This window comes from Salmo salar, chromosome 14 (assembly GCF_965601325.2).
Source record: "Salmo salar chromosome 14, fSalSal1, whole genome shotgun sequence".
Taxonomy (NCBI): Eukaryota; Metazoa; Chordata; class Actinopteri; order Salmoniformes; family Salmonidae; genus Salmo; species Salmo salar.
In genome coordinates this window covers 46579537-46640484 of record NC_138304.1, presented here as the reverse complement: position 1 = coordinate 46640484, position 60948 = coordinate 46579537, and the positions used below count along the sequence as shown (strand labels likewise).

The following is a 60948-nucleotide window of genomic DNA, read 5'->3' as shown; positions in this document are numbered from 1 at the left end:
TTGCATTATCTCCCTTGTCCCTAGATTGCTTTCAAGGTGAGAAAACAAATATCTAAATATGAAGAATAGCGGAGCTATTCCTTTAATGTTGGGCAAGTACCAAACGCCCCCCTGTGGTGAAAGAAATGTATTACACTACATTCAAACAGGTGGTTTAGCCATAGTTGGATCTCAGTTTGATATAATAAAATCAATAAATAACTCATATACCCATAACTCTACTTTGACAAGTTATTGACCTAGAAGGGACCTTACATCTGTCCTCCTGAACTATGGGGAGATCACACACACACACACACACACACATTACTCCGCTACAGTGACCCCCTCCCCCCCATGCTTCCTGACACCCCTGGGGAGGCCTGATGGAGTGGAGCTTCATCTGCCTAACAGGCTGGCAGGTCTCCATGCACCAGGCTGCAGAGACACAAAAGCTTGCTGCTCCCTCCCAGCCCTAATCCCCAACCCATCCCTTCCTGCCAGGGCTGACATGTTGCCATTGTCCAGCAGACACACTCATTACCAGCATCAAGTCATTTTCAGAGTAGTCTAGAGAGTTGTACATTTGAAAGGAAAATATACAAGTTGCCGGGAGGAACTTCTGCCACACTGTTTCTAGTGTGTCTTTATTACAATCAATCAAAGAACATTGAATCTAAATACAACAAAAATAAATGTCAAAATGTAAATAAATGAATTCAAGGTATAGCACAGAGCACAGCATAAAATGCATTACAAATGACTGAACAGAAAATCAACTTGAACAGTACACTGAGTTTACAAAACATTAAGAACACCTGCTCTTTCCATGGCATAGACTGACCAGGTAAACCCAGGTGAAAGCTATGATCCCTTATTGATGTCACCTTTTTAAACCACTTTAATCACTGTAGATGAAGGGGAGGAGACGGGTTAAAGATTTTTAAGCCTTGAGAGATGGATTGTGTATGTGTGCCATTCAAAGGGTGAATGGGCAAGACAAAACATTTATAGTTGAAGTCGGAAGTTTACCTACACTTAGGTTGGAGTAATTAAAACTCGTTTTTCAACCACTCCACAAATTTCTTGTTAACAAACTATAGTTGTGGCAAGTCGGTTAGGACATCTACTTTGTGCATGACACAAGTAATTTTTCCAACAATTGTTTACTGACAGATTATTTCACTTAATCACAATTCCAGTGGGTCAGAAGTTTACATACACTAAGCTTCTGATGGGCTATTGACATCATTTGAGTCAATTGAAGGTGTGCCTGTGGATGTATTTCAAGGCCTATCTTCAAACTCAGTGCCTCTTTGCTTCACATCATGGGAAAAACAAAATAAATCAGCCAATACCTCAAAAAAAGATTTGTAGACCTCCACAAGTCTGGTTCATCCTTGGGAGCAATTTCCAAATACCTGAAGGTACCACGTTCTTCTGTACAAACAATAGTACGCAAATATAAACACCATGGGACCACGCAGCCGTCATATCGCTCAGGAAGGAGACGCGTTCTGTCTCCTAGAGATAGAACGTGCGAAGTGCAAATCAATCCCAGAACAACAGCAAAGGACCTTGTGAAGATGCTGGAGGAAACTAGTACAAAAGTATCTATATCCACAGTAAAACAAGTCCTATATTGACATAACCTGAAAGGCCGCTCAGCAAGGAAGAAGCCACTGCTCCAAAACCGCCATAAAAAAGCCAGACTACGGTTGGCAACTGCACATGGGGACAAAGATCGTACTTTTGGGAGAAATGTCCTCTGGTCTGATGAAACAAAAATACAACTGTTTGGCCGTAATGACCATCGTTAGGTTTGGAGGAAAAAGGGGGAGGTTTGCAAGCCGAAGAACATCATCCCAACCGTGAAGCATGGGGGTGGCAGCGTCATGTTGTGGGGTGCTTTGCTGCAGGAGGGACTGGTGCACTTCACAAAATAGATGACATCATGAGGGAGGAAAATTATGTGGATATATTGAAGCAACATCTCAAGACATCAGTCAGGAAGTTAAAGCTTGGTCGCAAATGGGTCTTCCAAATGGACAATGACCCCAAGCATACTTCCAAAGTTGTGGCAAAATGGCTTAAGTACAACAAAGTCAAGGTATTGGAGTTGCCATCACAAAGCCCTGACCTCAATCCTATAGAACATTTGCGGGCAGAATTGAAAAAGCGTGTGCGAGCAAGGAGGCCTACAAACCTGACTCAGTTACACCAGCTCTGTCAGGAGGAATGGGCCAATATTCACCCAACTTATTGTGGGAAGCTTGTGGAAAACTACCCGAAATGTCTGACCCAAGTTAAACAATTTAAAGGCAATGCTACCAAATACTAATTGAGTGTATGTAAACTTCTGGGAATATGATGAAAGAAATGAATGCTGAAATAAATTATTCTCTCTACTACTATTCTGACATTTCACATTCTGAAAATAAAAGTGGTGATCCTATCTGACCTAAAACAGGGAATTTTTATTCCTATTAAATGTCAGAAATTGTGAAAAACTGAGTTTAAATGTATTTGGCTAAGGTGTATGTAAACTTCCGACTTCAACTGTAAGTGCCTATGAATGGGGTATGGTAGTAGGTGCCAGGCGCACCGGTTTGTGTCAAGAACTGCAATGCTGTTGGGTTTTTCACGCCCAACAGTTTACCGTGTGTATCAAGAATAGTCCAACACGCAAAGGACATCTAGCCAACTTGAGACAACTGTGGGAAGCACTGGAGTCAACATGGGCCAGAATCCCTGTGGAACGCTTTCAACACCTTGTAGGTGGGGGTGCATCTCAATGAAGGTTTTCTTAATGTTTTGTACACGCACTGTCGATTAGACAATGTTTTACAAATATTTATAATATATTTTCTTTGGCTTTTACTAACTACTATATCCCACAAAAATACAAAATGCACTTCTGTGTGTAGGAATGTATGAAGAAGTATCCCATGAATGTTTTATTTTTGGAAAATATACACGAGGGCCCATCCATGGTTTAGTGGGTTTTACGAGAAAAAGAAGGTAACTACACTCTATTGCTAAGATGCAAACCATTTAATACTAGTTAACCATTGTTTCAACAGCAAGGTGCTTTCATCAGGATTTCAGGGGCAGGATTGAAGGCAGTCAAACAAGAAGTAAACTGAACAAAGGGCATATATTTTCAGTGACTTCTCAATAGACTGAAAAGTAGTGTGTATCAAAAGTATTTTTATTAGTATTTTTTAAATTAAAATCACTTGAATTGACTGCCTTCCATTTGAATTGACCCCAACCCTGTTCTGATGGATTTAATGACCATTTGTTAGTCCAGACTCTAAACCTCTCTAACCGTTTGGTTCCAGGAGCTTCAGACCAAAAGGAGAATCAATAGTCCTGAACAATGAATCAGTTAACCCACTGAAGTGTTACATCAGACAGGCAGGCAGCCCTCATTCTAGGGCCACACACACACACACACACACACACACACTCAGTATGTGACCCCTCATTTCCGAATAACCATAATGCATAGAAAGAACACCCTCTTGTACTTCCTGTGCCCTATAGTAACTGCTGCCACTTAAACGGGCAATCAGCAGTTGCTACATCCATTTTTGGACTTATACATTAATGCTATGTACCCATTGATTCTTCAAAAATATATATCTTATAAATGCCTAATGAGCTTAGTTCAACTGTCGTACCTCGTCCGAACCCAAAATATAAGATTGACTTTGTTTACAAACGTTGGAGTAAAACAATGTAAACAAACACTATATAGCCTCAAAACATGGTTAAAACGTGCATCCATAGCTCTGTCTATGAATTTGAGAGTGGTTACATTTGTCCAGCCCCATTCCTCTGAAACAGGGGCGGGGAAAACTCTTAGTTATTGTTTGTACTGCTGATTGCCGCTTTAAGCCATGTAAAAACAGAACAGCACCAAGAAGAGGCTGCCTGCCTCCCCTGTTGTCAACAATACATCCAGGAGCAGCACTAACTAATACGATGTGTTAGAAGGATTTATACATGTACAGTACATGACAGACTATCACATGTGTGGTGGTGCACAGGGTTGGGTTCCATTTTGAGAATTTAGGAAGTAAACTCAAATTTCAATTCAAATTTTACTCAATGCTTACATGTAGTAGTCTGTCAGACACTCTACTGTATACATCCTAGTGTGGTGTATGTATGAACAGAAACTAACAATCTAGCGAGCATCTCTGTAAAACAGTGGGAGAGGAATAGAGAAGGAGGAAAGGTGAGGAAAGGAAATTAGGAAAGGAAAGGAGGAAAGGAAAGGATGTGACTGACTATCAGGCTTTGAATCAGATCTAAGGGTTTCAGGGAGACTCTGAGGGCAGCTGTCCATCAATTGTTAACCTGAGGTTAATCGCTTTAAAAACGGTTAATTAGGTGTTAAGTGGTACGGTTGTCCGACGAAATTAGCAGGCGTGACAGATTACCCAAGATAGAGGATTTTCTCAACTCAACCTCAATCCGCCAGGACTGAGTCTTCTGAGAACATTTTAGGAGTCACTGCCTCAGCTCATACTGCCTCATCTAGGCCAGGAGATTTCCCTGGTCAGGTCATACGGCCTCATCTAGGCCAGGAGATTTCCCTGGTCAGGTCATATGGCCTCATCTAGGCCAGGAGATTTCCCTGGTCAGGTGATACAGCCTCATCTAGGCCAGGAGATTTCCCTGGTCAGGTCATACAGCCTCATCTAGGCCAGGAGATTTCCCTGGTCAGGTCATACTACCTCATCTAGGCCAGGAGATGTCCCTGGTCAGGTCATACTGCCTCATCTAGGCCAGGAGATTTCCCTGGTCTGGTCATACTACCTCATCTAGGCCAGGAGATGTCCCTGGTCAGGTCATATTGCCTCATCTAGGCCAGGAGAATTTCTTATTGTAGTCAGCTCACATGGTCAGGAAAACTCCTGGCCCTAATATGGAATTCCGCAGTATTAGATACCGCCTCATCTAGGCCAGGAGATTTTCCTGGTCAGGTCATACTACCTCATCTAGGCCAGGAGATTTCTCTGGTCAGGTAATACGGCCTCATCTGGGCCAGGAGATTTCTCTGGTAAGGTCATAATATTGCCTCATCGAGGCCAGGAGATTTCCCTGGTCAGGTCATACTGCCTCCTCTAGGCCAGGAGATTTCCCTGGTCAGGTGATACAGCCTCATCTAGGCCAGGATTTTTCCCTGGTCAGGTCATACAGCCTCATCTAGGCCAGGAGATTTCCCTGGTCAGGTCATACTACCTCATCTAGGCCAGGAGATGTCCCTGGTCAGGTCATACTGCCTCATCTAGGCCAGGAGATTTCCCTGGTAAGGTCATAATATTGCCTCATCGAGGCCAGGAGATTTCCCTGGTCAGGTCATACTGCCTCCTCTAGGCCAGGAGATTTCCCTGGTCAGGTCATACTGCCTCATCTAGGCCAGGAGATTTCTCTGGTCAGGTAATACGGCCTCATCTAGGCCAGGAGATTTCCCTGGTCAGGTCATACTGCCTCATCTAGGCCAGGAGATTTCCCTGGTCAGGTCATACGACCTCATCTAGGCCAGGAGATTTCCCTGGTCAGGTCATACAGCCTCATCTAGGCCAGGACATTTCCCTGTCAGGTCATACTGCCTCATCTAGGCCAGGAGCTTTCTCTGGTCAGGTCATACAGCCTCATCTAGGCCAGGAGATTTCCCTGGTCAGCTCATACGGCCTCATCTAGGCCAGGAGATTTCTCTGGTCAGGTCATAATATTGCCTCATCTAGGCCAGGAGAATTTCTTATTGTAGTCAGCTCACATGGTCAGGAAAACTCCTAGCCCTAATATGGAATTCCGCAGTATTAGATACTGCCTCATCTAGGCCAGGTGTTTCCCTGGTCAGGTCATACTGCCTCATCTAGGCCAGGAGATTTCTCTGGTCAGGTCATACAGCCTCATCTAGGCCAGGAGATTTCTCTGGTCAGGTCATACTGCCTCATCTAGGCCAGGAGATTTCTCTGGTCAGGTAATACGGCCTCATCTAGGCCAGGAGATTTCCCTGGTCAGGTCATACGACCTCATCTAGGCCAGGAGATTTCCCTGGTCAGGTCATACAGCCTCATCTAGGCCAGGACATTTCCCTGTCAGGTCATACTGCCTCATCTAGGCCAGGAGATTTCTCTGGTCAGGTCATACAGCCTCATCTAGGCCAGGAGATTTCCCTGGTCAGCTCATACGGCCTCATCTAGGCCAGGAGATTTCTCTGGTCAGGTCATAATATTGCCTCATCTAGGCCAGGAGAATTTCTTATTGTTGTCAGCTCACATGGTCAGGAAAACTCCTAGCCCTAATATGGAATTCCGCAGTATTAGATACTGCCTCATCTAGGCCAGGTGTTTCCCTGGTCAGGTCATACTGCCTCATCTAGGCCAGGAGATTTCTCTGGTCAGGTCATACAGCCTCATCTAGGCCAGGAGATTTCTCTGGTCAGGTCATACTCCCTCATCTAGGCCAGGAGATTTCTCTGGTCAGGTAATACGGCCTCATCTAGGCCAGGAGATTTCCCTGGTCAGGTCATACTGCCTCATCTATGCCAGGAGATTTCCCTGGTCAGGTCATACGGCCTCATCTAGGCCAGGAGATTTCCCTGGTCAGGTCATACAGCCTCATCTAGGCCAGGACATTTCCCTGGTCAGGTCATACTGCCTCATCTAGGCCAGGAGATTTCTCTGGTCAGGTCATACAGCCTCATCTAGGCCAGGAGATTTCCCTGGTCAGCTCATACGGCCTCATCTAGGCCAGGAGATTTCTCTGGTCAGGTCATAATATTGCCTCATCTAGGCCAGGAGAATTTATTATTGTAGTCAGCTCACATGGTCAGGAAAACTCCTAGCCCTAATATGGAATTCCGCAGTATTAGATACTGCCTCATCTAGGCCAGGTGTTTCCCTGGTCAGGTCATACTGCCTCATCTAGGCCAGGAGATTTCTCTGGTCAGGTCATACAGCCTCATCTAGGCCAGGAGATTTCTCTGGTCGGGTAATACGGCCTCATCTAGGCCAGGAGATTTCTCTGGTCAGGTCATACAGCCTCATCTGGGCCAGGAGATTTCCCTGGTCAGGTCATACACCCTCATCTAGGCCAGGAGATTACTCTGGTCAGGTCATACATCCTCATCTAGGCCAGGAGATTTCTCTGGTCAGGTCATACGGCCTCATCTAGGCCAGGAGATTTCTCTGGTCAGGTCATAATATTGCCTCATCTAGGCCAGGAGATTTCTCTGGTCAGGTCATACGGCCTCATCTAGGCCAGGAGATTTCTCTGGTCAGGTCATACTACCTCATCTAGGCCAGGAGATTTCTCTGGTCAGGTCATACTACCTCATCTAGGCCAGGAGATTTCTCTGGTCAGGTAATACGGCCTCATCTAGGCCAGTAGATTTCTCTGGTCAGGTCATAATATTGCCTCATTGAGGCCAGGAGATTTCCCTGGTCAGGTCATACTGCCTCCTCTAGGCCAGGAGATTTCCCTGGTCAGGTCATATTGCCTCATCTAGGCCAGGAGATTTCTCTGGTCAGGTCATACGGCCTCATCTAGGCCAGGAGATTTCCCTGGTCAGGTCATACTGCCTCATCTAGGCCAGGAGATTTCCCTGGTCAGGTCATACGGCCTCATCTAGGCCAGGAGATTTCTCTGGTCAGGTCATACAGCCTCATCTAGGCCAGGAGATTTCCCTGGTCAGGTCATACTGCCTCATCTAGGCCAGGAGTTTTCTCTGGTCAGGTCATACGGCCTCATCTAGGCCAGGAGATTTCTCTGGTCAGGTCATCCTACCTCATCTAGGCCAGGAGATTTCTCTGGTCAGGTAATACGGCCTCATCTAGGCCAGGAGATTTCTCTGGTCAGGTCATAATATTGCCTCATTGAGGCCAGGAGATTTCCCTGGTCAGGTCATACTGCCTCCTCTAGGCCAGGAGATTTCCCTGGTCAGGTCATATTGCCTCATCTAGGCCAGGAGATTTCTCTGGTCAGGTCATACGGCCTCATCTAGGCCAGGAGATTTCCCTGGTCAGGTCATACTGCCTCATCTAGGCCAGGAGATTTCCCTGGTTAGGTCATACGGCCTCATCTAGGCCAGGAGATTTCTCTGGTCAGGTCATACGGCCTCATCTAGGCCAGGACATTTCTCTGGTCAGGTCATACGGCCTCATCTAGGCCAGGAGATTTCTCTGGTCAGGTCATAATATTGCCTCATCTAGGCCAGGAGAATTTCTTATTGTAGTCAGCTCACATGGTCAGGAAAACTCCTTGCCCTAATATGGAATTGCGCAGTATTAGATACTGCCTCATCTAGGCCAGGAGATTTCCCTGGTCAGGTCATACTGCCTCATCTAGGCCAGGAGATTTCCCTGGTCAGGTCATACTCCCTCATCTAGGCCAGGAGATTTCCCTGGTCAGGTCATACTGCCTCATCGAGGCCAGGAGATTTCTCTGGTCAGGTCATACTGCCTCATCTAGGCCAGGAGATTTCCCTGGTCAGGTAATACGGCCTCATCTAGGCCAGGATATTTCCCTGGTCAGGTAATATGGCCTCATCTAGGCCAGGAGGATTTCCCTGGTCAGGTAATACGGCCTCATCTAGGCCAGGAGGATTTCCCTGGTCAGGTAATACGGCCTCATCTAAGCCAGGAGGATTTCCCTGGTCAGGTAATACGGCCTCATCTAGGTCAGGAGATTTCCCTGGTCAGGTCATATGGCCTCATCTAGGCCAGGAGATTACTCTGGTCAGGTAATACGGCCTCATCTAGGCCAGGAGTTTTCTCTGGTCAGGTCATAATATTGCCTCATCTAGGCCAGGAGGATTTCTTATTGTAGTCAGCTCACATGGTCAGGAAAACTCCTGGCACTAATATGGAATTCCGCAGTATTAGATGTACTCCTGTCCCTTTCCACTGATAGGGGGGCATATTGGTCAACAATCCAGCCCGCCATCGCAAGTCCACTACAGTGCGAGTTCAATTGAATCCGGAGTATAAATCGATCATCAAAGCTTGATGATAAATTGATCATCAGTTCTGTTTTCATAAGTCAGTCAACAAGTTGACAAGGTGCCACATATCCTCTCCATCAAGATGTGTGCCCCCCCCCCCCCCCATTCATTTGATATCCAGGAAAATAGAGACCATCTTTATACAGAACGTCTTTGTTTTTGTGATTATAATCACACGTGTTGAAGTTGACCATCCTTTATACAGAACGTCTTTGTTTTTGTGATTATAATCACACGTGTTGAAGTTGACCATCCTTTATACAGAACGTCTTTGTTTTTGTGATTATAATCACACGTGTTGAAGTTGACCATCCTTTATACAGAATGTCTTTGTTTTTGTGATTACAATCACGTGTTGAAGTTGACCATCCTTTATACAGAACGTCTTTGTTTTTGTGATTACAATCACTTTTTGAAGTTGACCATCCTTTATACAGAACGTCTTTGTTTTTGTTATTACAATCACGTGTTGACAGCCTTCATACAGAACATCTCCTCTCCTATTCATCACATGTGCTGCCAGGTTTTATCCAAGGAATGAAGGTGCTCCTTAGCCTTCATCCTCAGCGCTGCGATGCTGGAGCTACGTTCCACTTCGTCATGCATAGGGTAGTTATCATTGAAGCTAGGGTGACACTGGTAGGGAGGCGGGGCCATTGACTGCATGCTTTGCCTCCCTTGCATTCCTTGCACAATCCCCTGGTGCACCACACCATGTACTGGGGGGCTGTTGAGGAAGCTGTGGGAGTGGCTGGGGTAGGCAGACTGAAGGTGAGGGCCCTGCCCTGGGGCCCTGTAGCCAGGGATAGTGTGCATGGGGGTGGCACTGGACATGGGCGAGGCCAGCCAGGGGTCCAGGGGTAATGGGTTGGACATGGGCCCCATGTTGGAGGGCATGGGCGGCCGGTTGAAGGACAGCATGGGGGAGTCGTGGAGCTTCAAGGAGCTGGAGTCCATCTTCTCCTGACGTCTCCACTTAGCCCGACGGTTCTGGAACCATACCTGGACACGGACAGAGAAGATATAGTAATATTAGTCTACGGTAGTCTCCAAGGTAACATAATTACGCTTTAACTTGAAAAGGTATGCCAAACAAAGTTTAACAAACCATACAGTGCCTTCAGAAAGTATTCATACATCTTGACTTATTCCACATTTTGTTGTGTGACAAGACTGTAACTACCAATTGGATGCCACGAAATTAGGGAGAAAATAAAAAATAAATAGATTTAAGTCAAAACTGTAACTCGGCCACTCAGAAACATTCATTGACTTCTTGGTAAGCAACTCCAGTGTAGATTTTAGGGTATTGTCCTACCGAAAGGTGAATTAATCTCCCAGTGTCTGGTGAAAAGCAGACTGAACCCGGTTTTCCTCTAGGATTTTGCCTGTGCTTAGCTCCATTTCATTTATTTTTTATCCTGAAAAAACTCCCTAGACCTTACGATTATAAGCATACCCCAACTCTTTTCGCTGTCGTTCAGGTTAGTATTGTGGAGTAGCTACAATGTTGTTGATCCATCCTCAATTTTCTCCTATCACAGTCATTGAACTTTGTCACTGTTTTAAAGTCACTATTGGCCTCATGGTGAAATCCCTGAGCGGTTTCCTTCCTCTTCAGCAACTGAGTTAGAAAGGACGCCAGTATCTTTGTAGTGACTGGGTGTATAAATACATTTTAGCTTTTTATTTTTAAATTAATTTGTAAACATTTCTAAAAACATAATTCCACTTTGACATTATGGGGTATTGTAGTTAGGCCAGTGGCAAAACATCTCAATTGTAACACAACAAAATGTGGAAAAAGTAAATGGGTGTGAATACTTTTTGAAGTCACTGTACGCACAAGGACAGCTTTTAACAATTTCCACAAAAAAAGGTACAAACACAAATTTAGTGGAATAACTGTGCAGATGGAAACTTTGGTAAGGGAATTATGGTGAAATATCCATCAGGTTATGTGACAACTGTGATGGAAAAAATGATGTAGGTGCTTTTCTATTTCATTCATTTCTGTGTTCTGTTTGTGCTTTTCTAATAACCAATTTCTGTGTTCATGCGTGATTGATTGAACAAACTCTCAATATCAGTATCTGCAATTTGGCAGTACGCCCAGACCCTTGTTTTGAGAACGAAAGATATCTCAGTTTCAAGGTCTCAGCTTAGAAAGAAGAAGCCTGGTGAGATATTGGTCTGTCACATGCATGACCCAGTATTGATCGGTCAAATGAATGAAGCAGATGTTAATGATGAATTAATTATGAATAAGCTAAATCATGCAAATATGACTTGTCTGCAGTATACAAGAGAACTAACGGGACTGCCCCATTAGAGCGCACTTCAGACCGGTACTTTTTGCATTTAAGTTTGACTGTGACCTATCCAGCTTGCTGAGAATAAACAATTATTCATTTAAGATTGACTTCTAGTGTCCCTGTGTGTCACGTCCTGACCAGTAAAAGGGGTTATTTGTTATTGTAGTTTGGTCAGGGCGTGGCAGGGGGTGTTTGTCTGTGTGTTTTGGGGTTATGTTCTATGTTCTATGTTTATTCTAGGGTATCTATTTCTATGTTGGAATTGTTTGGGGTTGGTCTCTAATTGGAGGCAGCTGAATCTCATTGCCTCTGATTAGAGACCATATTTATAGTTTTTTTTCCCATTGTGTTTGTGGGTGGTTAATTTCTGTTTAGTTGTCTAACCTGACAGAACTGTGGACTGTCGTTTTTGTTTCTTTGTTTATAGTGTTCTCAGTTTAATAAATTACAAGATGAGCACTAACCACGCTGCGCCTTGGTCTACTCCCTTCAACAGCCATTACACTGTGTTAAATATCTGCTCCAAATTAAGATTAACAAATGTCTGCAGAAACAATGGCGCGTCAGCTATGACATGACAACTTGAGTTAAAATAATATATTTTGATTATTGAACTGAAGAGGATTTACACCCGGTAACGGAATTACAGTAACTGAATTACATCACAGGACCATGATCCGTATTACACAGAAATCCATCATTATGCATATGAATGTCATTCTCCTCATGTTTCAGCAGTTAGTACGTCACAATACAGCACAGTAGAGCAGAGTTCAGTAGAGCAGAGTTCAGCACAGTAAAGTAGAGATCAGTATAGTACAGTACAATAGGGTTCAGTACAATGGAGTGCAGTACAGTAGAGTTCAGTATAGTTCAGTACATTCGATTTCAGTAGAGTTCAGTGCAGTAGAGTTCAGTGCAGTAGAGTTCAGTACAGTAGAGTTCAGTAGAGTTCAGTTCAGTACATTAGAGTTCAGTACAGTAGAGTTCAGTTCAGTACAGTAGAGTTCAGTTCAGTACAGTAGAGTTCAGTTCAGTACATTAGAGTTCAGTACAGTAGAGTTCAGTACAGTAGAGTACAGTAGAGTTCAGTACAGTTCAGTATAGTACAGTAAAGTTCAGTACAGTAGAGTTCAGTACAGTGCATTAACATGATGCCTTCTAATTGCAGTCGTTGTACTTATAATATACAGGAGAACGATCGCCTTACGGCAAGGATAGCTGTGCTGCAAGCCCAGCTTCAGACGCGATCGTTAGGCAAGGGTAATTTCAGTGTAGGAAAGGATGAAACAGCGTCTGTGCCACCAGTAAGTACAGATAGTAACGTTAGTATAAACCCCCTCGCACGGTCCCCGCAGCCGGACATCTTTCTCATGGCTTCTGGAGGGAAACGCTGTAGGAATGCTCAACCGGTGTCGCTTATTCAGCCGACAGAAACTTTCAACCGGTTCTCCCCATTAAGCGAGTCGGAGTCGGAGGCCGAGACTTCTCTGGTCTCTACTCCTCCCGTTGTGGGGTCTGAGACGCCGACAGCTCCCACCATTAGCTCTGACAAATTGAAAACCCTAGTCATTGGCGACTCCATTACCCGCAGTATTAGACTTAAAACTAATCATCCAGCGATCATACACTGTTTACCAGGGGGCAGGGCTACCGACGTTAAGGCTAATCTAAAGACGGTGCTGGCTAAAGCTAAAACTGGCGAGTGTAGAGAGTATAGAGATATTGTTATCCACGTCGGCACCAACGATGTTAGGATGAAACAGTCAGAGGTCACCAAGCGCAACATAGCTTCAGCGTGTAAATCAGCTAGAAAGATGTGTCGGCATCGATTAATTGTCTCTGGCCCCCTCCCAGTTAGGGGGAGTGATGAGCTCTACAGCAGAGTCTCACAACTCAATCGCTGGTTGAAAACTGTTTTCTGCCCCTCCCAAAAGATAGAATTTGTAGATAATTGGCCCTCTTTCTGGGACTCACCCACAAACAGGACCAAGCCTGGCCTGTTGAGGAGTGACGGACTCCATCCTAGCTGGAGGGGTGCTCTCATCTTATCTACGAACATAGACATGGCTCTAACTCCTCTAGCTCCACAATGAAATAGGGTGCAGGCCAGGCAGCAGGCTGTTAGCCAGCCTGCCAGCTTAGTGGAGTCTGCCACTAGCACAGTCAGCGTAGTCAGCTCAGCTTTCCCCATTGAGACCGTGTCTGTGCCTCGATCTAGGTTGGGCAAAATTAAAAATGGCGGTGTTCGCTTTAGCAATCTCACTAGTATAAAGACCTCCTCCATTCCTGCCATTATTGAAAGAGATTGTGATACCTCACATCTCAAAATTGGGTTACTTAATGTTAGATCCCTCACTTCCAAGGCAGTTATAGTCAATGAACTAATCACTGATAATAATCTTGATGTGATTGGCCTGACTGAAACATGGCTTAAGCCTGATGAATTTACTGTGTTAAATGAGGCCTCACCCCCAGGTTACATTAGTGACCATACCCCCCGTGCATCCGGCAAAGGCGGAGGTGTTGCTAACATTTACGATAGCAAATTTCAATTTACAAAAAAAAAAACAACAATGACGTTTTCATCTTTTGAGCTTCTAGTCATGAAATCTATGCAGCCTACTCACTCACTTTTTATAGCTACTGTTTATAGGCCTCCTGGGCCATATGCAGTGTTCCTCACTGAGTTCCCTGAATTCCTATCGGATCTTGTAGTCATAGCAGATAATATTCTAATTTTTGGTGACTTTAACATTCACATGGAAAAGTCCACAGACCCACTCCAAAAGGCTTTCGGAGCCATCATCGACTCAGTGGGTTTTGTCCAACATGTCTCTGGACCTACTCACTGCCACAGTCATACTCTGGACCTAGTTTTGTCCCATGGAATAAATGTTGTGGATCTAAATGTTTTTCCTCATAATCCTGGACTATCGGACCACCATTTTATTACGTTTGCAATTGCAACAAATAATCTGCTCAGACCCCAACCAAGGAGCATTAAAAGTCGTGCTATAAATTCTCAGACAACCCAAAGATTCCTTGATGCCCTTCCAGACTGCCTCTGCCTACCCAAGGACGTCAGAGGACAAAAATCAGTTAACCACCTAACCGAGGAACTCAATTTAACCTTGCGAAATACCCTAGATGCAGTTGCACCCCTAAAAACTAAAAACATCTGTCATAAGAAACTAGCTCCCTGGTATACAGAAAATACACGAGCTCTGAAGCAAGCTTCCAGAAAATTGGAACGGAAATGGCGCCACACCAAACTGGAAGTCTTCCGACTAGCTTGGAAAGACAGTACCGTGCAGTATCGAAGAGCCCTTACTGCTGCTCGATCATCCTATTTTTCCAACTTAATTGAGGAAAATAAGAACAATCCGAAATTTCTTTTTGATACTGTCGCAAAGCTAACTAAAAAGCAGCCTTCGCAAATGGAGGATGGCTTTCACTTAATAAGTTTCAACTTTCATAATAAATTTATGAACTTCTTTGAGGAAAAGATCATGATCATTAGAAAGCAAATTACAGACTCCTCTTTAAATCTGGGTATTCCTCCAAAGCTCCATTGTCCTGAATCTGCACAACTCTGCCAGGACCTAGGATCAAGGGAGATACTAAAGTGTTTTAGTACTATATCTCTTGACGCAATGATGAAAATAATCATGGCCTCCAAACCCTCAAGCTGCATACTGGACCCTATTCCAACTAAACTACTGAAAGAGCTGCTTCCTGTGCTTGGCCCTCCTATGTTGAACATAATAAACGGCTCTCTATCCACCGGATGTGTACCAAGCTCACTAAAAGTGGCAGTAATAAAGCCTCTCTTGAAAAAGCCGAATCTTGATCCAGAAATTATAAAAAACTATCGGCCTATATCGAATCTTCCATTCCTCTCCAAAATTTTAGAAAAAGCTGTTGCACAGCAACTGACTGCCTTCCTGAAGACAAACAATGTATACAAAACGCTTCAGTCTGGTTTTAGACCCCATCATAGCACTGAGACTGCACTTGTGAAGGTGGTAAATGACCTTTTAATGACGTCAGACCGAGGCTCTGCATCTGTCCTCGTGCTCCTAGATCTTAGTGCCGCTTTTGATACCATCGATCACCACATTCTTTTGGAGAGATTGGAAACCCAAATTGGTCTACATGGACAAGTTCTGGCCTGGTTTAGATCTTATCTGTCGGAAAGATATCAGTTTGTCTCTGTGAATGGTTTGTCCTCTGACAAATCAATTGTAAATTTCGGTGTTCCTCAAGGTTCCGTTTTAGGACCACTATTGTTTTCACTATATATTTTACCTCTTGGGGATGTCATTCGAAAACATAATGTTAAATTTCACTGCTATGCGGACGACACACAGCTGTACATTTCAATGAAACATGGTGAAGCCCCAAAATTGCCCTCGCTAGAAGCCTGTGTTTCAGACATAAAGAAGTGGATGGCTGCAAACTTTCTACTTTTAAACTCGGACAAAACAGAGATGCTTGTTCTAGGTCCCAAGAAACAAAGAGATCTTCTGTTGAATCTGACAATTAATCTGGATGGTTGTACAGTCGTCTCAAATAAAACTGTGAAGGACCTCGGCGTTACTCTGGACCCTGATCTCTCTTTTGAAGAACATATCAAGACTGTTTCAAGGACAGCTTTTTTCCATCTACGTAACATTGCAAAAATCAGAAATTTTCTGTCCAAAAATGACGCAGAAAAATTAATCCATGCTTTTGTTACTTCTAGGCTGGACTACTGCAATGCTCTACTTTCCGGCTACCCGGATAAAGCACTAAATAAACTTCAGTTAGTGCTAAATACGGCTGCTAGAATCCTGACTAGAACCAAAAAATTTGATCATATTACTCCAGTGTTAGCCTCCCTACACTGGCTTCCTGTTAAGGCAAGGGCTGATTTCAAGGTTTTACTGCTAACCTACAAAGCATTACATGGGCTTGCTCCTACCTATCTTTCCGATTTGGTCCTGCCGTACATACCTACACGTACGCTACGGTCACAAGACGCAGGCCTCCTAATTGTCCCTAGAATTTCTAAGCAAACGGCTGGAGGTAGGGCTTTCTCCTATAGAGCTCCATTTTTATGGAATGGTCTGCCTACCAATGTGAGAGACGCAGACTCAGTCTCAACCTTTAAGTCTTTACTGAAGACTTATCTCTTCAGTAGGTCCTATGATTAAGTATAGTCTGGCCCAGGAGTGTGAAGGTGAACGGAAAGGCTGGAGCAACGAACCGCCCTTGCTGTCTCTGCCTTGCCGGTTCCCCTCTTTCCACTGGGATTCTCTGCCTCTAACCCTTTTACAGAGGCTGAGTCACTGGCCTACTGGTGTTCTTCCATGCCGTCCATGGGAGGGGTGCGTCACTTGAGTGGGTTGAGTCACTGACGTGGTCTTCCTGTCTGGGTTGGCGCCCCCCCCCCCCCCCCCCTTGGGTTGTGCCATGGCGGAGATCGTTGTGGGCTATACTCGGCCTTGTCTTAGGACGGTAAGTTGGTGGTTGGAGACATCCCTCTAGTGGTGTGGGGGCTGTGCTTTGGCAAAGTGGGTGGGGTTATATCCTGCCTGTTTGGACCTGTCCGGGGGTATCATCGGATGGGGCCACAGTGTCTTCTGATCCCTCCTGTCTCAGCCTCCAGTATTTATGCTGCAGTAGTTTATGTGTCGGGGGGCTAGGGTCAGTCTGTTACATCTGGAGTATTTCTCTTGTCTTATCCGGTGTCCTGTGTGTATTTAAATATGCTCTCTCTAATTCTCTCTTTCTCTCTTTCTGTCTTTCTCTCGGAGGACCTGAGCCCTAGGACCATGCCTCAGGACTACCTGGTATGATGACTCCTTGCTGTCCCCAGTCCACCTGGCCGTGCTGCTGCTCCAGTTTCAACTGTTCTGCCTGCGGCTATGGAACCCTGACCTGTTCACCGGACGTGCTTGTTGCACCCTCGACAACTACTATGATTATTATTATTTGACCATGCTGGTCATTTATGAACATTTTAACATTTTGACCATGTTCTGTTATAATATCCACCCTGCACAGCCAGAAGAGGACTGGCCACCCCTCATAGCCTGGTTCCTCTCTAGGTTTCTTCCTAGGTTTTTGGCCTTTCTAGGGAGTTTTTCCTAGGGAGTTTTTCCTAGCCACCGTGCTTCTTTCACATGCTTTGCTTGCTGTTTGGGGTTTTAGGCTGGGTTTCTGTACAGCACTTTGAGAATATCAGCTGATGTACGAAGGGCTATATAAAAATACATTTGATTTGATTTGATTTGCATTATACGCTTTCCATCATCATCACGGAGTAATAGCCTGAAACCATGAGGTTCGTCTAACCTGGTTTCGAATTAAAGTGTTTTTAGGTATGATGTAGTTTGTTGATTAAGACGACAAAGTATGTTAAAAATGACCAACCATGCATATCCATATTATTTAAAGAACGATAAAAACACGCATACAGCCGTTGTTGGGTAATGCGTAATGTAGACAATTTAACATTGGAGTACCCTTCGGCTACACCCAAGATGTTTTATAACTAACCCAAGATAGACCACAGCCTGTCCTTTCCAATGGGAACAAGTGAGTCATAGTGGGCAGAACAAGCAAAAGAGGGGGGCAGAGCCAAGCACGGGCTAGTGAGATACTATTGGGGCGTTCTAGCATGTATTTGCATATTTATGTTAGGGAACGCGTACTCTGTGAAGTGCAAGTGTGCAATAACTCAATTCGCCCTTGAACTGCTTCTAAACAACGCCATTTTTTAAAACTTTGGCAAAGGGTAAAATTGACAAAACGTAGTCCACTCTGTTCGCAACAGATTCGAGTTTTGGGAACAGAAAACTGTATTGAGAACAAATGTTTCAACGATGAGAAATGCCAACAAGATGCTTCACATTTATACATCCGGTAAAATTCCTGGCACATTGTTCTATCTGTGGCTGTACCTACTTTGGGGCGTGATCATGTTAAGCCATGCTACGCCTTGTGTATCGATACAAATGGCTACAACTTAGTTAGCTAGCTAGTCAGCTGACAAGAAAAATGTGGCTAACAGTAAGTTTGTTTCTTAGCTAGCATAAAAACGAGTGCATAAAATTGTGTAATTTATAACAAAAAATACGTTGACCAAATTGTCACGAAACAAATAATGTACTCACAGTGAATGATAAAACAGTTAGAAAACCGGAGATTCTTTGCACAGCCACAGGTGGTGAGCTGAACTTTGGAGTTATGCTAATTAACACTGCGAGATCACGCTTGCTGTGACATGGTCAGTCACTCGTAAAAGGACAGGATTTCTTACAGGTGAATATAACATACATTAATATAGTTAAATGTAAACTGTTGTTTCCAATCAACGAACATGTTGTAATTAATGCTGTTGTATTGCACTGTAACTAATGACAGCAATCTATAATTGAATGGCTTCAATAAAGAAAAAAAAGTTGATTTTTTTTCAGATTCTGATTGGGGTGACAAAATACTACAAGACTTTTTAAAAATCTATAGGGTCCATTCGGATTCATTTTGATTTCCAATAGGTAAAAAAGTAGTCCGATATGATTACTTTTGATTCCCAATAGGAAAAAAGTAGTCCAATATAATTCCAATAGGATTCTGATACAGGTGACACAAAATCCTATAGAACTGCGATAATCCTAAAGGATCCACTATGATTACTTTGAATTTACAATAGGAAAAAAGTAGTCCCAATAGGATTCTGATAGAGGTGACACAAAATCCTATTGGAAATCGCTAATTTTATAGGATTAGCAATTTTTTTTTAGGAGAGAGAGAGAGAGAGAGAGAGAAAGAGGGAGTGGTCATCCAGACTCAGACTCTATGAGCTGAACATAACAGTATGTCAGTGGAAGTGAGGACAGTAGCAGGAGACACTATGAGCTGAACATAACAGTATGACAGTGGAAGGGAGGACAGTAGCAGGAGACCCTATGAGCTGAACATAACAGTATACCAGTGGAAGGGAGGACAGTAGCAGGAGACACTATGAGCTGAACACAACAGTATGACAGTGGAAGGGAGGACAGTAGCAGGAGACACTATGAGCTGAACACAACAGTATGCCAGTGGAAGGAAGGACAGTAACAGGAGACACTGTGAGCTGAACATAACAGTATGCCAGTGGAAGGGAGGACAGTAACAGGAGACACTATGAGCTGAACATAACAGTATGACAGTGGAAGTGAGGACAGTAGCAGGAGACACTATGAGCTGAACACAACAGTATGCCAGTGGAAGGAAGGACAGTAACAGGAGACACTGTGAGCTGAACATAACAGTATGTCAGTGGAAGTGAGGACAGTAGCAGGAGACACTATGAGCTGAACATAACAGTATGCCAGTGGAAGGGAGGACAGTAACAGGAGACACTATGAGCTGAACATAACAGTATGCCAGTGGAAGAGAGGACAGTAACAGGAGACACTATGAGCTGAACATAACAGTATGTCAGTGGAAGGGAGGACAGTAACAGGAGACACTATGAGCTGAACATAACAGTCAGTGGAAGGAAGGACAGTAACAGGAGACACTATGATCTTAACATAACAGTATGCCAGTGGAAGAGAGGACAGTAACAGGAGACACTATGATCTTAACATAACAGTATGCCAGTGGAAGGGAGGACAGTAACAGGAGACACTATGATCTTAACATAACAGTATGCCAGTGGAAGGGAGGACAGTAGCAGGAGACACTATGAGCTGAACATAACAGTCAGTGGAAGGGAGGACAGTAACAGGAGACACTATGATCTTAACATAACAGTATGCCAGTGGAAGGGAGGACAGTAACAGGAGACACTATGAGCTGAACATAACAGTATGCCAGTGGAAGGGAGGACAGTAACAGGAGACACTATGAACTGAACATAACAGTATGCCAGTGGAAGGGAGGACAGTAACAGGAGACACTATGAGCTGAACATAACAGTATGTCAGTGGAAGGGAGGACAGTAACAGGAGACACTATGAGCTGAACATAACAGTCAGTGGAAGGAAGGACAGTAATAGGAGACATTATGAGCTGAACATGACAGTATGCCAGTGGAAGTGAGGACAGTAGCAGGAGACATTATGAGCTGAACATGACAGTATGCCAGTGGAAGGGAGGACAGTAGCAGGAGACACTATGATCTTAACATAACAGTATGTCAGTGGAAGGGAGGACAGTAGCAGGTGACCCTAAATGCGATTAAGCCAATCAGTTGTGTTGTGACTAGGTATACAGAAGATGGCCCTATTTGGTAAAAAACTATTTGGTAAAAAACCAAGTCCAGATAATATCAAGAACAGCTCAAATAAGCAAAGAGAAACTACAGTCCATCATTACTTTAAGATATGAAGGTCCGTCAATCCGGAAAATGTCAAGAACTTTGAAAGTTTCTTCAAGTGCAGTCGCAAAAACCATCAAGCGCTATGGTGAAACTGGCTCTCATGAGGACCGCCACAGGAAAGGAAGACCCAGAGTTACCTCTGCTGCAGAGGATAAATTCATTAGAGTTAACTGCACCTTAGATTGCAACCCAAATAAATGCTTCAGTTCAAGTAACAGACCCATCTCAACATCAACTGTTCAGAGGAAACTGTTTGAATCAGGCCTTCATGGTCGAATTGCTGCCAAGAAATCACTACTAAAGGACACCAATAAGAAGAAACTTGATTGGGCCAAGAAACACGAGCAATGGACATTGGACTGGTGGAAATCTGTCCTTTGGTCTGATGAGTCCAAATTTGAGATTTTTGGTTCCAACCGCCATGTCTTTGTGAGACGTAGAGTAGGTGAACAGATGATCTCCGCATGTGTGGTTCCCACCGTGAAGCATGGAGGAAGAGGTGTGATGGTGTGGGGGTGCTTTGCTGGTGACACTGCCTGTGATTTATTTAGAATTCAAGGCACACTTAACCAGCATGGCTACCACAGCATGGTTTGCGCTTATTAGGACTATCATTTGTTTTTCAACAGGACAATGGCCAAACACACCTCCTGGCTTTGTAAGGGCTATTTGACAAAAAAGGAGAGTGATGGAGTGTTGCATCAGATGACCTGGCCTTTATTTAGAATTCAAGGCACACTTAACCAGCATGGCCACCGCAGCAGATGTAACTCTGGCTCTTCCTTTTCTGTGGCGGTCCTCATGAGAGCCAGTTTCATCATAGCGCTTGATGGCAGTAGTAGTAGTAGTAGTAGTATTAGTATTAGTATTAGTATTAGTAGTAGTAATAATAATAGTAGTAATAGTAGTGGTAGTAGTAACTTTAGTAGTGGAAGTAGTAATAACTTTATAAGTAGTAGTAGTAGTAGTAGTAACTTTAGCAGTAGTAGTATTAGTAGTAGTAGTAACTAGCAGTAGTAGTATTAGTAGTAGTAGTAACTTTAGTAGTAGTAGTAGTAGTAGTAGTAGTAGTAGTAGTAGTAACTTTAGTAGTAGTAGTAGTATTAGTAGTAGTAGTCGTAGTAGTTGTAACTTTAGTAGTAGTAGTAGTGGTAGCAGTAACTTTAGTAGTAGTAGTAGTAACTTTAGTAGTAGTAGTAGTAGTAGTAACTTTAGTAGTAGTAGTAGTTGTAGTAGAAGTAGTAGTAACTTTAGTAGTAGTAGTTGTAGTAGTAACTTTAGTAGTAGTAGTAGTAGTAGTAGTAGTAGTAGTAGTAGTAGTAGTAGTAGTGGTAGCAGTAACTTTAGTAGTAGTAGTAGTAGTAGTAGTAACTTTAGTAGTAGTAGTAGTAACTTTAGTAGTAGTAGTAACTTTAGTAGTAGTAGTTGTAGTAGTAACTTTAGTAGTAGTAGTAACTTTAGTACTAGTAGTAGTGCCAGTGCTAATGCTAGTGCTTGCTGTTTGGGGTTTTAGGCAGGGTTTCTGTATAGCACTTTGTGACATCGGCTGATGTAAAAAGGGCTTTATTAATGGTTTGATTGATTGATAGTATAGTGAAAGTAGACAGCAGGAGGCTCCATACCTGGACAGTATTATTAGTGTATTGTACTAGACAGGCAAAGACAACAGTACATGCAATATAATTAGTACTCGTTAATTGGTACTGGTAGTAGTAGTTAGCCAGATGTGCCATACCTGTACGCGGACCTCTGGGAGGTTGACCTTCATGGCCAGCTCTTCTCTGCTGTAGACGTCAGGGTAGTGGGACTTCTCAAAGGCCCGCTCCAGCTCATGGAGTTGGTAGGTGGTGAAGGTGGTGCGGTTACGCCGGTGCTTCTTCTTGGGGTGGTCTTCCTCTGGGGGCTCAGGTGACTTCCCCCTGTCGCTGTCCAACCCCTGCTGGAGGTCCCCCAGGTCCCCATCACACTTATCACTGGAGAAAAGGCCTGACTCTGCAGTTAAACGGTAGAAGAGGATGTTTGTCATGAGCCTTTCTGTTAATCCGGCAGTGCCATTTCTACTTACTGTACCAAACGTGGTCTTCCACATGACTAACATTCCATGTTTAAAGTTAGGATCACCACTTTATTTTAAGAATGTGAAATGTCAGAATAATAGTAGAGAGAATGATTTATTTAATCTTTTATTTCTTTCATCACATTCCCAGTGGGTCAGAAGTTTACATACACTCAAATAGTATTTGGTAGCATTGTCTTTAAATTGTTTAACTTCGGTCAAACATTTAGGGTAGCCTTCCACAAGCTTCCCACAATAAGTTGGGTGAATTTTGGCCCATTCCTCCTGACAGAGCTGGTGTAACTGAGTCAGGTTTGTAAGCCTCCTTGTTCGCACCTTTTTCAGTTCTGCCCACAAATTTTCTATATGATTGAGGTCAGGGCTTTGTGATGACCACTCCAATACCTTGACTTTGTTGTCCTTAAACCATTTTGCCACAACTTTGGAAGTATGCTTGGGGTCATTGTCCATTTGGAAGACCCATTTGCGACCAAGCTTTAACCTCATGATGCCATCTAATTTGTGAAGTGCACCAGTCCCTCCTGCAGCAAAGCACCCCCACAACATGATGCTGCCATCACCGTGCTTCACGGTTGGGATGGTGTTCTTCAGCTTGCATGCCTCCCCCTTTTCCCTCCAAACATAACGATGGCCATTATGGCCAAACAGTTCTATTTTTGTTTCATCAGACCAGAGGACATTTCTCCAAAATGTACGATCTTTGTCCCCATGTGCAGTTGCCAAACGTAGGCTGGCTTTTTTATGGCGGTTTTGGAGCAGTGGCTTCTTCCTTGCTGAGCGGCCTTTTAGGTTATGTCGATTAAGGACTCGTTTTACTGTGGATATAGATACTTTTGTAACTGTTTCCCCCAGCATCTTCACAAGGTCCATTGCTGTTGTTCTGGGATTGATTTGCACTTTTCGCACCAAAGTTAGGAGACAGAACACATCTCCTTCCTGAGCGGTATGACAGCTGCATGGTCCCATGGTGTTTATAGTTGCGTACTATTGTTTGTACAGATGAACGTGGTACCTTCAGGCGTTTGGAAATTGTTCCCAAGAATGAACCAGACTTGTGGAGGTCTACAATCTTTTTATGAGGTCTTGTCTGATTTCTTTTGATTTTCCAATGATGTGAAGCAAAGAGGCGCTGAGTTTGAAGGTAGGCCTTGAAATACATCCACAGGTACACCTCCAATTGACTCAACTGATGTCAATTAGCCTATCAGAAACTTCTAAAGCCATGACATCATTTTCTGGAATTTTCCAAGCTGTTTAAAGGCACAGTCAACTTAGTGTATGTAAACTTCTGACCCACTGGAATTGTGATACAGTGAATTATAAGTGAAATAATTTGTCTGTAAAAAATTGTTGGAAAACATACTTGTGTCATGCACAAAGTAGATGTCCTAACCGACTTGCCATAACTATAGTTTGTTTACAATAAATGTGTGGAGGGGTTGAAAAACGAGTTTTAATGACTCCAACCTAAGTGTATGTAAACTTTCGACTTCAACTGTATATTGCAACAGAGCCTAAAGGCAATGCAAGCTGCAGGCCTCTTCTCTCTCGGCGGGTGATGCCATATTGTCTTCACTGCATTCCTCAGGCCCAGTAATCCCATGCGGACAGATGCCACCTGTTAAACCTGAGTGTCCCCGTGTGTCCTAGGCTGGCCAGTTCTAATCTACACAAAGACTTTACTTGGCTTCTCCACTCACCCAAGTACCAGATCTAATTTTGTAAGGAAACAGGGTAAGGTTGAAGTCCCACTTCACGTGGTTAACGGATGGTAGATCCCATCAGAGTTTGTTAATTCATTAATCCAAATCAATTGAGGCTCAATTGAGATTATCATCAGATCATTGGCTTGGTAACAAGCGTGTGAGGAAGGCAGCAAAAGTGGTCTCCTTAATTCACTATGCTGTAATGTTAATGTGATAGATAATTGTTATGTCATGCCAGTATTGTTCTGGGAGAAATACACAGTACAACAAGCACAAAAGTAGCTAGAAATGTAAAGTCCAGCATTGTAGTTGTACTGTAGTGTTCTAGTCTCTGAATCTTTGTCAACAATAAGAACCTGAGCATAGTGTGCTTTCAACTATCCCTGCCTTTCCTCCTGGATGAGGTTACCACAGTGTGCTTTCAACTATCCCTGCCTTTCCTCCTGGATGAGGTTACCACAGTGTGCTTTCAACTATCCCTGCCTTTCCTCCTGGATGAGGTTACCACAGTGTGCTTTCAACTATCCCTGCCTTTCCTCCTGGATGAGGTTACCACAGTGTGCTTTCAACTATCCCTGCCTTTCCTCCTGGATGAGGTTACCACAGTGTGCTTTCAACTATCCCTGCCTTTCCTCCTGGATGAGGTTACCACAGTGTGCTTTCAACTATCCCTGCCTTTCCTCCTGGATGAGGTTACCACAGTGTGCTTTCAACTATCCCTGCCTTTCCTCCTGGATGAGGTTACCACAGTGTGCTTTCAACTATCCCTGCCTTTCCTCCTGGATGAGGTTATCTAAGCAAACATTATGACTATTCCTTCGACTGGGGAAAAGGGAAAGTCATTGTCCTTGTGCTATTATAGTCTGTCTCTCGTGACACGTCAGATATCACGTCAATATCACATCAGTATCACATCATTATCACGTCAATATCATATCAATGAAAATTGACATAAATCTCTGAATATGTGAATTAAATTATGTAATAAATGCAATCAATCAATTAAAACCAGTGTACTGACCCTGGAAGTCAGAGTGCTGTGTGTTGTCCCCCAGGCTGGCCAGGTGTCCGTAGGGGTCTGACTTGACCTGCTTCCCCTGGTGGTCCTCCAGGCCCTCAGTGGCCACATTATGGGCCCCCACGTCCCCCACAGGGGTCAGCAGAGGGTCCTGGTCCTTACTGAAACCCAAGATCACGTCGATGCTGTGGACCCGGCCTCCTCCGCTAGACCCCCCTCCCTTCAGCATGTCATGGTAGTTGTCTGGTGATAGGCAGCCGTCGTCCACCATTCCCAAGGTATCCATTGACAAATGTATCCAGAGGAGCTCTTCCTACTGCTGAGGGGCCACCCTCAGATATAGTTGGACACGTGACAGACAGACAGTACTACAGGTTGTCATTTGTCACATAGGGATTATATCAAGAGAGAGAAAGCCAGAGCAGAATTGAATGGGGGGTGGGGGTGGGGGGGGGGGGTGGGGGGGGTGGAGAATACAGATTGTGTCCTTGGATTTCCTGTCAGTCTGCAAAACAGAGTTTGGAGAGTTAGACATGTTGGTATCATCAACACACTACTTGCTGAACTGACAGTTTGGTTGTGAATGTGCATATATGCCGCTTGCATATTCATATGCCACTTGTTAGTATTGTGCATATGCAATGATATAATGGTTGGGATGTTACTTCAGTAACAAGTAATTGCCCTTTAATTGGAAAACTGTGCATATATTTGTCGTTGATATGCATAATTCACATCTGAAATTCCTGACCATTCTTCATTCTTTATGATCCATGCTTGACTGAAGGAAACCAAACCTGAACTTTTTTTCTGTATTGTTTTCATGCAAAAGTTATTTTTCAGCAGAATATTTTTACTTAAGGGTCAAAATCTGACTCATGCATCAGTAAAGAGTTGTGTTTTTTTAATGAAAAAGCATATATTAATATATGTAATTTCTTTAAATAAATATGTTTAAAAACAATACACATTTTCTGGTTAGTTAAAAAAAAAAGATCTGAAATGATGAACAGGTGTTTTTAAAATAAACTTATTTTTAACAAGGCAAGTCAGTTAAGAGCAGATTCTTATTTTACAATGACGGCCTACCGCAGCCAAACCCTCCCCTAACCTGGACGACGCTGGGCCAATTGTGTGCCGCCCTATGGGACTCCTGAACACAGCCGGTTGTGATATTGCCCGGAATCGAACCAGGGTCTGTAGCAATGCCTCTAGCACTGAGATGCAGTGCCTCAGACGTCTGTGCCACTCGGGCTATAATCATATGTTATACCTAGCTACATTTATCAGCAAAACGGATATAAAATGACTAGATGATATAATACATTATATTTCATATTTGGGTCTATGAATAAATATGATAATTAATTCCACCCCCAAAATGTATTTGATCATTTTTAAAGATTGTAGGACAAGCAATTTTTTTATTTAACTAGGCAAGTCAGTTAAGAACAAATTCTTATTTTCAATGACGGCCTAGGAACAGTGGGTTAACTGCCTTGTTCAGGGGCAGAATGGCAGATTTTTACCTTGTCAGCTCAGGGATTCGATCTAGCGAACCATTCAGTTACTGGCCCAACGCTCTAACCACTAGGCTACCTGCCGCTCCACAATATATGCATTCAGATAAAGTAGTCCTTATGAAATTGGAAAAACATACGGCAATGAAATAAAATTAAGAAATATCTTAACAATAATGGTATCTTCAACAACAAGTAGTTGTAACTAAGTAGAACTAGTACTATCAACTCAAAATAAATGGCAATATCACTAGCGACATTCATAAATGTACTTACCTCTATACAGGTAGCTTAGTTATAGTACACGCATTCTCTTCCAATGCTGAGCCGTGAGTTGTGGCTCCTCTGTCTGACAAGTTGCAAATGACAGCGGATGGGAGTTCCGTTAGCTGTGCACCTGCTCCTCCCAACCTCCCCGGATAAAGTCCTTCAAAGTCTTCAACGATAACTACTAAGTAGTAACACTCAATGGAGTTCCTCCCCTCTGGCTATAGCCGCTGTCTGTTTCACTGTTCACTAGATACTGAGGGAAACCAAAGTATTTAAGAGGTTTATTAATTGGAATCCTTCCCCTTTAAGAATGATTGGCAGTTGTTTTCTGGTCAAGTAATTGCTGCAAAATGTGGCCTGTATTCAGACCACAGAGGGAGGCCTCGGCTAATGAAGGCTTTGACAAAACTTTCTTTCAGAAAATCTATTGTTTAAAAGATAATGGTTCTTGTAATCCCTTCATTACACACAATATATGAGAGAATATACAGAGATATACAGAGATGTAGTATGCTTTGGCTGGACACAAACTGGCCTGCACAGGAAAGACATGAAGCAAATGTATTCTAATAAACCCTTGTTTTAGTGCTTGTGGATTGTGAAAAGAAAGCTGGGATATAAGAGAAATTAACAATGACTATGTATACATGTGTATTTATAATTGTATATTTCCTTGAAAATTATTATACTCTGAGTATGGCCCGTGTCATGTAAACACTATATAAATATATCATTTTTAAAGGAACCTGGAATAAATTAAGTCAAAGGTTAGCTGTTTCAACTTAAAAATAGATACCCCATTGATGTAAAATGTTAAGCTTTAAAAGCTTAAAACAATGTATGGAATATTGTGTTACCTAGAGTTATTAGCTCACTTACCACGACATAAGTCAGTGTTAAGTTAACATCAGTAATGAACTTAATTATCTTAATAAGTTCGTGGCACCAAAGTAATATTATACATGTTTAAGAAACATGACACCTCTCTATCACTTCTCACACTCTAATCCAAGGTTAGGGTCTTGATTTTGGCACAGCTTTTCTGAACCCTGATATGGCTTGCTTCCATTATGGTGTGTATAAATTGGCTTTATTATGCTCTAGCCAGGCTGGTTTGTTTGAACATGATCCGGATAGAGTTGCTCAGCCCTTGTTTGAGTACTGGTGAACTTTGAAAACAATGTTAGGATATAAGAGAAATGAGCAATGCCTGCTTGCATTTACTTCCACACTAATAATTATATATTATATCGAATACAGCAATACTCTGACTAAGGCAAGAGTAATTTAAACATAAAATGAAACCTTTTTGTTGCTTTTTTTTATACAGTACCAGTCAAAAGTTTGAACACACCTACTCATTCAAGGGTGTTTCTTTATTTTTACTATTTTCTACAATATAGAATAATAGTGAAGACATCAAAACTATGAAATAACACATATGGAATCATGTAGTAACCAAAAAAGTAATAAACAAATCAAAATATATTTTACATTTTAGATTCTTCAAAGCAGCCACTCTTTGCCTTATTGTACACATATGTACATAGTTATGTTTTTAAATAACCAGAGTTACCTTGCTAATGTAACATGTGAAGTTGTATGAGCTTGTATTTTATTGTATGGAATATTATTACCTAGCTTTGTTAACTAAATTTCCTGAGTTGAGACGAAATTAGTCAGTGTTAAGTTAGCATCATTAGGTTATATTTAGCGTCAGTAACTTATATTTGGGATCATAACTATCTATATAAGTAAGTAGCAATGTAAATACTAACTATGTATGTAAGCAAATAACAGTACATATATTTTAATAACAATGTATATACTTATCTTGACCACCAATGCCGTCCCAACACAGTCAGGTGGCATGTAATAATGTCATTTCACCATAGTAACCCAGGTTTGGCCTCCCAGCCCTGGTACCTTGTCAAAGGTGGAATGGGCTGGACCTATATTGCTCCTAAGGCCTATCTCTTTCTGGCCCCTGCTATGGGTTTCCCTACAGCCAGCTGGTTGGCCTAAAGCTGAGGAAGCTAAGTGTCACAAAGATCAACCCTTACCTTAATGAGCCTAAGGACTTCACCGGAGATTTGCTCTTATGTCATCTATCCAAATATATGTTTAAGAAGTTCAAAACAGAACATCCAGCATGGAGAAACACACAGGATCATGTGAAATGTGTATCCCTATGCCTGACCACTGCAATTTCATGTTTTGGTAAAGAAAGATATATTTATGACAACTCTCCCGATGCTGTATGTTTACGGTTGATCTCAAACCCTAAACCTCAACTAAATCTTGTAATACATCATGTGGAAATTGAGCAAGTTGAGGTGTCTAAACTGCTTGGAGTAGCCCCGGATTGTAAACTGTCATGGTCAAAACATATTGATAAAACAGTAGCTAAGATGGGGAGAAGTCCGTCCATAACTTCTTAACAGCACTATCATCAAGGCAGGTCCTTCAGGCCCTAGTTTTGTCACACTTGGACTACTGTTCAGTCAGTTGTCACAAAAAGGGATTTAGGAAAATTGCAATTGGCTCAGAACAGGGCAGCCCGACAGGCCCTTGGATGTACACAGAGAGCTAATATTAGTAATATTAATGTCAATCTCTCCTGGCTGAAAGTGGAGGAGAGATTAACTTCATCACTACTTGTATTTATGAGAGGTATTGACATGTTGAATGCACCGAGCTGTCTACTGGCACACAGCTCGGACTACTGGCACACAGCTCGGACACCCATGCATACCCCACAAGACATGCCACAAGAGGTCTCTTCATAGTCCCGAACTGACTATGGGAGGCACACAGTACTACATAGAGCCATGACTACATGGAACTCTATTCCACATCAAGTAACTGATGCAATCAGTAAAATAAGATTTAAAAAATAGATAAAAATACACCTTACGGAACAGCGGGGACTGTGACGCAACAGAAACATAGAAACAGACACATGCATACACACACACGATAACATATGCACTATAAACACACATACACATGGATTTAGTACTGTAGATATGTGGTAGTTGTGGAGTAGGGGTCTGAGGGCACACAGTGTGTTGTGAAATCTGTGAATGTATTGTAATGTTTTTAAAATGGTATAACTGCCTTAATTCTCCTGGACCCCAGGAAGAGTAGCTGCCTTGACAGCAGCTAATGGGGATCCAAAATAAATACAAATACAAACAGCTTTGCAATACTATGACTTTAGTCGGGGTGTAATTGAATTAGTAGACAATTAAAACAAGATACTGTTAATGGTTCAATGATCTAAAAAGTATGAATTTCTTACACGGGGAGGTTACTGAATGCATGAATCAAAAATAAAATGTTTAATTGGACAAATAACGTTCATTACTAGTCCTGGATGAGAGATCACGTTTGCCAGGGTCAGCCGGGGACAAGTTTCGCAGGTTTCCTAGATCCCTCTTAAGTTCTTTTATTAGATTCCAGGTACTGGACTACAGGACATTCAATTACACTGAACAAAAATATAAATGCAACATGTAAAGTGTGGGTCCCATGTTTCATGAGCTGAAATAAAAGATCCCAGAAATGTTTTGTACGCACAACAACAAAAACAACAACAAAAAAAGCTTGTTTCTCTCAAATTTTATGCACAAATTTGTTTACATCCCTGTTAGTGAGCATTTCTCCTTTGCCAAAATAATCCATCCACCTGACAGTTGTGGCATATCAAGAAGCTGATTAAACAGCATGATCATTACACTGGTGCACCTTGTGCTGGGGACAATGGCCACTCTAAAATATGCAGTTTTGTTACACAACACAATGCCACTGGTGTCTCAAGTTTTGAGGGAGAGTGCAATTGACATACGGACTGCTGGAATGTCCACCAGAGCTGTTGCCAGATAATTGAATGTTCATTTCTCTACCATAAGCCATCTCCAACGTCCTTTTTGAGAATTTAGCAGTACGTCCATCCGGCCTCACAACCGCAGACCGCGTGTATGGCGTCATGTGGGAGAGTCGTTTGCTGATGTCAACGTTGTGAACAGTGTGCCCCATGGTGATGGTGGGGTTATGGTACGGGCAGGCATAAGCTACGGACAATGAACACAACATTTTATTGATGGCTATTTGAATGCATAGAGATACCGTGACGAGATCCTGAGGCCCATTGTGAGGCCAATCTTTTTTAAAGGTATCTGTGACCAACAGATGGATATCTGTATTTCCAGTCATGTAAAATCCATAGATTAGGGCCTAATGAATGTATATCAATTTACTTATTTCCTTATTTGAACTGTACCTCAGTAAAATATTTCAAATTGTTGCATTTTGTGTTTATATTTTTGTTCAGTATAATTAAACCTTTGTCTCTCATGTGGCTAGCTTTGCTGATGGTAAAGCTAGTATGTTGTCCCCATTGACTGGCTGGGCTGGCAGGTTGACAGGGCAGTAGTAACTTGAGTTAATTAGTTGCTAATTATGTAATCAATTCAGTACAGCATTTGTAGCTAATGGGCTAAAGAGCCCGAGTGAAGTTTGCACTGATACTTTGATTCCAGCGCTCTCACCAACAATGGAAGAATAAAATCTGACCAATAAATAAGATGTTTATATATTAACTTCTATTGTCCTCCAAGAGTTGCACATTTTTGTATTTATTTTTTATGTTATTGTATTTTTTCCTTCTTTCAGGGGGTGGATCAGCTCTAATATTGCGCGTAGATTGTTGCTTCCATCAATGTAATTGTCTGTATAATTTCCAATCCCCCATATATTTTTGGCAAAAGTATACAATTACATTGATGGAAGCAACAATCTATGCGCAATATTAGAGCTGATCCATATATATATATATATATATAGTGTAGTGTTTGCAGGGAATAATAAAGGTATATTCTAAAAAAAGTGTGTATATGTATGTATGTATGTACAGTATATATGTATATTGGTATGTGTATGTGTATGTATGTGTATATACGTGTATATATATATATATATATATATATATATATATATATATATATATATATATATATATATACACGTATATACACATACATACACATACCAATATACATATATACTGTACATACATACATACATATACACACTTTTTTTAGAATATACCTTTATTATTCCCTGCAAACACTACCACCCCTCCCCCAATTAGAGTAAACTAATAAACAATAACACTTTATACATACTATACACATTTTACAGACACAATCTATTTTACAGTAGTTATATTTTGTTTGTTTTTAATCCTTCCTCTATTTCTGATGTCAATCCAGTTTGATTTATATTTGTAACTGTGCTATTTCACCAAATTTCTGAACCTATGTGTCACGACTCCCGCCGAAGTCGGCTCCTCTCCTTGTTCGGGCGGCGTTCGACGTCACCGGCCTTCTAGCCATCGCCGCTCCATTTTTCATTGTTCCATTTGTTTTGTCTTGTTCCCTGCACACCTGGTTTACATTCCCTAATTACACTGCTATATATTCCTCTGTCCCCCCCCCCATGTCTTTGGGTGGAATTGTTTTGTGTTACGTGTTTTATGTGACGCGCCAGGCTGGTTTTCCATGATCCGTGTTTATTTCACGAAGTATTTTTATTTGGTAAACTATAGCTTTTCTGACTGTTTTCGCGCTTTGCACTTTTGCCATTGTTGCTAGAGGTTTTGACGCAGTGGCGTCCGTCTGCTGTTTGCTCCTGCCTCAATCAAGTGTGCGCCTGTTCACAACTCTCTGCTCTCCTGTACCTGACTTCGCAACCAGTACGCACACCCGTGACACTATGTACATTTTACAGACCCCGTATGTTTTACATTGGTTATCTTGTTATTAGTCCCACCCTTCATCTCCATTCAACCCCTCCCATCTATATCTTAACACCATCCATTTTGTATTTCTATTTGCCATATATTTTTCAACTGTGCTGCGATGCTTCACAAAAATACTGAACCTTTCTATTCTCATAGCTTCTACAGATTGTAAATTAAAGATAAACATTTTTGCTAAAATAATGATTATATTATTGATCGATTGATCATAACTTTTCAAATCACCCAGTATTGCTATCAGCAGCGTTAGTTCTAGGTAAATGTTGCAGTTCTTCAGCCATTCCTGGACCTGTGACCAAAAACGAGCTACATATGGACAGTACCAAAATAAATGATCTAATGAATCTGGCTCCTCGCAGCAAAATCTGCAGAGCTGGGAAGATTGTATCCCCCATATATATAACATTCTATTGGTTGCAAGAATTTAGTATAATAATTTAAATATATTTTTTTTTTAATCCGGCATCGTTTTGCATGTTAATTCAAAAACCATGTGCCATGGAATCGGTACATTGAAAATCTCTTCCCAACTATTTTGCAATTTATATGGCACAGTAGTCAATTTTTTGGTCCTTAAATGAAATTGGTATATATTTTTATTTATCGCAATTTTCTTTAACCATTTTTGGTCTTTAATGCAGGGCCGACAGTTCCTTACTTTTTCCTCCTTTCACTGGCCTCTTCCATTTTTGTGGTAATGCTCCAATTAGTTTGTTGTAATTTTGGGTAGAGCAGACATCTCCATATGTCTGTGTTAGCTGCATGTGTGACATAACTCCACCAGTCCTATTTATGATATAGTTTCCAAAAATTCTAAATTTTTTAAAAGTTTTATCGAAAAATATATATTTTTTAAAATCAATTAGTATATTTGAGTTTAACCACAATATTTGTTGTATTATTTGTTCTGTCTTTTCAGGTGGACTAAACTGAAATTGCAACCAACATTCTAAGGCTTGTTTAAAAAATAGCGATATTTTGGAGATGATTTTGTTTTCAAATAACCGAAAGTGAGCAGTTGTAAACTGTTTCACCTGTCCTTGTGCTTGTCTCCACCCCCCTCCAGGTGTCGCCCATCTTCCCCACTTATCCTCTGGGTATTTATACTTGTGTTTTCTGTCTGTCTGTGCCAGTTAGTCTTGTTTGTTCAAGTCAACCAGTGTTTTGTCTCAGCTCCTGCTTTACCCCAGTCTCTCTTTTTCTCTTCCTCCTGGTTTTGACCCTTGCCTATCCTGACTTTGACTCTGAGCCTGCCTGCCATCCTATGCCTTTACACCTACTCTGGTTTATCGACCACTGCCTGCCTTGACCTGTCATTTGCCTGCCCCTGCTGTTGCAATAAACATTGTTACTTCAACACAGTCTGCACTTGGGTCTTACCTGAAACCTGATAATGGTAGCTAGATTGATACGATAACTAAGGGATATATAGACTGTACTGTTATTCACATACACTGAAATCTTGATTGGATTTATGTCACAGTATGATTGCAACGGAAGATATTTTCCATCCGATGACTTTGGTCATATTCATGATCATACCTTGATGAATGTTGGAGAGAATTGTCCACATTCTCACCCAACCTCTATTGACATCTTAGCATAGACATTTGATTTGGTAGTTATTACAATGCTGCCAATGTTGTTATATTTGTGAAATTTTGTTGCTATTCCAATAAATGTTTTATTTAAATCTTGGACTAAATTGTTCAAATCTCTGTGCAATTTGATTATAGCCGTATAACGTATATCACATTGTCAGTAAGTAAAATGTGTTGTGTTCAATAGAATCCATAATATGAGGTGGTTTAAAACATACAGCTTTGATCAGTAGGCATACTTGTAGTTGTAATGTGTGTATAGACACATAGAATATGACATTAAAACTGTTAATTGTTATAGAATGACAGATTTATCTTTGATGAATTGCCTTTATCCTGACAAACTTCGGAGGGTGGTTAAATTCCCCTTGCAAGGCCACAGGAGTGTCTCAGCACAAATGGCATCTATGCTTTAGAAAGTCTCTGTATTTGTATGTCATGAAACAAATCTTCAATAAATTGTCATGAGTATACATGTATACATTCGGATGTTAGTCATACAGTATATTTAGTGGATAAGGCAGAAATATATAATTCTCAAAAAAATGTCAACTTTGACTCTATTTACACTTATCCCCTTAGTTCCAACATCTCTGCCCCAGAATGTCAGATCCTCAGAAGGTAAAGTGCTTATTGTTCAGAAGAGTCTTTCTGAGTAGTTAGAGGTGAACTACACTGTCTGAGAAAGGTATTTCCGTTAGCTAATGCCTAAGTTTGACAATTTTTTTTGTGTATATGCATGACATAGAGAATCATAATTATGACAAAATTAACTATAAACATGTTTATTCCATAGTCTAAGTATGTATGTATGATTAAATAGTCTGTTTATATTAATATGTTCAGTAAATTTGGACAGAATCTCTGACTATTCTATTTGGCTGCTTGTATATTTAATACCTTGAAAATGACATTAGAGTTTCAATATCTCTGGCCCAGAATGTCAGATTCTTACGAGGTACATTTTTCCTGGTTCACACAGTTTTCTAAGAGGGTCTATCTACTGTATGCCATCAGACAGGGTCGCAGTGCAGGGTTAAAAGCTTCAAGTTTCTCGGCGTGCACATCACTGAGAACCGGAAATGGTACCTCCACACCGACAGCATGGTGAAGAAGGCACAACAGCGCCTCTACAACCCTTGGAGACCGAAGAAATTGGCCCCTAACACCCTCACCAACTTCTACAGATGCACCATCTAGAGCAGGTGTTCTTCACATTTTCACAGTCCATTTATACAAATAATTAACATCCAATCACATTAACCGTTACTCTTTTGCGGGAATTCCACTACCGGGCCGTATGTAGCCAAATGTAGCTGCTGGTCATGTTGGTATCTGTCCTGATGGTGCAAAAGCAGGGAACAGGGAAACATAGTGGAGTGGTAACGCGTGCAAGCAGTTGCTCCCGACTCCACTTGGGTACACTGCAGCATCCACCAAGAGGCTCTTGCTGCCAAGGGAATGCCTGACTGCTTGAAAGACGTTTTGGACACTACAGTGAAAATGGCTAACTTTATTAAAGCCAGGCTCCTGAACTCTCATGTATTTTCTGCACTATGCAATGATATGGGCAGCGACCATGACACGCTTTTACAACATACAGAAGTGCGCTGGTTATCAAGGGGCAAAGTATTTAAACGTTTTTCTTAAATTGAGAGACGAGCTTAAAGTTTTCTTTACTGACCATCATTTTCACTTGTCTGACCGCTTGCATGATGACGAGTTTCTCACACGACTGGCCTATCTGGGTGATGTTTTTTCTTGCCTGAATGATCTGAATCTAGGATTAAAGGAACTTTCCGCAACTATTCAATGTGCCGGACAAAATTGAGGCTATCATTAAGAAGTTGGAGCTCTTCTCTGTCTGCATTAACAAGGACAACACACATATCTTCCATCATTGTATGATTTGTTGTGTGCAAATGAACTCAAGCTTACAGACAATGTCAGATGTGATATAACGAAGCACCTGAGTGAGTTGGTTGCGCAATTATGCAGGTACTTTCCCGAAACGGATGACATAAACAACTGGATTCGTTATCCCTTTCATGCCCTGCCTCCAGTCCACCTACCGATATCTGAACAAGAGAGCATCATCAAAATCGCAACAAGCGGTTCTGTGGAAATTTAATTTAATCAGAAGCCACTGCCAGATTTCTGGATTGGGCTGCTCTCAGAGTCACCTGCCTTGGCAAATCACGCTGTTAAGACACTGATGCCCTTTGCAACCATGTACCTATGTGAGAGTGGATTCTCGACCCTCACTAGCATGAAAACTAAATACAGGCACTGACTGTTTAAGACTGAGACTCTCTCCAAAACAACCCAACTTTGCAGAGTTACGTGCATCCTTCAAGCACATCCTTCTCATTAACCTGTGGTGAGTTATTCACAATTTTCGATTAACAAATAAGGTTTTATATGTAAGATGGTGTAACGCCCTGGCCATAGAGAGGGGTTTTTGTTCTTTATTTTGGTTAGGCCAAGGTGTTACATTGGGTGAGCATTCTATGTGCATTTTTCTATGTTGGTTTGTTTCATTGATTTTGGCCGTGTGGCTTCCAATCAGGCACAGCTGTAGAGTGTTGTTGCTGATTGGGAGTCACACATAAGTGCCTGTTTTTCCGTTGGGGTTTTGTGGGTAATTGTTTCTGTTTAGTGTTTTGCACCTGACAGGACTGTTTGGCTGTTGGTTTTCTTGTTTTGTTTTGTATAGTGTTCTTTCTGTTATTAAATTCAATGATGAACACTAACTCTGCTGCGCCTTGGTCTACTCTCTCTCCCGACAGCCGTTACAGAATTACCCACCATAAGAATACCAAGCAGCGGAGTAAGGAGCAGAGCGAGGTTAAGAACCAGGAGAAAAGTTATCTGGAGTCGTGGACTTGGGAGGAAATCCTGGATGGGAAAGGACCATGGGCTCAAGCGGGGGATTATCGCCGCCCGCAATGGGAAATAGAAGAGTCGAGAGCTGAGAGGCGCTGGTACGAAGAGAGGGAGCGCAACGGACATGGGAGGCAGCCCCCCCCCAAAAAATGTTGGGGGGCACACGGGGAGATTGGCAGAGTCAGGCGGTAGACCTGAGCCAACTCCCCGTGCTTACAGGAGGCAGCGCAGTACTGGTCAGACACCGTGTTATGCTGTGAAGCGCACGGTGTCCCCAGTACGCGTTCAAAGCTCGGTGCGCTACATACCAGCCCCTCGCATGGGCAGGCATCGAGCCAGGATGGATGGTGCCAGCTCAGCGCATCTGGTCTCCAGTGCGCCTCCTCGGTCCAGGTTATCCTGCACCGGCTCTGTGCACTGTGTCTCCAGGGCGCTGGGAGGGTCCAGTTCACCCAATGCCTGCTCTCCGCCCGTGCCGGGCCAAAGTGGGCATTCAGCCTGGAGTATGGGTAAAGAGCGTAAAGTCTAGAACTCCAGTGCTCCCCCATAGCCCGGTTTATCCTGTGCCTCGTGCTCGGACCAGGCCTCCAGTGGATCTCTCCATCCTGGTCCGTCCTGTGCCACCTCCCAGGACTAGGCCTCCAGTGGGTCTCCCCATCCTGGTCCGTCCTGTGCCGCCTCCTAGGACTAGGCCTCCAGTGGGTCTCGCCAGTCCAGAGCCGCCAGAGCTGCCAGCCAGTCTGGAGCCGCCAGAGCTGCCCACCAGTCAGGAGCCGCCAGTGCCGCCCGCCAGTCCGGAGCCGCCAGAGCCGCCCGCCAGTCAGGAGCTGCCAGAGCCGCCCGCCAGTCAGGAGCCGCCAGAGCCGCCCGCCAGTCAGGAGCCGCCAGAGCCGCCCGCCAGTCAGGAGCCGCCAGAGCCGCCCGCCAGTCAGGAGCCGCCAGAGCCGCCCGCCTGTCCGGAGCCGCCAGAGCCGCCCGCCTGTCCGGAGCCGCCAGAGCCGCCCGCCTGTCCGGAGCCGCCAGAGCCGCCCGCCTGTCCGGAGCCGCCAGAGCCACCCGCCTGTCCGGAGCCACCAGAGCCGCCCGCCAGCCCGGTGAGTCCTGTGCCTGCGCCTAGGGCCAGGCCTCTTTACATGTCTCCTCAGCCTGGTGAATCCTGGGTCAGTGCCGCCGGAGCCGCCAGGGACGCCCGCCAGCCGGGCGCAGCCATCGCCGCCCGCCAGCCGGGCGCAGTCATCGCCGCCCGCCAGCCGGGCGCAGCCATCACCGGCCGCCAGCCGGGCGCAATCATCACCGCCCGCCAGCCGGGTGCAACCAGGGTCGCCCGCCAGCCGAGCGCAGCCATCGCCGCCCGCCAGCCGGGCGCAGCTATCACCGCCCGCCAGCCGGGCGCAGTCAGGGTCGCCCACCAGACCTTCGGCGCGGCCAGGTGCGCCACCTAAGAGGGCGACGCCGAGGGTGGAGCAGAGGCCACGTCCCGCACCTGAGCCGCCGCCGTAAGAAAGCCCACCCGGACCCTCCCCTTCAGAGTCAGGTTTTGCGGTCGAAGTCCGCACCTTGGAGGGGGGGGGTACTGTAACGCCCTGGCCATAGAGAGGGGTTTTTGTTCTTTATTTTGGTTAGGCAAGGGTGTTACATTGGGTGGGCGTTCTATGTGCATTTTTCTATGTTGGTTTGTTTCATTGATTTTGGCCGTGTGGCTTCCAATCAGGCACAGCTGTAGAGTGTTGTTGCTGATTGGGAGTCACACATAAGTGCCTGTTTTTCCGTTGGGGTTTTGTGGGTAATTGTTTCTGTTTAGTGTTTTGCACCTGACAGGACCGTTTGGCTGTCAGTTTTCTTGTGTTGTTTTGTATAGTGTTCTTTCTGTTATTAAATTCAATGATGAACACTAACTCCGCTGCACCTTGGTCTACTCTCTCTCCCGACAGCCGTTACAGATGGTTAAATAAAGAGCAAAATTATTGATTATTTTTATATTATTATTTGTGCCCTGTTCTTATAAGAGCTCTTTGTCACTTCCCACGAGCCAAGTTGTGACAAAAACTCACACTTACTCATGTTTAATAAATGTATCGTATAGTGTGTGTGTGGCAGGCTTCCAATGATGGCAAAAAAACTACATTTGAGAGTGCGCTGACCCTGGTGCTAGAGGGGGTACGCAGCTAGAGGTTGAATGTTTGAAGGGGTACGGGACTATAAAAAGTTCCACTGAGCTAGAGCATTCTGTTAGGCTGCATTACCACCTGGTACGGCAACTGCACCGCCTGCAACCGCTGGGCACTCCAGAGGGTGGTGCGGACAGCCCAACGCATCACCCTCAAGGACATCTACAGCACAGGATGGCCAAGAAGATCATCAAGGACCTCAGCCACCCGAGCCACGGCCTACTCACCCCACTACCATCTAGATGGTGGAGATAGTTCAGGTGCATCAAAGCTGGGGCAGAGAGACTTTTAAACAGCTTCTTTCTCCAGGCCATCAGACTGCTAAACAGTCATCACTAGCCGGCCCCCGCCCGGTACCCTGCCCTGACCCTGTGGAGAGCCTTGCAGTTGTGGACGGTACAGTTGCCGTGCACAATTGAGAGCATCCTGACGGACTGTATCACCGCCTGGTACGGCAACTGCACCGCCCACAACGGTCTAAACTCTCCATACTGCCAATACTGTCTATACTGCCTATACTGTCCATATTGCCTATACTGTCTATACTGCCTATACTGTCTATACTGTCCAAACTGTCTATACTGCCTATACTGTCTATACTGTCCATACTGTCTATACTGTCCATACGGTCTATATGGTCTATACTGTCTATATTGCACATTCTGTATTTACTGTCCATACTGCCTATACTGTCCATACTGTCTATACTGTCCATACTGTCCCTACTGTCTATACTGCACATTCTGTATTTACTGTCCATACTGTCTATACTGTCTATACTGTCCATACTGTCCATACTGTCTATACTGTCTATACTGTGCATACTGTCTACACTGCATATTCTGTATTTACTGTCCATACTGTCTATACTGTCCATACTGTCCATACTGTCTATACTGCACATTCTGTATTTACTGCACATTCTGTATTTACTGTCCATACTGTCTATACTTTCTATACGGTCTATGCTGTCCATTGTGTCTATACTGTCCATACTGTCTATACTGCACATTCTGTATTTACTGTCCATACTGTCTATTCTGTCTATACCGTCTATGCTGTCCATTGTGTCTATACTGTCTATACTGTCTATATTGTATATACTATCTACACTGTCCATACTGTTTATACTGTCCATTCTGTCCATACTGTCTATACTGTCCATACTGTCCCTGCTGTCTATACTGCACATTCTGTATTTACTGTCCATACTGTCTATACTGTCCATACTGTCTATACTGTCCATTCTGTCCATACTGTCTATACTGCACATTCTGTATTTACTGTCCATACTGTCTATACTGTCCATACTGTCCATACTGTCTATACTGTCTATACTGTCTATACTGTCTATACTGTCCATACTGTCCATACTGTCTATACTGCACATTCTGTATTTACTGTCCATACTGTCTATACTGTCTATACTGTCCATACTGTCTATACTGTCCATACGGTCTATATTGTTCATACTGTCCATACTGCGCATACTGTCTATACTGTCCATATTGCCTATACTGTCTATACTGCCTATACTGTCTATACTGTCCAAACTGTCTATACTGCCTATACTGTCTATACTGTCCATACTGTCTATACTGTCCATATGGTCTATATGGTCTATACTGTCTATATTGCACATTCTGTATTTACTGTCCATACTGCCTATACTGTCCATACTGTCTATACGGTCCATACTGTCCCTACTGTCTATACTGCACATTCTGTATTTACTGTCCATACTGTCTATACTGTCTATACTGTCCATACAATCCATACTGTCTATACTGTCTATACTGTGCATACTGTCTATACTGCATATTCTGTATTTACTGTCCATACTGTCTATACTGTCCATACTGTCCATACTGTCTATACTGTCTATACTGTCCATACTGTCTATACTGCACATTCTGTATTTACTGCACATTCTGTATTTACTGTCCATACTGTCTATACTTTCTATACAGTCTATGCTGTCCATTGTGTCTATACTGTCCATACTGTCTATACTGCACATTCTGTATTTACTGTCCATACTGTCTATACTGTCTATACTGTCCATACAATCCATACTGTCTATACTGTCTATACTGTGCATACTGTCTATACTGCATATTCTGTATTTACTGTCCATACTGTCTATACTGTCCATACTGTCCATACTGTCTATACTGTCTATACTGTCCATACTGTCTATACTGCACATTCTGTATTTACTGCACATTCTGTATTTACTGTCCATACTGTCTATACTTTCTATACAGTCTATGCTGTCCATTGTGTCTATACTGTCCATACTGTCTATACTGCACATTCTGTATTTACTGTCCATACTGTCTATTCTGTCTATACCGTCTATGCTGTCCATTGTGTCTATACTGTCTATACTGTCTATATTGTGTATACTATCTACACTGTCCATACTGTTTATACTGTCCATTCTGTCCATACTGTCTATACTGTTTATACTGTCCATACTGTCCCTACTGTCTATACTGTCCATACTGTCTATACTGTCCATACTGTCTATACTGTCCATACTGTCTATACTGTCTATACTGTCCATACGGTCTATACTGTCCATACTGTCTATATGGTCTAAACTGTCTATATTGCACATTCTGTATTTACTGTCCATACTGTCTATACTGTCCATACTGTCCATACTGTCTATACTGCCTATACTGTCTATACTGTCCATACTGTCTATACTGTCCATACTGTCTATATGGTCTATACTGTCTATATTGCACATTTTGTATTTACTGTCAATACTGCCTATACTGTCCATACTGTCTATACTGTCCATTCTGTCCATACTGTCTATACTGCACATTCTGTATTTACTGTCCATACTGTCTATACTGTCTATACTGTCCATACTGTCTATACTGTCTATACTGTCTATACTGTCTATACTGTCCATACTGTCCATACTGTCTATACTGTGCATACTGTCCATACTGTCTATACTGTCTATACTGTGCATACTGTCCATACTGTCCATACTGTCTATACTGTCCATACTGTCCATACTGTCTATACTGTCTATACTGTCCATACTGTCCATACTGTCCATACTGTCTATACTGTCCATACTGTCTATACTGTCTATACTGTCTATACTGTCTATACTGTCTATACTGTCCATACTGCATATTCTGTATTTACTGTCCATACTGTCCATACTGTCTATACTGTCTATACTGTCTATACTGTCCATACTGTCCATACTGTCTATACTGTCTATACTGTCTATACTGTCCATACTGTCCATACTGTCTATACTGTCTATACTGTGCATACTGTCTATACTGCATATTCTGTATTTACTGTCCATACTGTCTATACTGTCCATACTGTCCATACTGTCTATACTGCACATTCTGTATTTACTGTCCATACTGTCTATACTTTCTATACTGTCTATACTGCCCATACTGTCTATACTGCATATTCTGTATTTACTGTCCATACTGTCTCTCCTGTCCATACTGTCCATACTGTCTATACTGTCTATACTGTCCATACTGTCTATACTGTTCATACTGTCCATACTGTCTATACTGTCCATACTGTCTATACTGTCTATACTGCACATTCTGTATTTACTGTCCATACTGTCTCTCCTGTCCATACTGTCCATACTGTCTATACTGTCCATACTGTCTATACTGTCTATACTGTCCATACTGTCTATACTGTCCATACTGTCTATACTGTCCATACTGTCTATACTGTCTATACTGTCCATACTGTTCATACTGTCCATACTGTCTATACTGTCCATACTGTCCATACTGTCTATACTGTCTATACTGTCTATACTGTCCATACTGTCTATACTGTCTATACTGTCCATACTGTCTATACTGTCCATACTGTCTATACTGTCCATACTGTCTATACTGCATATTCTGTATTTACTGTCCATACTGTATATACTGTCCATACTGTCTATACGGTCCATACTGTCCATACTGTCTATACTGTCCATACGGTCTATACTGTCCATACTGTCTATACTGCCATACTGTCTTACTGCGCATTCTGTATTTACTGTCCATACTGTCCATACTGTCTATACTGCACATTCTGTATTTACTGCACATTCTGTATTTACTGTCCATACTGTCTTTACTGTCCATACTGTCTATACTGTCCATACTGTCTATACTGTCTTTACTGCGCATTCTGTATTTACTGTCCATACTGTCCATACTGTCTATACTGCACATTCTGTATTTACTGCACATTCTGTATTTACTGTCCATACTGTCTTTACTGTCCATACTGTCTATACTGTCCATACTGTCTATACTGTCTTTACTGCGCATTCTGTATTTACTGTCCATACTGTCCATACTGTCTATACTGCACATTCTGTATTTACTGCACATTCTGTATTTACTGTCCATACTGTCTATACTGTCCATACTGTCTATACTGTCTATACTGCACATTCTGTATTTACTGCACATTCTGTATTTACTGTCCATACTGTCTATACTGTCCATACTGTCTATACTGTCTATACTGCACATTCTGTATTTACTGCACATTCTGTATTTACTGTCCATACTGTCTATACTGTCCATACTGTCTATACTGTCTATACTGCACATTCTGTATTTACTGCACATTCTGTATTTACTGTCCATACTGTCTATACTGCACATTCTGTATTTACTGCACATTCTGTATTTACTGTCCATACTGTCTATACTGTCCATACTGTCTATACTGTCTATACTGCACATTCTGTATTTACTGCACATTCTGTATTTACTGTCCATACTGTCTATACTTTCTATACAGTCTATGCTGTCCATTGTGTCTATACTGTCCATACTGTCTATACTGCACATTCTGTATTTACTGTCCATACTGTCTATTCTGTCTATACCGTCTATGCTGTCCATTGTGTCTATACTGTCTATACTGTCTATATTGTGTATACTATCTACACTGTCCATACTGTTTATACTGTCCATTCTGTCCATACTGTCTATACTGTTTATACTGTCCATACTGTCCCTACTGTCTATACTGCACATTCTGTATTTACTGTCCATACTGTCTATACTGTCCATACTGTCCATACTGTCTATACTGCCTATACTGTCTATACTGTCCATACTGTCTATACTGTCCATACTGTCTATATGGTCTATACTGTCTATATTGCACATTTTGTATTTACTGTCAATACTGCCTATACTGTCCATACTGTCTATACTGTCCATTCTGTCCATACTGTCTATACTGCACATTCTGTATTTACTGTCCATACTGTCTATACTGTCCATACTGTCCATACTGTCTATACTGTATATACTGTCTATACTGTCTATACTGTATATACTGTCCATACTGTCTATACTGTCTATACTGTCCATACTGTCTATACTGTCTATACTGTCTATACTGTCCATACTGTCCATACTGTCTATACTGTCTATACTGTGCATACTGTCTATACTGCATATTCTGTATTTACTGTCCATACTGTCTATACTGTCCATACTGTCCATACTGTCTATACTGCACATTCTGTATTTACTGTCCATACTGTCTATACTTTCTATACTGTCTATACTGTCCATACTGTCTATACTGCCCATACTGTCTATACTGCATATTCTGTATTTACTGTCCATACTGTCTCTCCTGTCCATACTGTCCATACTGTCTATACTGTCTATACTGTCCATACTGTCTATACTGTTCATACTGTCCATACTGTCTATACTGTCTATACTGTCCATACTGTCTATACTGTCCATACTGTCTATACTGCATATTCTGTATTTACTGTCCATACTGTATATACTGTCCATACTGTCTATACTGTCCATACTGTCTATACTGTCCATACTGTATATACTGTCCATACTGTCTATACGGTCCATACTGTCCCTACTGTCTATACTGTCCATACTGTCTATACTGTCCATACTGTCTTTACTGCGCATTCTGTATTTACTGTCCATACTGTCTATACTGTCCATACTGTCTATACTGCATATTCTGTATTTACTGGCCATACTGTATATACTGTCCATACTGTCTATACTGTCCATACTGTCTATACTGTCCATACTGTATATACTGTCCATACTGTCTATACGGTCCATACTGTCCCTACTGTCTATACTGTCCATACTGTCCATACTGTCTATACTGTCTTTACTGCGCATTCTGTATTTACTGTCCATACTGTCCATACTGTCCATACTGTCTATACTGTCTATACTGTCCATACTGCCTATACTGTCTATACTGTCCATACTGTCTATACTGTCCATACTGCCTATACTGTCTATACTGCACATTCTGTATTTACTGTCCATACTGTCCATACTGTCCATACTGTCTATACTGTCTATACTGTCCATACTGCCTATACTGTCTATACTGTCCATACTGTCCATACTGTCTATACTGTCCATACTGTCTATACTGTCTATACTGTCCATACTGTCCATACTGTCTATACTGTCTATACTGTCTATACTGTCTATACTGTCCATACTGGCTATACTGCACATTCTGTATTTACTGTCCATACTGTCCATACTGTCCATACTGTCTACACTGTCTATACTGTCTATACTGTCTATACTGTCTATACTGTCCATACTGTCTATACTGTCTATACTGTCTATACTGTCTATACTGTCTATACTGTCCATACTGGCTATACTGCACATTCTGTATTTACTGTCCATACTGTCCATACTGTCCATACTGTCTATACTGTCTATACTGTCTATACTGTCCATACTGGCTATACTGCACATTCTGTATTTACTGTCCATACAGTCTATACTGTCTATATTGTCTTTACACACCATTATAGGGGTGGCAGGGTTGCCTAGTGGTTAGAGCGCTGGGCTAGTAACCAAAAGTTTGCAAGTTTGAATCCCCAAGCTGACAAGGTACAGATCTGTCGTTCTGCCCCTGAATAAGGCAGTATGGACACTGTTCCTAGGCCGTCATTGAAAATAAGAATTTGTTCTAAACTGACTTGCCTAGTAAAATAAAAATATATACAGTACTGTATATTTTCCATATTCTGATATAGCTCGATCTGATTAAAAAAAAAATGTCTAAATATATATTGTATTTATTACGTTTCTATTGTTCTGTGTTGCTAGATATTACTGCACTTTTGGAGCTAGAAAACACAACCATTTTGCGGCACCTGTGATAACATCTGCAAATCTGTTTACGGGATCCACGATCACCATCTACCACAAACGGTCACGGCATAAGGTCAAAACTTTTAAAGGAAGAACCACACACTATCCCATAAAAACAAAGCCAAAGCATTTTATTTTTATTTTTTGCAAATATATTGAAAATGATTAGAATATTTTGCAAATGTATTAAAAATGCAAAACAGAAAGACCTTATTGACATAACTATTCAGACCCTTTGTTATGAGACTCGAAATTGAGATCAGGTGCATCCTGTTTCCATTGATCATCCTTGAGATGTTCTACAACTTGAGTCCATCTGTGGTAAATTCATTTGATTGGACATGATTTGGACTTGTTTACATAAGGTCCCACAGTTGACAGTGCATGTCAGAGCAAAAACCAAGCTATGAGGTAGAAGGAATTGTCCGTAGAGATCCTAGACAAGATTTTGTCGAGGCAAAGATCTGGGGAAGGGTACCAAAAAAAGATCTGCAGCATTGAAGGTCCCCAAGAATACAGTGGCCTCCATCATTCTTAAATGGAAGAAGTTTGGAAAACCAAGACTCTTCCTAGAGCTGGCCGCCCGGCCATACTGAGCCATCTTTGCAGCACTCCACCAATCAGGCCTTTATGCTAGAGTTGCCAGATGGAAGCCACTCCTTAGTAAAAGGCACATGACAGCCTGCTTGGAGTTTGCTAAAAGGCACTTAAAGACTCTCAGACCATGAGAAACAAGATTCTCTGGTCTGATGAATCCAAAATTTAACTCTTGGCCTCAATGCCAAGCGTAACATCTAGAGGAAACCTGGCACCATCCCTAAGGTGAAGCATGGTGGTGGCAGCATCATGCTGTGGAGATGTTTTTCAGTGGCAGGGACTGGGAGACTAGTCAGGACCGAGGCAAAGATGAACAGAGCAAAGTATATAGAGATCCTTGATGAAACCTGCTCCAGAGTGTGCTGGACCTCAGACTGGGGCAAAGGTTCACCTTCCAACAGGACAACGACCCTAAGCACACAGCCAAGACAGGACTGGCTCTGGGACAAGTCTCTGAATGTCCTTGAGTGGCCCAGCCAGAGCCCGGACATGAACCCGATCAAACATCTCTGGAGAGACCTGAAAATAGCTCTGCAGCAACGCTCCCTATCCAACCTGACAGAGCTTGAGAGGATCTGCAGAGAAGAATGGGAGAAACTCCCCAAATACAGGTGTGCCAAGCTTGTAGCGTCATACCCAAGAAGACTCGAGGCTGTAATCGCTGCCAAAGGTGCTTCAACAAAGTACTGTGTAAAGGGTATTGTGTGTAGATTGATGAGGGGGAAAAAATATTTAATCCATTTTAGAATAAGGATGTAACCTAACAAAATGTGGAAAAAGTCAAGGGGTCTGAATACTTTTTGAAGGCACTGTACGTAAAAAAATCTTGAGGATAAAAATACAATAAACCCAGAAGGCTCATTTCCATTGTGGTCCTCTATGACATCGAGATGTCAGGTGTTCTGTTGATAAGTGTGTGAATTTCAAAATGTTCTTCTTCTGCTAAGCATTCAAAATGAAAGGAGTACTTTGGGTTCAGGGAAAATGTATGGAGTAAAAAGTGCAATATTTTCTTTACGAATGTAGTGAAGTTAAAGTAAAAGTTGTCAAAAATATAAATAGTAAAGTAAAGTACAGATACCCAAAAAACGACTTAAGTAGTACTATAGAGTAGTTTTACTTAAGTACTTTACACCACTGCCCATGAAGCCAGCCACACCAATGTGTCGGAGGAAACACTGTACAACAAGGACATCTCGGCCGGCCAAACCCTTCCATAACCCGGACAATTTTGCATCGCCTCATTGGTCTCCCGGTAGCGGCCGGCTGCGACACAGCCTTGGAACGAACACAGGTCTGTAGTGACGTGTGTAGTGATGCAGCGCCTTAGACCGTTGCATCACTTGGAAGGCCTATCCCCGAAGTACAGGCTTAGCAATTCCTTGCAAAGTAGTTGATTTCCCTGAAGAAAGTTAACCTGCATGTGAACAAGCTCATCTTTATGCAGGTTTATCCTTGTGCAGAAAAGTAACAGCTGGGACTCTCACGACTTACTCTCACCGTTCCTAGGTTTAAGGAATCTGTTTCTGAGAAGCTGTACACTGACAAGCCATTAGAAGTGGATATGGGCGCTTAGCTTTGCATCGAGTCATGATGAAATAATTGGGTTGAATGGTGTGCACTTTGCAGACCAGGTGTACAGGGGATAATCTCCTCACCTTCTTAACCTCCTAAGTCTAGACGCCATGGTACTGTACACTGTACAGTGTTTGTCTTAGTGGAATTGGTTAAGCTATCTTGCATAATACATCATACTCATGCCTTGCTGGTTACACTGTCTGAAACAAATTTTCCTCTCATGTCCTCTACAAGTCAGAATGTTGACAAAAATTACATTTGATTGAAACTTACTCTACCAGTTGTGTGGGCTGTTGGTCCTTGCAGGTTTATCGCAATGCAGGTTTATCTTGTGCAGGTTTATCCTTGTGCAGGTGTATCCTTGTGCTGGTGTATCCTTGTGCAGGTGTATCCTTGTGCAGGTTTATCTTTTTGCAGGTTTATCCCTGTGCTGTTTAATCCCTGTGCAGGTTTATCCATGTGCAGGTTTATCCATGTGCAGGTTTATCCATGTGCAGGTTTATCCTAGTGCAGGTTTATCCTTGTGCAGGTTTATCTTTTTGCAGGTTTATCCCTGTGCTGTTTAATCCCTGTGCAGGTTTATCCATGTGCAGGTTTATCCATGTGCAGGTTTATCCATGTGCAGGTTTATCCATGTGCAGGTTTATCCATGTGCAGGTTTATCCTTGTGCAGGTTTATCCTTGTGCAGGTTTATCCATGTGCAGGTTTATCCATGTGCAGGTTTATCCCTGTGCAGGTTTATCCTTGTGCAGGGTTATCCTGTGCTGGTTTATCCCTGTGCTGGTTTATCCTTGTGCAGGTTTATCCCTGTGCAGGTTTATCCTTTGCAGGTTTATCCCTGTGCTGGTTTATCCCTGTGCAGGTTTATCCCTGTGCTGGTTTATCCCTGTGCTGGTTTATCCTTGTGCAGGTTTATCCCTGTGCAGGTTTATCCCTGTGCAGGTTTATCCCTGTGCAGGTTTATACCTGTGCAGGTGTCAGGGTTTTCGCTGCTGGTCATTTGAGTCAAGTGCAGGAGAGCAGAGAATAGGTGATCAGGCGACTTTATTAGCCAAGAGCAACAAACAGACGGGCGCAATCAGCTACAACTCAAGCCAACCGGCAAAAGTGACAAGCTCAAAGTACCGTCAATAATAGAACAATAAATTTCACCAATAATTCCCCAAAAAGGGTACAGGCAATGCCCAGGGTGAAAAACCAGACTGGCGCGATACAACAAACACAAAAAAAAAACAATTCCACACAAAGACATGGGGGGAACAGAGGAATATATATATATATATATACACTGCTCAAAAAAATAAAGGGAACACTTAAACAACACAATGTAACTCCAAGTCAATCACACTTCTGTGAAATCAAACTGTCCACTTAGGAAGCAACACTGATTGACAATACATTTCACATGCTGTTGTGCAAATGGAATAGACAACAGGTGGAAATTATAGGCAATGAGCAAGACACCCCCAATAAAGGAGTGGTTCTGCAGGTGGGGACCACAGACCACTTCTCAGTTCCTATGCTTCCTGGCTGATGTTTTGGTCACTTTTGAATGCTGGCGGTGCTTTCACTCTAGTGGTAGCATGAGACGGAGTCTACAACCCACACAAGTGGCTCAGGTAGTGCAGCTCATCCAGGATGGCACATCAATGCGAGCTGTTGCAAGAAGGTTTGCTGTGTCTGTCAGCGTAGTGTCCAGAGCATGGAGGCGCTACCAGGAGACAGGCCAGTACATCAGGAGACGTGGAGGAGGCCGTAGGAGGGCAACAACCCAGCAGCAGGACCGCTACCTCCGCCTTTGTGCAAGGAGGAGCAGGAGAAGCACTGCCAGAGCCCTGCAAAATGACCTCCAGCAGGCCACAAATGTGCATGTGTCTGCTCAAATGGTCAGAAACAGACTCCATGAGGGTGGTATGAGGGCCCGACGTCCACAGGTGGGGGTTGTGCTTACAGCCCAACACCGTGCAGGACGTTTGGCATTTGCCAGAGAACACTAAGATTGACAAATTCGCCACTGGCGCCCTGTGCTCTTCACAGATGAAAGCAGGTTCACACTGAGCACGTGACAGACGTGACAGAGTCTGGAGACGCCGTGGAGAACGTTCTGCTGCCTGCAACATCCTACAGCATGACCGGTTTGGCGGTGGGTCAGTCATGGTGTGGGGTGGCATTTCTTTGAGGGGCCGCACAGCCCTCCATGTGCTCGCCAGAGGTAGCCTGACTGCCATTAGGTACCGAGATGAAATCCTCAGACCCCTTGTGAGACCATATGCTGGTGCGGTTGGCCCTGGGTTGCTCCTAATGCAAGACAATGCTAGACCTCATGTGGCTGGAGTGTGTCAGCAGTTCCTGCAAGAGGAAAGCATTGATGCTATGGACTGGCCCGCCCGTTCCCCAGACCTGAATCCAATTGAGCACATCTGGGACATCATGTCTCGCTCCATCCACCAACGCCACGTTGCACCACAGACTGTCCAGGAGTTGGCGGATGCTTTAGTCCAGGTCTGGGAGGAGATCCCTCAGGAGACCATCCGCCACCTCATCAGGAGCATGCCCAGGCATGGTAGGGAGGTCATACAGGCACGTGGAGGCCACACACACTACTGAGCCTCATTTTGACTTGTTTTAAGGACATTACATCAAAGTTGGATCAGCCTGTAGTGTGGTTTTCCACTTTAATTTTGAGTGTGACTCCAAATCCAGACCTCCATGGGTTGATATATTGGATTTCCATTGATTATTTTTGTGTGATTTTGTTGTCAGCACATTCAACTATGTTAAGAAAAAAGTATTTAATAAGATTATTTCTTTCATTCAGATCTAGGATGTGTTGTTTAAGTGTTCTCTTTATTTTTTTGAGCAGTATATATGCAGTGTGATTAGGGAATGTAAACCAGGTGTGCGGGGAACAAGACAAAACAAATGAAACAATGAAAAATGGAGCGGTGATGGCAAGAAGGCCGGTGATGTCGACCGCTGAACGCCGCCCGAACAAGGAGGGGAGCCGACTTCGGCGGGAGTCGTGACAGCAGGTTTATTCTTGTGCAGGTTTATTCTTGTGCAGGTTTATCCATGTGCAGGTTTATCCTTGTGCAGTTTTATCCCTGTGCAGGTTTATCAATGTGCAGGTTTATCCTTGTGCAGGTTTATCCATGTGCAGGTTTATCCTTGTGATGGTTTATCCCTGTGCAGGTTTATCCATGTGCAGGTTTATCCCTGTGCAGGTTTATCCCTGTGATGGTTTATCCCTGTGCAGGTTTATCCCTGTGCAGGTTTATCCCTGTGCAGGTTTATCCTTGTGCAGGTTTATCCATGTGCAGGTTTATCCTTGTGATGGTTTATCCCTGTGCAGGTTTATCCTTGTGCAGGTTTATCCCTGTGCAGGTTTATCCCTGTGCAGGTTTATCCCTGTGCAGGTTTATCCATGTGCAGGTTTATCCATGTGCAGGTTTATCCATGTGCAGGTTTATCCTTGTGATGGTTTATCCCTGTGCAGGTTTATCCTTGTGCAGGTTTATCCATGTGCAGGTTTATCCATGTGCAGGTTTATCCTTGTGCAGGTTTATCCATGTGCAGGTTTATCCTTGTGCAGGTTTATCCATGTGCAGGTTTATCCTTGTGCAGGTTAATCCTTGTGCAGGTTTATCCATGTGCAGGTTTATCCTTGTGCAGGTTTATCCCTGTGCAGGTTTATCCCTGTGCAGGTTTATCCCTGTGCAGGTTTATCCCTGTGCAGGTTTATCCATGTGCAGGTTTATCCATGTGCAGGTTTATCCTTGTGATGGTTTATCCCTGTGCAGGTTTATCCTTGTGCAGGTTTATCCATGTGCAGGTTTATCCATGTGCAGGTTTATCCTTGTGCAGGTTTATCCATGTGCAGGTTTATCCTTGTGCAGGTTTATCCATGTGCAGGTTTATCCTTGTGCAGGTTAATCCTTGTGCAGGTTTATCCATGTGCAGGTTTATCCTTGTGCAGGTTTATCCTTGTGCAGGTTTATCCTTGTGCAGGTTTATCCTTGTGCAGGTTTATCCATGTGCAGGTTTATCCTTGTGATGGTTTATCCCTGTGCAGGTTTATCCTTGTGCAGGTTTATCCATGTGCAGGTTTATCCATGTGCAGGTTTATCCTTGTGCAGGTTTATCCATGTGCAGGTTTATCCTTGTGCAGGTTTATCCTTGTGCAGGTTTATCCATGTGCAGGTTTATCCTTGTGCAGGTTTATCCTTGTGCAGGTTTATCCTTGTGCAGGTTTATCCTTGTGCAGGTTTATCCTTGTGCAGGTTTATCCTTTTGGTTACTACATCGTTTTACTTTTTTTTTTAAATTTACGTCATTTAGCAGACACTATTATCCGGAGCGACTTACAAATTGGTTCATTCACCTTATGATAACCAGTGAAACAACCACTTTACAATAGTACATCTATACCTTTTTTATATTTTTTGGGGGGGGGGGGGTGTTAGAAGGATTACTTTATCCTATCCCAGGTATTCCTTAAAGAGGTGGTGTTTCAGGTGTCTCCGGAAGGTGGTGATTGACTCCGCTGTCCTGGCGTCGTGAGGGAGCTTGTTCCACTATTGGGGTGCCAGAGCAGCGAACAGTTTTGACTGGGCTGAGCGGGAACTGTGCTTCCGCAGAGGTAGGGGGGCCAGCAGGCCAGAGGTGAATGAACGCAGTGCCCTTGTTTGGGTGTAGGGACTGATCAGAGCCTGAAGGTACGGAGATGCCGTTCCCCTCACAGCTCCGTAGGCAAGCACCATGGTCTTGTAACAGATGCGAGCTTCAACTGGAAGCCAGTGGAGTGTGCGGAGGAGCGGGGTGACGTGAGAGAACTTGGGAAGGTTGAACACCAGACGGGCTGCGGCGTTCTGGATGAGTTGTAGGGGTTTAATGGCACAGGCAGGGAGCCCAGCCAACAGCGAGTTGCAGTAATCCAGACGGGAGATGACAAGTGCCTGGATTAGGACCTGCGCCGCTTCCTGTGTAAGGCAGGGTCGTACTCTGCGAATGTTGTAGAGCATGAACCTACAGGATCGGGTCACCGCCTTGATGTTAGCGGAGAACGACAGGGTGTTGTCCAGGGTCACCCTAAGGCTCTTAGCACTCTGGAAGGAGGACACAATGGAGTTGTCGTGATTCCATATGTGTTATTTCATAGTTTTGATGTCTTCACTATTATTCTATAATGTAGAAAATGGTAATGACAAAGGAAAACCCTGGAATGAGTAGGTGTGTCCAAACTTTTGACTGGTACTCTATATGATGTTGTTTAAAGTGGATCATTAACCTATATAATGTTGTATAAAGTGGATCACTAACATATATAATGTTGTATAAAGTGGATCACTAACATATATAATGATGTATAAAGTGGATCACTAACATATATAATGTTGTATAAAGTGGATCACTAACATATATAATGATGTATAAAGTGGATCACTAACATATATAATGATGTATAAAGTGGATCACTAACCTATATAATGTTGTTTAAAGTGGATCACTAACGTATATAATGTTGTATAAAGTGGATCACTAACCTATATAATGATGTATAAAGTGGATCACTAACATATATAATGATGTATAAAGTGGATCACTAACAAATATAATGTTGTTTAAAGTGGATCACTAACGTATATAATGTTGTATAAAGTGGATCACTAACCTATATAATGATGTATAAAGTGGATCACTAACAAATATAACGTGGATCACCAATAAAGCGTCTAGTTGATCTAGCTTTCTGCTGTATTTGAGGACATTAATCATGACATTATCTGACCTGCCTCAGAGATGCTGACTACAGCCTTGCAGGTGTCTGCCCACTAGCACCACCTTAGTACTGTAAGGCAATTGCTACTATGGCCTATTTATTGGCTTACCTCCTCCCGCCATTTGCACACACTGTATATAGACTTTCTTTTTTTATATTGTGTTATTGACTGTACGTTTGTTTATTCCATGTGTAACTCTGTGCTGTTGTTTGTGCCGCACTGCTTTGCTTTATCTTGGCCAGGTCGCAGTTGTAAATGAGAACTTGTCCTCAACTAGTTTACCTGAAAAAAACAACAACATTTTTTTTCAATACTACGATAAGTAAGATACATGAGCACCCAACGGGGTTTTAGCCTATCAGCATATTTCAAAACGAGATAGAATATTATAGTTTAAGCTTCAGTACATTGGGTCATTGATTTAGTTTAATCATGGTAATTATGTGTTTTGGGGTAAATTATATAGTAATGATTTTTGTTATTGTTAGTAATAATCTGAAGACACTGTTCAGTTGTCCAAAATGTTTCACTATAAATTATTAGGTACATCAGGTCCTGTTTACTTTATATCATTGTAAATTCAATACAAATGTAATACAAATGTGCAGTTATCACCCAAGGGAAGTACACTAGTAAATGCCCTGTATAACTTGAATCAGTTATTTGGACTAAAACAACTGATTGTTGAACCAACCCGGATGTGTATTGACAGTAAATCAACTTTGGATTTGATGATTGTATCAGATCAAGAGAACGTCTGTCAGTCAGGAGTCTTAAATATTGGTTTAAGTGAACATATGGTAACCTACTGTACCAGCAAGACATCCAAAATGCTACTAGTGCCAGGTAATAAATACATGAAGGTACGGTCTATGAAACAATACTCAAAAGAACGTTTTGTAGAGGTCCTTGGAGTTTTGGATTGGTCTCATGTACTAAACTGTGATGATGTTGATCAAGCTTGGTATCTTTTTAAAGATCTGTTTCTGTCTGCACTCGACACTCTGTCTCCGATTAAACAAATTCGAATTGAACAGCGGTCAGGGAAATGGATCACTTCCAAGATCTTAGACCTCATAAGGAAAAGGGATCGCTACCTGGCCAGATTCAGAAGGACAAATCTACAACAAGATTATGACGGTTATATTAACTGTAGAAACCAGGCAAGATACACAATGGATAAGGACAAATCCCAATATATAGACGCCGTTAATGACAACTTACATCAGCCTCGTAAACTGTGGAACATTTTAAAGAACATTGGCTCAAATCTTCCCATAAGGTAAAATCCTGTAGTATTGGCCTGTATGTTGATGGTGTTTTATGCTATGACCTGGAAAAGGTTGCAAATTATTTTAACTTCTTATGGATCCCTTCGCGTGCCAATCCCGTTAGCGGGATCGATTTGACAACACCTAGTGAAATTGCAGCGCGCCAAATTCAAAAACAGAAATACTCATAATAAGAATTCATAAATCATACAAGTGTCATACATCGGTTTAAAGATTAACTTCTTGTTAATCCAGCCGCAGTGTCAGATTTCAAAAAGGCTTTACAGCGAAAGCAAACCATGCGATTATCTGAGGACAGCGCCCAGCATACCAACTCATGAAAATCAGATTTCAACCAGGCAGGCGCTACACAAAAGTCAGAAATAACAATATAATTCATGCCTTACCTTTGAATATCTTCTTCTGTTGGCACTCCAATATGTCCCATAAACATCACAAATGGTCCTTTTGTTCAATAAATTCCGTCGTTATATCCCCAAAAATGTCAATTTATTAGGCACGTTTGATTCAGAAAAACACCGGTTCCAACTTGCCCAACATGACTACAAAGTATCTAATAAGTTACCTGTAAACTTCATCCAAACATTTCAAACAACTTTCCTAATCCAACTTTAGGTATTTTCAAATGTAAATAATCAATACAATTTAAGACGGAATATACTGTGTTCAACAACGGATAAAATGAAAGTGGAGCAAGTTTCAGGTTGCGCGCAACAAACAAAACAGTTGGCTCTACACTCAGAAAGGAAAGGGCTAATTCTTCATTTCTCAAAGGAAAAACATCAACCAATTTCTAAAGACTGTTGACATCTAGTGGAAGCCGTAGGAACTGCAACCAGGTCCCTCATAAATCTACGTATTTGGATGCAGTGGATTGAGATGCAGCCAAAGAAAAAAACCAGATATCTCTATCTTAAACTGACTGGAAATAACAGACCGGTGTTCTAAAGTGTTATTGAGGGGAAAGAACAGACCAGTGTTCTAAAGTGTTATTGAGAGGGAAAAAACAGACCGGTGTTCTAAAGCGTTATTGAGAGGGAAAGAACAGACCGGTGTTCTAAAGTGTTATTGAGGGGAAAGAACAGACCAGTGTTCTAAAGTGTTATTGAGGGGAAAGAACAGACCGGTGTTCTAAAGCGTTATTGAGGGGAAAGAACAGACCGGTGTTCTAAAGCGTTATTGAGGGGAAAGAACAGACCGGTGTTCTAAAGCGTTATTGAGGGGAAAGAACAGACCGGTGTTCTAAAGCGTTATTGAGGGGAAAGAACAGACCGGTGTTCTAAAGCGTTATTGAGGGGAAAGAACAGACCGGTGTTATAAAGCATTATTGAGGGGGAAAGAACAGACCGGTGTTCTAAAGCGTTATTGAGGGGAAAGAACAGACCGGTGTTCTAAAGCGTTATTGAGGGGAAAGAACAGACCGGTGTTCTAAAGCGTTATTGAGAGGGAAAGAACAGACCGGTGTTCTAAAGTGTTATTGAGGGGAAAGAACAGACCAGTGTTCTAAAGTGTTATTGAGGGGAAAGAACAGACCAGTGTTATAAAGCATTATTGAGGGGGAAAGAACAGACCGGTGTTCTAAAGCGTTATTGAGGGGAAAGAACAGACCGGTGTTCTAAAGCGTTATTGAGGGGAAAGAACAGACCGGTGTTCTAAAGCATTATTGAGGGGAAAGAACAGACCGGTGTTCTAAAGCGTTATTGAGGGGAAAGAACAGACCGGTGTTCTAAAGCATTGGGTTAATAATACTTTCCTACGGATATTTATTCAAAAATTTCACAAACACAAGCATAAGGACCAACCTCCCAGTAAAACAGTGGAGTAAGTTTGAATGAAATGTGATTTTAGCCAACATTCTGGCTTGTAGAGGTCGTGAGAGGAAACTTTGTTTCAGACGGTGTAATCAGCAAGGTATGGCAGTCCTATGTACTGTTTTATGCATCATGGAAACTAGCTTAACCAATTCCACTAAGACAAACACTTACTGGCAATAATGCCTGAAACAACTGCCAATGTACAGTACAATGGCCTCTAGACTTAGGAGGTTAAGAAGCTGTGCTGGCAAGATCATCCACTGTACATCTGGTCTGCCACCATTCAACCCAGGTATTTAATCCTGTCTCAGCGTCCATATCCACTTTTAATGGCTTGCCAGTCTACAGCTTTTCCGAAACAGATTCCTTAAACCTAGGAACGGTGGTAGGTAAGTGGTGAGAGTCCCAGCTGTTACTTTTCTCTTTTCTGCACAAGGATGAGCTTGGGCACGTGCAGGTTAACTTTCTGCAAGGTCATAATAGTTTGACCTGTGCATCAATCAATTCTAGGGGGATATTATGCATATTCTAAAAGCACATTACATAGGTAAGTGATTACATTACATAGGTTAGCTTTCTGGGATCCTTGGGACGTCCCTACCCTAAACCATAATCACTACCTTTACCCTTACCCTTACCCTTACCCTAACCCTAACCCTAACCATAACCATAACCCTTACCTAATCCTAACATGAACTCTTAGCTAAAACATATTACATTTCACATCCAATGGGGTAGGGACATCCCACGGATCTCAGATAGCAAGGGCCTTATATAGAAATGGACTGTTAATTGGGCTGGCCAAGAACTAGAACCAGCACCACTGATTTAACTAATTATTGATTGATGAGTAGTTGAATGGTTGAACCAGGTATGCTAGTTGGTTCTGGGGGTACTCATGGAATGGTCCGAGAAACACATTGGGACATAATGTACTGTAGGCTATCATGTTGGCTATCATGTCAAGGTCACCAATACTCCTGAGATACTGTAGGACCACTAAGAAACACTGCAGGCTATCATGTCAAAGTCACCAATACTCCTGAGATACTGTAGGACCACTGAGAAACACTGCAGGCTATCATGTCAAAGTCACCAATACTCCTGAGATACTGTAGGACCACTGAGAAACACTGCAGGCTATCATGTCAAAGTCACCAATACTCCTGAGATACTGTAGGACCACTGAGAAACACTGCAGGCTATCATGTCAAAGTCACCAATACTCCTGAGATACTGTAGGACCACTGAGAAAAATTGTAAAATCACAGGCGTAAGAAACTGAATTCAGACTCAGAAGGAACCTAGTTGTAGCCTAGCATATTATTGGGAGTCATTTTTTATTTATTTTATTTCACCATTATTTAACCAGGTAGGCCAGTTGAGAACAAGTTCTCATTTACAACTGCGACCTGGCCAAGATAAAGCAAAGCAGTTCAACAAAAACAACAACACAGAGTTACACATAAACAAACGTACAGTCAATAACACAAAAGAAAAATAGAAACATCTATGTAGGCAATAAATAGGCCCTAGAGGCGAAAATAATTACAATTTAGCATTGGACAAAGGGGAATGTGTTATTCTCATCTTATCACTGACAATAGGTGGAATGCAGATGTCCCAGCATCAACTATAAATTATATTCAGTCATTTCAAGTCTATGTGTTCTGCTATACACTGAGCATACCGAACGTTACAACACCTTGGCTAGATACACACAGGAAACTGTTGAGTGTGGAAAAACCAAGCAGTGTTTCAGTTGTTGACACAAACCAATGCGCCGGGAACCTACTACCATACCCAGTTCAAAGGCCCTTAAATCTTTTGTCTTGCCCATATTCACCCTCTGAATGGCACACATACAGTACCCAATCCACGTCTCAATTGTCTCAAGGCTTAAAAATCCTTCTTTAGCCTGTCTCCTCCCCCCATCTACAGTGATTGAAGTCAATTTAACAAGTGACATCAATAACATTTACATTTTAGTAATTTAGCAGACACTCTTATCCAGAGCGACATACATTTCATTTCTTCCCGTACTGGCCCCCCATGGGAATCAAACCCACAACCCGGGTGTTGCAAACACCATGCTATACCAACTGAGCTACAGGGAAGGCTAATAAGGGATCATAGCTTTCACTTGGATTCACCTGGTCAGTCCATGGAAAGAGAAGGTCTTCTTAATGTTTTGTACACTCACTGTATGCCTGTGTGTCTGTTCCTGTATGTGTCTTATGCTGGTGACAAATACCATTTCTTCCCTGCTGACAGCCTGGCCTGAGAGGCATACGAAGGATATTTTATAAGCCTTTTTGTGCAACCGTCAAAACGTATGATACCTACTAATGGTCTAGTTACTTTAGACAGAAATGAAAGTAGAGAGGTGGGTCGGGGAGAATGGGTGGGTGTATACCTTTAACGTCTACCAATCCAAAGGTTGCATGTTTGACTCGTGTCATGACAACTGTAGCATTTTAGCTAACCCTTCCCCTAAACCCTTTTCCTAATCTTAACCTAATTATCCTAATCTTTTATGAGAAATTCTCATAACCTTAGTCATTATATACAAGCAGTCAGGTCTCAGAGAAAGGCATAAAATACTATATGTCCTCCAAGATGTGTAATAAGTTATGTTATCCAATTAGTATGATATTGTACGACCGGGTAAGACGTATGATCTATACATCCTCTAATACGAATGAAAATGTACGACTACTATTCCATTCATAATGTACCCTAACATAATGGAATGTAGCATACTAAAAGGAGGGGGAAAAATGTACATTTTACATACGAATTGCCCTGAGACCAGGTTGGTGGGGATCAGGGTTGGGGTCAATTCCATTTCAATTCCAGTCAATTCAGGAAGTACACTGAAATTCCAATTTTCTAAAATGCTTTTCAATGTGGAACATTTGGAATTGT

The 60948-nt window shown here is 42.5% G+C and overlaps 1 protein-coding gene across 1 annotated transcript; it reads right to left on the bottom strand.

Annotated features, from left to right (window-relative positions):
• Positions 1–595: 595 nt before the first annotated feature.
• Positions 596–25863, bottom strand: LOC106569618 (retinal homeobox protein Rx1). The gene is made up of 4 exons (XM_014141160.3): positions 25846–25863; positions 25485–25794; positions 22416–22672; positions 596–10006 (listed from the first exon to the last, which is right to left on the bottom strand). The coding sequence occupies exons 1-4, from the start codon at positions 25861–25863 to the stop codon at positions 9512–9514; spliced, it is 1080 nt and encodes a 359-aa protein (XP_013996635.2). The 3' UTR covers positions 596–9511.
• Between the last annotated feature and the right edge of the window lie 35085 nt (positions 25864–60948).

What these genes read in the sequence shown, in the direction of transcription:
- LOC106569618 (XM_014141160.3), bottom strand. An exon ending in ACAGCACTCTGACTTCCAGG is followed by an intron (nt 22,673 to 25,484) that starts GTCAGTACACTG and finishes GTTTAACTGCAG; the next exon opens with AGTCAGGCCTTTTCTCCAGT. An exon ending in TCCCAGAGGTCCGCGTACAG is followed by an intron (nt 10,007 to 22,415) that starts GTATGGCACATC and finishes GTCCGTGTCCAG; the next exon opens with GTATGGTTCCAGAACCGTCG.